General features: G+C 37.1%; 5 protein-coding genes and 2 long non-coding RNA genes across 8 annotated transcripts; 3 read left to right on the top strand and 4 right to left on the bottom strand.

Annotated features, from left to right (window-relative positions):
- Window positions 1–9,689: 9,689 nt before the first annotated feature.
- Window positions 9,690–13,007, bottom strand: LOC130994172 (uncharacterized). The gene has a single exon (XM_057919205.1). It carries the CDS (start codon window positions 13,005–13,007, stop codon window positions 9,690–9,692), a length of 3,318 nt encoding a protein of 1,105 aa, XP_057775188.1.
- A 4,187-nt stretch (window positions 13,008–17,194) lies between these two features.
- Window positions 17,195–19,679, bottom strand: LOC130996233 (uncharacterized). The gene is made up of 2 exons (XR_009092450.1): window positions 18,330–19,679; window positions 17,195–18,169 (listed from the first exon to the last, which is right to left on the bottom strand). It is a non-coding gene; the product is annotated as an uncharacterized LOC130996233 (long non-coding RNA).
- On the top strand, window positions 19,565–20,022 carry LOC130996234 (uncharacterized). The gene is made up of 2 exons (XR_009092451.1): window positions 19,565–19,596; window positions 19,671–20,022. It is a non-coding gene; the product is annotated as an uncharacterized LOC130996234 (long non-coding RNA).
- A 14,189-nt stretch (window positions 20,023–34,211) lies between these two features.
- On the top strand, window positions 34,212–35,235 carry LOC130994171 (uncharacterized). Its single transcript, XM_057919203.1, has 2 exons — window positions 34,212–34,614; window positions 34,772–35,235. The coding sequence occupies exons 1-2, from the start codon at window positions 34,212–34,214 to the stop codon at window positions 35,233–35,235; spliced, it is 867 nt and encodes a 288-aa protein (XP_057775186.1).
- Window positions 35,236–35,830: 595 nt separating this feature from the next.
- On the top strand, window positions 35,831–43,181 carry LOC130996232 (uncharacterized protein At2g02148-like). 2 transcript variants are annotated; one of them, XM_057921741.1, is made up of 8 exons: window positions 35,831–36,235; window positions 36,912–37,032; window positions 37,121–37,465; window positions 37,918–38,080; window positions 41,281–41,404; window positions 41,499–41,564; window positions 42,687–42,875; window positions 42,988–43,181. In XM_057921741.1, the coding sequence occupies exons 1-8, from the start codon at window positions 36,065–36,067 to the stop codon at window positions 43,087–43,089; spliced, it is 1,281 nt and encodes a 426-aa protein (XP_057777724.1). In that variant the 5' UTR covers window positions 35,831–36,064; the 3' UTR covers window positions 43,090–43,181. The 2 variants fall into 2 exon arrangements, with proteins under 2 accessions (XP_057777724.1, XP_057777725.1); XM_057921742.1 differs by having other exon boundaries at window positions 35,831–36,239.
- Window positions 43,182–45,378: 2,197 nt separating this feature from the next.
- On the bottom strand, window positions 45,379–49,687 carry LOC130996231 (myb family transcription factor MOF1-like). Its single transcript, XM_057921740.1, has 6 exons — window positions 48,929–49,687; window positions 48,757–48,833; window positions 48,646–48,682; window positions 48,360–48,435; window positions 48,008–48,224; window positions 45,379–45,658 (listed from the first exon to the last, which is right to left on the bottom strand). Exons 1-6 carry the CDS (start codon window positions 49,065–49,067, stop codon window positions 45,449–45,451), a joined length of 756 nt encoding a protein of 251 aa, XP_057777723.1. The 5' UTR covers window positions 49,068–49,687; the 3' UTR covers window positions 45,379–45,448.
- A 10,129-nt stretch (window positions 49,688–59,816) lies between these two features.
- LOC130994170 (uncharacterized) lies at window positions 59,817–61,197 on the bottom strand. Its single transcript, XM_057919202.1, has 2 exons — window positions 60,717–61,197; window positions 59,817–60,280 (listed from the first exon to the last, which is right to left on the bottom strand). The coding sequence occupies exons 1-2, from the start codon at window positions 61,195–61,197 to the stop codon at window positions 59,817–59,819; spliced, it is 945 nt and encodes a 314-aa protein (XP_057775185.1).
- Window positions 61,198–72,089: the final 10,892 nt, after the last annotated feature.

Raw genomic sequence — 72,089 nt, 5'->3', positions numbered from 1 at the left:
AATCTCTAGTTCTTCTTTCTGTAATTATTTGTTCTTGATGCATTCTGCGTGTTTCAACTTGAATAATCTCTTTCTCACACTAGATGGATAGATAAGTTAGCTATAATACTTGTATTTGTGTAACTATATTAAACATGATTTTTTGGGTGGGGAAATAAATGAGCAATATATCGTTATTGCTTGGAATGAGATTAAAATAAATCATTGGTAGAGATAAATGAAGCAATAACTTACTTCTTTTTACTGGATTGTTGTAATGAAGTAATAATTTGAAATGAAGAAATCATCATTAGTGCTTTCATTTTGTTGAAATTATTTTGACTGAAGATGCAACTGATTTATGGGAATTTATTTTATCAGATGATATTTGAAATTTTCATAGTATTGGATGAATTTGTATAAAAGTTTATTGTTTCTTCATGGTAGAAATTTAAAAAAAAAAATCTCAAAAACCAAGGATTTTCACAGAACAAGATCTATTTCACGTGCTTCTTCTTGAAAAGAATATGTTTTTGAAATGCTAGTAAATGAAATATATTTGTGGATCATCAAATCCAGTTGGCACTTAAAGGGAAAATTCATTTCACGGAGCTAATGAGTTAAGTGTAAGTGTTAATAGGCAAAAATGTCCACATCCTTAAGCTTGATAGTAAAAATACCCTAAGTTATAAAACAAAGCATTCTATGCACAACTTAAGTGAACCACCGAAAATGCCCTTTGATTGTGATGAGTATGCATTGTTTTCCACAAAAAGTCTTACACATCTATGACAAAGTCTTACATATCTATGAAAAAAGTTATTAAAGTGTAAGAAAAACATCAATGTCATGAAATTAAACACTGATTTCGGTCAAATAAGTGTTGGAAAAATTGAAAGATGGTGTACACGGTCAATATTAATTTATTTTTGAATTAAATCAAAGTTTTTAGAATTAAATCATAGGCTAATTAATCAATGGAATATAAATACTAAAAATTAACACAATCGAGATTGGCACTCAAAACACACAACGTAAAAAAAAAAAAAAAAAAAAAAAAAAAAAACATGTGTAGCCGGAAAAAACCAGTGTCCGGCCGGCCGGTCGGACATATTTTTTTTAATAATTGATTATAGACGACAAATATGATGTGAAATAGCCTTGTCAATAAAGTATTCGCGTCAAATGCTCTAATTTCATTGAAATTCACGTGAAATGAAGGAATCTTTGTTTATATATGAGATCTCGACGGACACACTCCATTACAAACTGAAAAAACACTCAAACTCAATAGAAATTATAATATTTTCCAAGTGGTGAAGCTATTATTTGTGAATTCTCGCATCCCAAATTTAAAGGTATGTCATTTTAAGTTTAAAATGTAATTAAAGAAGTGCTAAATTGGTTATTGTTTATTTTCAATGTTTTGTTTGATCCTACGATGTTTATGTGAATTATTAGCATATTATAGCATACTTTATGATTTAAAGCTATGTTTTAAGGAATATAAGTGAATTAGAGCACATTCTAGCATGTTTTAAAGTATTAATTAGTACTTATTACTTAAATTTTAGTAATATGCATATATTTCTTCACAATTCATGTTAAAATGCTTGAAAACCATATGTCCGCCCGGACAAGTGTCCTTGAAAATATGTCTGACCGTGTGTCATTACAGATTCTGTAATACACGACCGGACACATTTTCTCGGACACGTTCTCGGGCGAACATATGTTTTTCGAGCATTTTAACATGTTATATGTTGTATTTTCACATTTCGTTCCATTTCGTTCCCTTTACATCATATATTTATTTATTTATGATTTTTTCTGTAAATGAATGAATATGAGAGATACTTTATGGTTAATTATGGAGGTGCCTTCAATGGTTATGAGTACATCGACGGCTCTTCTAAGGTTTTGCATATTTTCGGAGACACCAGGCTACTACGTTGTACATGATAAATCACCTGATGTTGGAGAATTCATTGAGCACTAATTACAACTTATATTATTTGACGACGAGATTAAATGGTAGGGTTGCAAGTAAAAATCTTCTTACCGATGATTGTGATTTGCTTCAGTTGTTGGCATTCCAACCACATTTCCCCGAGATTTTTGTTGTCGAAGACGAGTCTAGTGAAGGAGTGTATGTTCCTTCGTTTGATCTCCCTCAATCTTCCGCATAGGGAGGTGAATCTAACATAATATTTCAAAGTGGGGATGGATTGGAAGCAATCCAACGATATGCTTATTTGGACATCTCAACTGGAGATTCACCCGCGCAAGAAATCGTTGAACCTCGGTCACTTGGGGTAATCATCAGTCAACAGATTGGCCTTCATGGGATGTCCCAAATCCCAACGTTTACTATCAACAAGAAAATGAACATTTTTGGGGTCCATGAGATAATCAAAATACAGACGAGCCTCAGCTTGTGGAGTCGGAGCCAGAGAATTTGAGAAGGATGGGGGTTGAATATGCAAGTTGGGTGAATTTGCAGATCGATGACGATGACGAAGAACGGTTTCATAGACCAGAGGAACTAACTAATTGGTTAGTTCCGATTATCCCGTTGGACGTTGCAGCTTCACTTGTGAATATTGAAAATTATCAGCTAATACCTTGGGAGCTGTCAAAGAATTCTTATTTTAATAGCAAAGATGAACTGATCGTTGCAGTAGGTCTGTGGAACATGAAGCAGGGCAAGGAATCTTCCGTCACCAAATCAGACAACAGACGTATTTACTTCAAATGCAGGCATTCAAATAAGTGCTCTTTCAAGCTCAATGCATCGTCTCAAGATGGATCCATTTGTGGTGTGTATAAGTTTACCAATGAGCACTTATGCGACAGTGATCTAGGGTGCGTAATGTGAATAAAGGCCCACGCAAAAGTCATTGCAGCATATTTAGCACATAAAATACATGACGATTGTGAGATCTTGAAGCTGAAGGCCATCTAGCTGGAGCTGCAACGTGAGTATGGTGTACACATCGAGTACGATGTGGCATTGCAAGCTCGAAATCGAGCGACTGAGATGGTTTATGGTCGACATAATCAATCCTTCGAGATGCTGCCTAAGTATTTATACATGTTGAGACAATCAAATCCCGGTTCATTGGTGTAACACCCCGCATTTTCCTCATTTTAAATATTTTGAGATTTATGTTTAAGAGCACTGAGATATAAAAATAAGTTATTTATGAGATGAGATTTCTAATAGGTTGAGCTATTATATTTTTTCGATGATGGGATTAGAGAATGAAATACTTTGAGGAAATAAGGATATAGGGAGATGTTGGTGGAACATTGATGAAGTTAAAATTTTCTTTTCTTTCATTAGTAGTAGCAGCTCTGGCGAAACCGAGCTCTAGCGTAGCCGAGCTCTACTCTGGAAGCATAGCTGAAGATTGAGCTCTGCATGTAACACCCCGTACTTTTATGAGTAGTAGAAGTGTCGAGACACTACAGAGAGTACTATGGTACTGAGATATAAGATTATAATTAAGATGAGATGGAGTTATGGTGATAAATAGAGATATTGAGCATTAGAGTCACACCTTTTGATGAGATAAGTTATTATTCTAGGTGGAGATATGAGTCTAATAGTATTTTTGATGTTTGAGAGTGTTTGATGAACTTTGAGAATGGAAAAGTTGACGAATTTTCGAATTACTCTTGACTGCACTATTCTGCCTTGAGTCTTGCTCTACTCTGCCGAGTTGGGATTTCGCTGCTTCAAACCAAGAAGTCTTTCGTCTGCCCAAACAGAGGGGACGACATTCCTCTGACAGAGGGGAAGTTATTCGTCTGCCCAAACAGAGGGGACGACATTCCTCTGACAGAGGGGAAGTCTTTCGTCTGCCCAAACAGAGGGGACGACATTCCTCTGACAGAGGGGAAGTCATTCGTCTGCCCAAACAGAGGGGACGACATTCCTCTGACAGAGGGGAAGTCTTTCGTCTGCCCAAACAGAGGGGACGACATTCCTCTGACAGAGGGGAAGTCATTCGTCTGCCCAAACAGAGGGGACGACATTCCTCTGACAGAGGGGAAGTCATTCGTCTGCCCAAACAGAGGGGACGACATTCCTCTGACAGAGGGGAAGTCATTCGTCTGCCCAAACAGAGGGGACGTCTTTCCTCTGACAGAGGGGAAGTTTTTCCTCTGCCCAGACAGAGGCGAGCCGATTCCTCTGCCCTGCCAGAGGCGAGCTCATTCCTCTGCCCTGCCAGAGGGGAGCCGAGTCCTCTGCCCTGCCAGAGGCGAGCTCATTCCTCTGCCCAGAAGGCATTCCTCTGCCCAGTCAGAGAATGCATTCCTCTGGCGAGCATTTCTCTGCTCTGGTGCGGAACTAACTTTAGAAGAGAAAAGTCAAAGCAAGTGGATAAACATAGTTGACGGATAAGATTTTTATGCAAGTGGATAATTAAGCATGTGTTAATTATCCAATACTTGATGGCTAAGTAAATGGGGTTATATATATATAACACCTTTCTCTTTCATCCCCCATAACAGACGTCCCTTTCCTCTCGATTTTCTTTCTTTTTCCATCAACACCTGCCATTGTTGGGCATAACTAAAGTTCCATAGATCATTTCTACACCATAGAAAACTCTAAAATCAAGCACAAAACATCTTTATCTCCATAAATCAAAAGCTAGAGCGTGTTCGAAAGCTTAGTTTCCAGAAGGAGGAGCTATATACTTTTCTCTTCAAACTCATAGAGTAAGCTTCTAAACACATGAATTTACTTATATCTAAGCTTTATGAGCATGAAAATGGAGGATCAAAGCATGAAAACAACTCTTAATCTAAGATTGGTAATTTTCGAAGATTACTAGGGTTGGAAGTCTTTTAAAATTTTTGTCGTCTTCTAACTTTAAGATGGAAAGTATATGCATGCTATTAAGATGTTATTTGTTGGTCATTGAATGAAAAGCATGATTTGATTTTAAGATATGGTGTATAAAGGTGTTAGGTTGTGTGATGATTGGAAGATAAGATTCATGAAGAGAGTGAGGATTTTAGTATGAAATGAGCCTATGAGATGGAAGTTATGATTGTTGATGGATTAAAATGATGATTAGAAATGTTTGATAATGATTATGATGAATTGGTTTGACAAGAAAATAGAGTATGCTTGGCTATATGTTTAGGATGGACTAGTTAATGAGTTAATTGGCTAGCTTTTAAGCTACTGACTTGATTGTTTTCGACGGGGTCTTTGACACCTAAAAATCTTGAAAATTTTATGGTAAGTATATATAAGTGTTAGGAACGTTCATGTAAAATTTGAGGTCATTTGAACATCGTCTGATAACCTTTTAAATTATGAGTCTCCAACTGCAACTTTCTACCGAAAGTGTGGAAGAAACAGATACTAGAGTCACTTTTCCAGTAGCTTTTCGTGAGTTTATGGTTTCCAAATTTTTATATGAACGAGATGAACATGTTAGCTAGCTACCCATAAAAGTTTAAGTCTTTTTGACAAGATCTACTATTTTTCTAAAATCAAAACTTTCAGTTGCACAAAACTGTCAAAAATGGTAGACTGTAGGAAAATGGTCATATCTTTTAAACCACAAGGAATTTTGTAACCTACTTTTTTTTAAATGAAACTAGACGTTAAGAGGTTTCAAATGATATGAGTCCCAAACCCAGAAGAGTTCCGAGCTAAAGCAGTTTATTACTTGAAGTTGGGACAGAGTATATGAAGTCAAGTATGGTCTTTCACAAATTACACCTACCTTTGATTTAGTAAATTGCATGTGTTAATGACAATAACTATACACCTTAGTAATTCATAAAAATGCTAAAGGGGTATATATATGTAGATATAACGCTTTTTCCGAGTTAATTTACTTAACCAAATTTGGTTCTCTTTAACCACATGGTGAAGTCATTAAGCATTATGTGAGTTATCTGATATATATTAAAGAATGTGATATAACATTATAACTTTGGTATGTGATTGTTATATGGGTTTGAGTATTTAGGAGTCGTTCTTTAAGGAACAGATTAGACTTAAAATTTTGGTGATGTGTTGAAAATAGAATATTTAGAAAGTATTATAAGAGTGTTTTGTTACGAAGAGTGATTAGTTACAAGGAAATAATAAGAAAGGAAGACTAGTACTTAGATAAGAATAGTAAACCTAGTGGGGATTTGTCTGATCGACGTTTATTTTATGACATGATCGTCTATGCCAACGATGATATCTGAAGACGCGAGTCAAGGGCATAAGTAGGATTTCTCCGAAGTACAAGTACCAAAGCTAAGATTTCCAGGTGGGCATTACTTTCTAATACTCCTATTACTGGCTTTTTAAAATGATGATTATGATGATGTCTATAAGTTTTTAAGATGTTTTGAGATAAATTGATGTTTGAACTAATTAACTTGCCGAGTTTTGATGACGATGAGCCTGTATGTTACCCTCTACGGATGAAACGATTTCGGGTCCTGCCAAAGGCGGGATTGTGTACACGGAGGTAACCGTGAGCTGTATACCGAGTTGGCCGGTCAGAAATGACTGTGAGCCGACTGTCTGGTCGGTCGGTTACGGTGCTTGAGAAGGAGGCCTACTTCTCAGTACCATGATGATGATGATAATGAGTTGTAGAAGTGGTACTACATGCTAAGTATTTATGACTGCAGTCTATCTCTCATTACTTTATGATGCTTGAAATTTATCAATTGCTTACACAGGTTCTTTTAAGGAAAAATCCCTGTGTGATGTATAAATGGCAAGTTAAATGTATAGCTCTAAGAGCGAGATTGTTTATTTTCGGCTTATGTCCACTGAGTATTTTATACTCAGCCCTGCATGTATTTCTAAATGTGCAGGATGAGCAAGGAGAGAGATTGGGGGATTGCTGGAGGGCTGTTGTTCATAGACGACCCTTTTGAGTACCGTATTTTACTTCTATACGGTTGTACAAATAGTTGAAGACTATGTTCTTGAAACTTAATTAGGATTGTTACTCTCAGCTATATGTCTTCATACATATAGTCTGATCACGTTTTGCTGTGCTACCCTGAACAATTTGAATCATTGTAAATATTTAGCTATACTCCTTTTGTTTTCGTTGACTAGAACCTTGATATATTTGAATGAATGAAGCCGATAATGTTTCTATTATGATTGATGATATTATATTTGTTTTTAACTTGAATTATTAGTAGCTTCCGCTTGACGAGTCTTTCAGATTCCCTTGTTCTACCCTATCGTTTTATTAGTCGTATCGATACCCAATCTACGCTATCACTGGCTAGATGTCGGGCTGCGACAATTGGTGGAGTGGGAAGTTGGCCCTGATGGCCGATTCAAACGCTTATTTTTTGCTCTTGGAGCTGCGATTGGTTGTTTCATGTTCAATTTACGTCTAGTAATTGTAGTCGACGGCACACACTTGAAGGGCAATAATAAGGGTATTCTGTTTGTTGCAATGACCAAGGACGGCAACGAGAGTATATTTCCACTCGCGTATGGTATTGGCCCGAAAGAGAACGATGAATCGTGGGTGCGCTGTCGGATCACCACTAGATGCTGCCACCATCCGTCCAAAGCCCAAGACGCGCTCCATTGCCCAAACAAATAAGCCCACGAAGGACCGTAGAAGTGATACTTATCGCCCCTTTCTACATCTGTCGTATAATGGCGTAAGATTTTATATGAATACGCGCCCCAGGGGAATCTATCAAATACCTCCAAATCATCCACCAGCACCCAAACCCACGGCTCTACACGCATATCCGACGCAAAAATAAAGGTGTGAGCCACACACACGAGCACAACACGAAGGTACAGGCTCCTATCATCGTCATGTACTCAACGATTCAAATCGCACACGCGTTTAATGAGCTCGGGTACAGTCAAATTTCGCCCAGCGCAAAATCTTCTGTAAGCCTCCACGCGTCTGCAGTCGTGCTGTAATGTGGGATCAAACGTCGTTGGACCGAAATTGAGCCCAGTGACTATTGCGTGTCTCCGGTGGAAAAGCTAACTCGTGCTCCGCACAGAAAAAATCACATCTCATCATTTGCTGACTCAATCTGGCTCGATAAAACCTGGTGCAATGCTCTATTGCTCTTCATGCCGAGTCTCCAATCAGTGAAATGGCCAAAACATGAAGTTCTAAACCTTCCCAATAACTATTCATTGCCGACCATTATTAAAGTGCGCATTAGCTTCGGAAAAGAATTGTCCCTATAGTATGTGCTCACCAATACCTCTTGCTGGTTAAAAGTTTCGGGACGAAGATATGGGACATCCGCCTATTCATTTACAAAATAAAAACCCTATTAAATTCAATAAAATAGTAAAAAACAATATAAACATAAAAATAAATAAAAAACATGAAAATATGTAGATAAAACATATGTCCGGCCGGTGAAGTGGCCAGAAACATGTGTCCGGCCGGAAACAAAAGTACCGGCCGAACACATTTTTTTGGTCACTTCACCGGCTGGACACATGTTTTATCTGCATAAAATCAAGTTTTGCAGACAATTTCAAAGTTAAAAGTTAGAAAAAAAAATAATTTCTATATCAAAAATGCATAATTCGAAACTCATCTATATCAAAATGCACAAACTAACATCTCATCTATATTATTAAAATACGATATTATTAAAAAAGAGAAAACCTAAAAAAACCCTTGAAAGCACAAAAAAGCAGACTAAGGGCCGAGCCTCATTAAAACCTTTCTACGGAAAACCCAATGGGAAAAACCGTAGAGAGGAAAAAGAGTACTCGTTTACAAACTAAAAAAGAAAAGAGAGGGGGGAGAGAGCGGAAGAGTAAGTTTCCGGAACTCCGGCCTAACCATCGTCCCCAAACCAACCCGGCTCTCGCCCCACAGAAAAGAAAAAGCAGGGGCAGATGGCCGGTGATACGACGTCGCCAAAAAGCCCAAAAAGAATAGCTAAACGGCCGGTTAGACTCCATCGCCGTTAGCTCGAATAAAAACAACACACCAACGCAAGTAGCACAGCCGGTAAGACGTCGTCGCTGTGAACTTACAAACAAACCCAAACACGAACCCAAGAAGTAAAACAACGGCCGGTTATACTCCGTCGCCGAGATTACTTCCCAAACAAAAATCTAAATAGTTTCGGCCGGAAAGACGCCGTCGCCGGAAACTAAAACACCGTGAAGAAGAATGAAGCACGATCCGCCCCACAAGCCGCCACCACGCCAATCATCTAGCAAGTAATCCACCAAACTAAGAACTCTGGCCGGAGTGATGCCGTCGCCAGAGCCTATAGCTTTGTGAATGTCCCGATTGCACGAGCTGCACAACCAGTCGCTACCACACCAAACACAGCAATTCCGCCAGTTAGCGAACTGATCCCCTCCTGCCCACCAAGTGTTCGATCGAAGGCTGGCAAGAAGACCAGCCATATAACTTAGAATCACCGGACACCAGCACCAGCCTACCATGTGCTCGACCAAAAGACCACGCCCCCAGGCCCACCCAACGTTCGGCAGAGCAGCAAGACAACCCACCTTAAGCTCGATCAAAGTACCTCGCCGCCAGCTCCGATCAACCAAAACCTCTGCCAGAACCGGAAGGAACACTCCACTCCCAGCAGACCAGTTCCCCTTCCCGACGTCAGCGGGAAATACGAACAAACGAGTGTACCGCCATATCCTTCCGGGAAGCATACTTTATTTCGTCGATTTCATGAGGCCACCATCCCTAATCACGTGCGGGATTCGCCATTAAGTCCGCCACCTGATTTCCTTCCCGATAAATGTGAGTAATGTGCAAATGAAACAAGTTTAAAGAATTCAAAGTGTCATCCCAAGAAGCTTTAAACCTCCAAGGGACGCTTTTCGCCTTATCTCGAAGCAGACTAACAACATAAGTGGAGTCTGACTCAATCCAGAGATTCGTCCAGTTCCTTGTTCGAGCAATGCGAACGGCCATAATCACCGCCAATAACTCCGCCTCAAAAGCATATCCCATGCCACACTTGTAGTGGAAACAACCCCGGACCCATCCCCAATGATCCCTGAAGACACCTCCATAGCTAATATTCCCCGGTGCTCCAAGTGCCGAACCGTCTGTATTAACTTTCATCCAAGGCGCCGGAGGAGGCCACCAATTGACGGAAATGTAGGTAGGCGGGGGCGCAGCACGACCGCGAACACCAATATTCCGTAAAGTAATATAGTCTGCCCAATTGTTATCCATATGTCCAAGTTTTTTAAAGTTCATCTGCATCTCCTGGAAAGCCACGCGCACCACATGAAGCAGACGCCTCTGACAGAACTTTAAGCTATCAAAAACACACTTGTTCCGTTGATTCCAAATAGCCCAAATCATCGTGATTATCCCAGCCTTCCGATATTTACCAATTTGTGAGCTCAACTTTCTTCCCCACGCAAGAACCAGAAAGCTGTGAATATCCGCCGAGTGCAAAGCCTCCGGGAAACAAAACCAATTGCAGAAAATAATCCAGCTATGACGCACCAAAGTACAATCCCAAAAAATATGCTCCGGCGTCTCAGAATCTCTGTGACAAAAAGGACACCGATTCGGCATAATCATGCCCTGTCTAATCAGCCTATCATAAGTCGGCATACGATCATGAAGAAGACGCCAGCATACCAAAGAACGATGTGTCGGAATGTAGGGCTCCCAAATCCAAGTCCCCCAAGAAACTTTAGGAAACTTGTGACTATGGTGCGAGAAAGCAAGGGCAGCCGTAACTTTGCCTTGCAACGAAGGTTTCCAAAACCTCGCGTCTGAATCACCAATAGGTAACAAAAGAATGTCACAGACCACCATGGGATAAGAATTCACAAACTCTTGTGTGAAATGCCAAACGCCATCGAAAAAATAATCCTCAACAGTTTGATTAATAGAATTCCTCAAAAAGAAAGGAATGCCACATTTATCTGCCAGTCGATACCCAAGCCAGTCGTCTAACCAGAAAAGCACAGAATCACCTTTACCAATGTAGCTGTAAGAATCCCAAACCAGACCGCCGATTTCCTCACGCAAACCAATCCACACCGAAGAGGGCGCCACGTTTTTCACTTTGCAGCAAGGAGTGAGGTACCTTCGTTTAATGATGTCATAGCCAAAGCTATTCCCTTCAATCACTCTCCAGGCCATTTTCATCAGGAAGCTCTTATTCATAATCACGAAAGACCGTATTCCAAGACCTCCCTCCGCCTTGATAGCACAAACTCTATTCCAACTAACAGAGCAAGAAGGTGGTTTACTAATGTCACCATTCCAAAGGAAATTTCTGCATTTGGCATCTAAACTTTTCAGAAGAGATTTGGGCCATCTAAACACCATCATCGAGTGAGTGATCGAACTACTAATAACAGAATTAATTAAACACAATCTGCCCGCCATAGAAAGCTGAAGACCTTTCCAGCGAGCAAATTTATTAATAATTCTATCATGAATCACCTGCATATGGGAAGCTTTCGGCTTTCCACGGAACATCGGAACACCCAAATAAGAGAAAGGCAAATTACCAATGGAGAGAGCCAAAATCCGTGTCACCTGTCTCTTAGTTCTCGCAACAATATGATCAGAGAAAATGATCTGAGATTTAGAAGGGCTGAAAACCTGACCAGAGATCTCACCATAGAAGTTCAGGATTTTAAGCAGAGTTCTAGCATTTGCTTTAGTGGCCTTACAGAAAATGAGAATATCATCAGCGTAGAGCAAATGCGTGGGGAAGGGCACACCTCTACTAAACTGCATAGGCTCAAGATGTCCCGAGCGAACACAATTCTGGAAAAGGCCGCTAAGAGCATCCTCAGCGATCCCAAACAGAATAGGAGACAAAGGGTCTCCTTGTCTAACACCACGCGAACAGCCGAAGAAACCTCGGAGCTCACCATTATACAGAATCGAGAGACGAGCCGACGAGAGAATCACCTCAATCCACCTGATAAACCGATGATTGTAGCCACAAACTTTGAGGACATTAATAAGGAAATCCCACCTAAGAGTGTCAAACGCCTTTGAGATATCAACTTTACAGGCCATGTTTTGACCATTACTGGAACGTCTCAAGCAGTTAATGCCCTCCGAGCCCAGCATGATACAGTCGTGAATCGATCGCCCGCTAATGAAGCCAAATTGATTCCTTGACACGTGTTGAGCGGCAACAACACTCAATCTCACCGCCAAAACCTTCGAAATAATTTTAAAAAAGAAGTTCGACAGAACAATCGGCCTTAAGTCAGTAACCGAGCCAACAATCTCCTTTTTTGGAATCAAAATCAACGTATTAGCATTACATCCAAGCGGCAGATAAGATTTGTCAAAGAAAGTAGTGACAGCGCGCCAAATGTCTTTCTTGATGATGTCCCAACAGTGATGATAGAACTTTCCCGAGAAACCATCCGGTCCAGGCGAGCTATTGGAGTCCATTTGAAAGACAGCAGCAGTGATTTCTTCTTCATTAGGAGTGGCGGATAACAACGAGTTATTCTGGTCCGAAACAACCTGGTCCAGAATCGCCTCCACCTCCACAATATCCGCTTGCGAATGAGAATTCTCAGTGAAAATATTAGAGAAAAACTCCACAATGTGATTCCCAATTCTATTCTGATCAACACACGTAACCCCATCAATAGTAAGGTGCGAAAGAAAGTGAGGTTTTTTCTTGTATCTGAGCATGCTGTGGAAGAAATTGGTGTTCCTATCCCCATCTTGCAGCCAAGCTGCTCGACTTTTCTGCTGCAGCAGGGAGTTCTTCCGTGAAAGGGTAGCATTAATGCTAGCCTGCGCCTCAATCTCTTTATCAAAAAGCTCTTCCGTGTAGCCTTCAACAGCAATATTCTCTTGAATCTCCGTCAACTCCTGCTGTTTTTCCATGAGCAGCCGATCCACGTTACCAAAAGTGCTTTTATTCCAGCTGCGAATCTCCATTCTCAGTCTCTTCAGCTTGATCATAATGGTATAGATCGGGCAAGAATTATTTACCGTCTTAGACCAAGAATCTTTAACTAAATCAAGGAAATCCGGGTGCAAGGTCCACATGTTCAAGAAGCGGAAAAACCGTCTGCTATTGGAATGAGTCGACTGACACCTCAACAAAAGAGGGGAATGATCCGACGTATTCCTAGGAAGAATCTATGAGAAAACCGTGTTCCAAGCATTAGCAAAGCTATCCGAGAAGAAAGCTCGATCCAACTTGGATTCCACATGCGAGGGCATGAAACGCCTCCCTGACCACGTGTATTTCAAACCGATAGTAGGAGACTCAATGCAACCCAACGCATTAATGAAGTCGCCAAACTCCTCACAAGAAATGATATTAGGCCTGCAGTTGTTGCTCCTCTCGTGAACCCCCTTGACCGCGTTAAAATCACCCAAAACCACATAATTACTCACACTATGATTCAGGATATCAATCCAAAGTTCTCTTCTTAACAGGTACGTCGAAGCTCCATGTACAACAGCCACACGGAACTTCAAGTTCTGCCAGTCGCAGTCGATGATAACCACTTGATCGGAAGCAAAGACCACAGTAGTGCTGACATCAGGCTGTGTAAAAATCCAAATGTTAGAACACATATTAACACGCGAGTTTTGAAAACAAGACCTCAAGTTGAGAGATTTCCAGAAACTGTTGGGAGTATTTTGAAAAGCAGCCTTGGGTTCAATGATACCCAACAAAATAGGAGAAAATGAGTGACAATGCTCCTTAAGAACCAGTTTAGACTCATCCGTGATGCTGCGGATGTTCCAAACTAGAATATTCATCAAAACGATTAGTTTTTTGTGGCTAGGGATTCCTCCCTCTCCACTTCTTCTGCCCACGATTTTGCCGCAACCTTTGTCATAATTTTAGCACTTGACGAACCCTCATTGGTAATCACAAAATCACGGGGCGTTCTTCCAGCTTCCCAAGCTTTGTAGAGTTGATCCTTGATAAGCTCCATCGATTCAGCATTTGGCTCAGCTCTCATTTGAGGTGGTCGTCTGAGACGACCTATTATGTTATCAGTGGTCGGATCCAGCTTACGTTCAACTCTAGCTTGTCCAGGTGGCCTACCTCTCTTCTTTGCCATTTGCAAAATTTCTTTGTCTTTGTTCGCCGCATTTTTGTTTTGCCCCGAGATTACCACCCGCTGTACCTTAGTTTCCGTCTCCACCGAACTTCTCATCTCAGATAAGTCCAACTGATCATTTTCAGCAGCAGCCTCGGTTTCGACTCTGTGATTCTCAACCAATGGGGAATCCATTTCTCTTCCTGTGGAGTCATTGATCTGATGCTCGTCCTTCTCCAGGTCTATAACCTGATCTTCATCCTCCTCAGGAATCAACTCCGTAGAAGTGTTTCCTTGCTGAATCTGCTGAACTTCCTCCTCATAAACCGGTATCGTGACATCTTTCAAGATGTCCGGCCCTGAAATGTCCTGGGAGCTCAACACATTGAATCTATTTTCCGTAGCCTTTTCCGTTTCCTTTCCGGGTTTGGGGTGCCAGGTTGATTTTGGCTTCCGAAATTGGAAGTCCTCACCTCCCTTGCTTTTCTCAATGGCGTCATCAACAACATCTCCCTCCTTGGGTTTCTCCGGCTATTCAATCATTTTTCCCGCGCTATGTTTAAAGCAATTATCCAAGGAATGACCCGTGATTTTGCATTTGGTGCAAAAGTGTGGCAATTGTTCAAAACCAATTTCAACATAAAAGGATTGATCCGGACAATCCACATGAACCGAGTCCGGTAGAGGAAGGGCCAGATCCACTTCCACAAGCACCCTAGCAAAGTGTCCAACATCTCCATCCGCAGTTGCTCCGTCCACCTTGATAGGAACTCCCACCGAGTTTCCGATACTCGATATGATCTCCTTAGTCCAATATTCTACAGGTAGATAGTATATACGCATCCAAACTTGACAAATCGAGGAGATTTCTTTATACGGATCAAAGTTTCTTACCCAATCACGTATTCTTATCGTACCCGAAGCCAGATTCCAGGAACTCTTGCGTTTAGCGGTAATTTTATCTTCAGCTGTGGTGAATTTCAGAGTGTAGAATCCTTTGCTCATTGGAATCAGTTTCCAATCCGACTTTGGCTGCCATAACACCTGTAGTTCCTTTTTCAATTCCGAAGCCAATTTTGGTTTTTCTCCTTTGCGAAGAAGCACTCTCCCAATCAGTGCATGTTGGAATTGCTTGATATGCTCTTGGTACATGTTCTCTGGAATCTTAATGGAAATCACCCCATTGTTAACTACCGGCTGTATAATGGCACATCGATGGACCAGAACATCTGGTTTTCTTGTAGACGTAGGCTTAGTGACGTTCGCGTAAGAAGCTTTCTGTGGCATGGTCTGTTCCGTCGTGCCTTTATTGCCATCTTCTCCCGCTATATTCTTCAGCGAGTGATTTGTACAGTCTGTAGAAGATTCAATATCCATCTGAGCAATCTTAGGGATTGCATCAAAAACCCTAGGCGAGTTTGCACTGCTCGACGCCCTAGCCTCGATAGAAGCATGTGAGTGCGAAAAATTGTTTGAAACTAAAGGGAGATTCAGTCGTGATTTATCAGCGGTTGCCGGCGTGGCCGCCGGCTGGCTTTTTACCGGCGAAATCATCGGACGTTAAAGGCTAGGGTTTTCGAAGACTTGGAAGGGAAGGCATCTGCTTTTTCTCTTTTTCACATCTCATCTATATAATTCTCCAAGCAATACTAATTCTCGATAAAATGAACACTGTTAACATCACATATAATTTCATACCAAACAATTATTCATTAAAAAATAAAGAATTAATTAACTACACTTTTGTGAGAAACTTCTCATATAATTAGTCGTTAAAAAAATAATGAATTAATTAACAAACACGATTAAACAATATAATTAACACTTAAACAATATAATTCATACTTAAACAATATAATTCTCCAAGCAATACTAATTCAATAACTAACACTTAAACAATATAATTTAATTAAATTTAGTAAAATAGTAATAATAACTATAAAGATACAAATACATAAAATAAAAGATTTTATGCTGATATAGCATATGTCCGGTCGGTGAAGTGCCAGGAAAAATGTGTCCGATCGAGTACATTTCTGGTAAACAATGTACCGGCCGGACACATGTTATTTCAGCATAAAATCGAGTTTTACACAATTTCATAGTTAATGCTTAACTCAAAAAAAGAAAAACATGTGAAGAAGAAGATGATGATGAAGATGCCATGGATTTTTCTCGATTTAGTTTGTCTCTCGCGTGAATAATGCGTGAAGTTCTTTCTTCCTCTCTCTCTCACCGTTAAATTCAAATTTCGCCCACGCTCAATGAATTGAAGATGTGAATATTTCCAATGATAAATAGAGTTGATAGGTATTTAGTCTTCAATAGTAAAAAAATATAATGATATATGAATTGAGTTTTGTTTCCAACCAATGGGATATATGAGTCAGCTTTATCATGCATGAGTTACCTTATTATTAGGCTTTATGTCTATCACCAAAGATTGATTTTAAAAAAAGATTCTCCTTTAGATGAAGACGATTATTGGGCGAAGAAAAATATATTGGAAATCTCCAAAGATATGCTTATGAACGTGATTTAATTTCAAGAATAGGAAGAGTAAGAATTTCAAGACGCATGCAATATTAACTTAAAAACAAATATATATAATAATGCTTTAGTATTTAAATCCACTCTTTCATGTATTAAAAAGTGTTGATAGTGCACGCTTCGTTACATTTAAACACACGGAAAATCGTGAACAGTCAAATTTATGTTAATATTACTCACTCTAAATAATTATATATTAAAAAAAACACGTTGGCCCTAAAAAAATGATTAAGTCATCAATCAAAATATATGTTTTTTCTTGGAAAAGCAAACAACATAGATGGAATGTGTAAGAGATTAAAATTGATGTTGACATTTTAAGGGTAAGATAGTCTTTTAGGGCATAAAATGCTTATATTTATAAGTTATAACATTTTTCATATACACTTTAAGGAATGCGGCATTTTAAATTTCCACTCTAAGTGTAATCTATATATTATATTAAAGACCAGTTAAACGGTTATTTTTCCCGCCACCTACCTCTCCAAATTTTAAATTTTCAAATTAATAGGTGTCATTTTTTCAAAAATAACTGTCTTAATATCATAAATACAATTATTTAATCATAACCCATTCAATGTATCCGAGTTATTTAATTAACTCCCACTAACTCCCAACCATAACTGTCTGAATCAACGAATTTTAAAATAAAATAAATAATTTACACAATGTACAAATCTATTACAGTTATTTAGTTAAATCCTATCCATAACTGCAGCAGTTACTCCATAATTTTATAAAACAAAATAAATAATTTACACCATCTATAAATATAACCTCACAAACTATCACAATACGAATTCCACCTATCACAATACGAATTCCATAGCCAAAAAATTGATCTCCACAAAAATCATTCTCATTTTTTCATTTTACGTTGAAATGGCTCCTTTGTTCGGCGTCATCAAGGAATTGGAACCGGGAAAGAGCAAGATCGCATTGCAATTGCGCTTGATAAGAAGTTATGACATCTTCAAGTTCAACAACAGATCTGAAACATTTTCTCATGAGTGTGTGTTCCATGATAAATAGGTACTCACTCAATACACTATTTTTTTATATTTTCGAAAATTTCAAATATCATACTAAAAATTTTTGTTTATTTTTACAGGGCGATCGAATCCATGCCACAATTAATACTTCATCACTACAGCAAATTAAGCCACTCCTCACAGAAGGACATGTTTATGCAATCAAGGATTTTGTTATCGCCAACAACACCATGAAATACAAAACCACAGAGTCACAATATAAGCTTTTATTGTTCAAGCACACAAGAGTTGTAGAACTCGATGATGATACATTCCCAAATCACACATTCAACATCAAGAATTTTGGAGAAATTTCTTCTATTTCTGACGTCCAGAATGTGGTCATGTTTGGTAAAAACTTTTCAGCCATTTTATTTTAATTATTATCATCTTATGAATTTTAATTTCAAATTTATATTGTAGATATCATGGGAATCGTAGTTTCAAGTTATCAGCCAATAATCAAAGATTTCAATGGACAGCAAACAAAGCTTATGGATATCATCATAGAAGATTTGGAGTAATATTTATTATACTTTCAATTATGTTAATTGCATAAATAAAATACCTCAATATATGTGAATTATTAAAATGCAATTTTATTAAAAAAGGAAAAGAAAAACCTAAGAACCCTTGAAAGCACAAGAAAGCAGACTAAGGGCCGAGCCTCGTTAAAACCTTTTTACAGAAAACCCAGAGGGAAAAACCGTAAAAAGGAAAAAGAGTACCTCAATATATGTGAATGACTAACCTAAATTGTATTTAATTGCAGGGGAAAGACTATGACATGCACACTTTGGGAACAGTATGCAGATAAAATGCATGAATATCTGTGCACAGAACCAAAAATGCCAATATGTATCATAGTACAATTCTGTCGCCCATCTATATTCAGAGGTAGAAAAAATAAAAAAAAATATTATCATTATCTATTATCTATTTGTGCTAATACATTTTGGTTTATGAAACAGGTGAAGTTTGTATATCAAGTTCATATCATGTGTCAAACATACTTTTTGATGAAAACATTGTTGAAATCAAGAAGATGAAGGACAAGTAAGTATTTTAAAAAATAAAAATTAATTGCATCGGCATACATTATTGTTCACATTATTTCCAATTGCAGTTTTATCAAACTTCACAAGGAAAGATCAATCAATCTCAAGTTATTGGCAGCACCAACAATTAGAACAATTGAATATGAAATAAATGAAGGCAGTGCAAAATTCATGGTTATTTCAGAGTTGACTGGTCAATAGGTTTAATATTACATAATTTTATATTTTTTAATATTAAATTTTTGAAACATTTAAATAATATATTTTTGTGTTTTTTAAGAAGGGAATGTACTGGATATATGGCACAATATGTTCTGTATCAACGCTTCGAGCTTGGGCTTACTTAGCATGCAACATATGCCTAAAAAAACTGAAAGCAAACGATGATAAATTTTTTTGTGACAACTGTGCAAGCTTTGATGTTTCAGGAAAAATGAGGTAAATCCATTTTAAGATATTTGGAAAATACTATTGTTTATGACTTACTAACATGTTATCTAATAAAAAAATATGTATAGACTAAGAGTATATGTTGCTGATAATTCTGGAGGTGTTTCTTTAAGCTTATGGGATAGGGAGTGCTTACAACTAATTGGGAAACCTGCTGAAGAAATAATATATGTAAGTGAATGCAAAATAAAATTATAAATAAAATTATGGAGATAATTCTAAAGTTATTAATTTAAATTAAAAATTTTGCAGGATCCTAATAGCAATGAGTTGCCAATTGAGATAGATGCTATCACCAACAAAAATGCTTTATTTAAAATTAAAGTTGAAGAATCAACGATTTTTGATAGAGCATATGTTGTGACAAAAATCAACTGCGACCCAAATATTTTAAATAAATATTGTGGGTCAATAGTTGAAAGTGAGACCAAGGAAACTCAATTGAAAGACAAAGAAATTGAAAGACAAAGAAATTGAAAACATTAAGGTATTGATTAAATAAATATTATATATATTGGTTTTGAAATTGAAAACAATTATTATAAATATGAAATATTTCAGGTTCAAAATGATGGTGGGAGTAGCAGCTTTACCAATGTACATGAATCAGTGAACATCAGTGACAATGAGGCAACAAAGAGACAACTCGAAGAAGAAACATCAACTGACCCAAAACTCATGAATAAAAGAGGGAAGAGAGTTAGTTGTGATCAAGAAGGAGAAGCCCTAAAGTAGCATTTAGTTTTATGATGTTTTAGTAATTAGTACTTTAGGATTTGCACTTTCAAATTTTGTACTTTAGAATTGTAATTTTAAATTTCGTTTTTAGGATTTCAGTTTCAAATTTAGTTGTTTAGGATTTCAACTTTCAAATGTCAACTTATTAATGTTAGTATTTCATATTTCAGAATCATTTTATTATATATTATCTATTAATTAATTATTATTAAAATAAAATTTTATAAAAGGAAAAAGAAAAACCTAAACCCTTGAAAGCACAGAGAAGCAAACTAAGGGCCGAGCCTCATTAAAACCTCAGAAAGAGGAAAAAGAGTACTCGTCTACAAAAAATAAAACAAACTGTGAAGGAGCGGAATGAAACGACCTCAGAGACTCCGGCCTAACCATTGTCCCTAGATCGTCTCGGCTACCCATCACAGAAACAAAACAAAGAAAAATGAAACGAAAAGAAATCGTGAACAAAAGCGAGCGAAAACTCCAAAAGAAAACCCAAACCAAAAATCTACTTGAACACCAAATGAGCTGCAAATTACCAAGAAGCTTCAAGCCACTCCCATCGAAAAACGCATGCTCTAAAAAGAGCGAGATACGGTGTATCAACGACCAAAACTCACCGCACTCAAAAGCTCGACGCCAATCGTTATAAGTCCCTCCGGTGGAGCAACCAAAAGAGGCCGAACTCTCCAGCCCCAGCCTTGAGCTCACCCAAGAACTGAAAAAGAGCCCGAGATCAGCCCACCAAAACCAACCAGCAGTAATGAAATCCGCAGCAAAACACAACCCCCAACTGTATGACGAAAGACCCCATAGAAAAAACTCATCAGAACTGAGAAGAAGCTCCTGCCACTCCATCGAAACAAACAAAACAAGCCAATAACTCGGCCCAGACCACTGCCTCACCAGCCAAGTGAAAGCAAAGTAACCCAAAAAATAGGAGGCTCGACCTTCATTCCCCCGAAAAGACCAAACCCAGCCATCACCACTCGAAATAGCAATGACAATGCTCTTAGAAGAGCAAGTAGCAGCGTATCTATGACCAAAACTCGTTGCTCTCAAAAAACCAGCCAAATCAACATTCAAACCGTTGAACACAAACTCGAAAAAAACAACCCACCAAGTGTTCGAAAAAGTGCCTCTATGACCAGTGGCTGAGAAGCCATCATTAAACCACCCGTCGAAGATGGCTATGAGTCGAAATGTCCCTGCGAGTAGCATCTTTAATAATATCAACCTCAAACGGCCACCACCCTTCCGGCATCGAGTTGTGCGCAAGAATGTCGGCCACTTTATTTCCTTCTCTAAAGATATGCGTAGTATGCACCTGAAAACTCTTAAGAGTATCCAAAACCATATCCCACAAGGCGGAAAATCTCCAAGGCACTGTCGCAGATCTAGAATGCAGCAGCCTCACAATGTAGGTAGAGTCCGATTCAATCCACAAACGATTCCAACCTCGAGCGTTAGCAATTTGCACGGCAGTAATAACCCCGAGAAGCTCCGCTTCGAAGGCATAACCGAGACCCCCTTTGATATGGAAACAACCCTTGACCGAACAACAAGCGTCTCGAAAAACACCTCTTGCCGCAATTTGCCCCGGCGCTCCAGAAGCGGACCCATCAGTATTTACCTTAATCCAGTTAGTGGTCGGAGGCCACCAATAAACATTAACAAAAGTCGGCGGGGGAGCCACCCGTGGCCTAACACCAATCTTTCGAAGAATAATCAGATCCGAGCAAGTGTTACTCATGTGGCCAAGACTTTTGAAATTATTATCCAACTCTGTAAAAGAGGATTTGATAAAAACAAGGATACTTTTAGGATTAAAAATCTTGTCTTCAAAAATACATTTATTTCTGTGAGTCCAGATGACCCATATCAGAGTAAGAATCCCCGCCTTCCAAAAACACTCGACTTGAGAGCTAAACTTTTTGTTCCAAGCAGAAACTAAAAAGCTATGAATATCCGGCACATCCAAATCCAAAGTATGATCAAACCAACCCAAGAATTCACGCCAAACATGTTTAATTCGAGCACACTGCCAGAAAATATGATCCATCGATTCGAAATCATTGAAGCAGAAAACACAGTGATTCGGCATTATGAGACCATGTTTAATAAGCCTATCAAACGTAGGCATCCTGTTATGAAGAATGCGCCAACACACCAAAGATCTCTGAGACGGAATATTACTCTCCCAAATCCACTTACCCCAGCAAACGCGGGGAAAACTATGGCAATGATGTGAAAACGCTAAAGCGGAGGTGACGTTCCCATGCAAAGACGGTTTCCAATAACGAACATCCTCGCTCTCTCCCACCGGCAAAAGAAGAATATCACAAACAATATCTGGAAAATTGTCCAAAAAAGATTGAGTGAAGTGCCATATTCCCTCAAAGTAGAAATCTGCCACAGAATTGGTCAAAAAACCGTGCATATAGCTAGGAACCCTGCATTTCTCTGCAATCTTGTATCCAAGCCAGTCATCCGTCCAGAAATTGGTGAAATCTCCCTTCCCAATAGCACAAAAAGAATTCCTAATAAGGGGCAAAATTTCACTTCTGAGCCCCATCCAAATAGATGAAGGAGTGACAACCACTTTTGGAAAACCAAACACTTTAAGATAACGAGCCCTCATGATGTCAAACCCAAAATCTTGCCCCTTAATAACGCTCCAAGCTCGTTTCATGAGAAAGCTTTTATTCATGGTAGAAAAAGAGCGAATCCCAAGGCCACCCTCCTCATTTGTCGCACACATCCTGGCCCAAGCAACAATGCAAGCATGTCGTTTATCAGCATCCCCCGACCAAATGAAATTTCTGCATTTGGCATCCAACTCTTTGATGAGCGACTTCGGCCATCTGTAAATCATCATAGAGTGTGTGAGAGAACTTTGAATGACCGACGTCACCAGGCAAACTCTTCCAGCCATGGACAGGTGACGACCCCTCCATTTAGAGAACTTCTGGACAATCCGGTCATGAATACTCCTGAGGTATGAAGCACGAATGCGCCCAAAGAAAAGGGAAACACCCAAATACGTGAAAGGAAGGGAACCTCTCCTGAAATTGATCTCCCTTTCAATCTCACGACGCAAACCAGAAGAAATTTTATCAGAGAAGAAGATGTTGGATTTCTCAGGACTATAAATTTGACCAGACATACCCCCATAAAAGTCCAAAATATTCCTGATGGTTTTCGCATTCTCCACGGAAGCCCTACAAAAGACAAGGATATCGTCGGCATAAAGAAGATGAGTGGGAAAAAGGCAGCCCCGAACCATCTTCATAGGCGTAAGGTGACCGGAGGTCACACAATTGTGAAACATCATACTCAGAACATCTTCCGCAATGCCAAACAAGATAGGAGACAAAGGATCTCCTTGCCTCACCCCTCTAGAACACGCAAAGTACCCATGATTACCGCCATTATATCTGATGGAAAGTCTAGCCGAACGAAGTAGAATCTCAATCCAAGGAATAAACTGATGAGCAAAGCCGCCAACTCTCAGAACAGCCAAGAGAAAATCCCACCTGAGGGTGTCGAAAGCCTTTTTTATGTCAATTTTGCACGCCATATTTTGGCCACCAGAAGTCCTTTTCATGCAATTAATTCCCTCCGATCCAAGCATGATGCAGTCGTGAATCGAGCGGCCACTAATGAACCCAAACTGGTTCTTCGTTACATACTTTGCCGCCACTATACTAAGACGAGTGGCTAAGATCTTGGGAATGATCTTATAAAAGAAGTTAGAAAGGACAATAGGGCGGAGATCCATCACCGAATTGACCACCTCCTTTTTAGGTAAAAGCACCATGACGCTAGCATTGCAGCCAGTGGGAAGATAGGATTTTCTAAAAAACGTTTGAACTGCACACCAAACATCAGTTTTAATCACGCTCCAACAAGTTTGGAAAAACTTCCCCGTAAAACCATCCGGGCCGGGCGAACTGCTCGCCTCCATACCGAAAACCGCAGCAGTGATCTCGTCTTCATTAGGCACTCTAATGAGCAACCCATTATGAACGTCATCCACCACCGGATCAATAACCCCCTCAATAGCAGCCATCTCCAGATCATCATGATGTTCTTCCTGGAAAAGTTTCGAGAAATAATCCACAATATGATTGCTAATAATATTCTGATCATAGACCACACTATCCTCAATAGAGAGATGAGAGATCAGGTAAGGCTTCTTCTTGTACTTAAGCATTGTGTGAAAGAAATTAGTGTTTTGATCACCATCTTTAAGCCACTTCACTCTGCTTTTCCTAGAAAGAGCCACATTAATCCTAGCTTGAATCTCCACTTCCCTGTCAAACAGAGCCTCCGTATACCCATGAATAGCAATCTGATTCTGCACCTCCATCAGCTCTCTTTGACTATCATCCATCATCCTCTCAACTCTGCCAAAGACACTTTTATTCCATTCTTTCAGAACATTCCTAAGCCTTTTTAATTTAAACATGACAGTATAAATAGGGCAATTGCTGTCCACCCCTTGGGACCAGGAAGCAGCCACCGTATCAAGAAAAGTCTCATGAGTCGTCCACATATGCAAAAACCTAAAATGCCGAGGACCCTGCTGCGAATTCTTAACGCACCTCAGAAGAAGCGGCGAATGGTCAGAAGTAATTCTCGGAAGAGCCTGAGTATAAGTAGAGTCCCAAAGGTTCGAGAACTCCTCAGAGAACAAGCCACGATCAATTTTAGATTCCACATGGGTCGGCATAAAGCGACGACCAGACCACGTGAATCTTAACCCGACAGCCGGCGGTTCAATAAAACCCGTAGCCTCAATAAAATTGCAGAACTCTTGACAAGCCGTCACACTAGGAAGACAAGCACTGCTGCGCTCATGAGCGCCTTTCACCGCGTTGAAATCTCCCATGAAAACCGTAGGACCCTGAATATGATCAAGTAAATCAATCCACAGGTGACGTCTGTCAATATGCGTGCTGGCCCCATGCACAATAGCAAACTTAAAATCCACGTTACTCCAAGAACAGTCCAAAATGACAGCCTGCTCAGAGGAAAGAATAACATTAGTAATCAGATCAGGATGGCCAAAACACCAGATATTAGACCTTTTTCCCACTCTGCGATTTTGATGCAGAGGAATGAGATTTAAAGAATTCCAAAAAGAAGTAGGAATTTTATGAAACTTAGCTTTCGGTTCCAAAATTCCCATAATAATGGGATTGAAAAAGCGACAATGCTCTTTAAGAATCAGTTTAGATTCATCCGAGAGGCCCCGAACGTTCCAAACCAAGCAATTCATAGCAAACTAGGAATGTCTCGTGGCTTGGGCATCGTCCAACTCCACTTCAGCAGCCCAACTCTTCGCAGCAACATTATCCATAGTTCTAGCCTTGGAATTGTTGCTAGGTAAAATAGCATAACTAGTCGGCTTATGGCCCATATCAATAGCAGTCTCAAGCTTTTTGTTAATATACTCTTCAGATTTTGAAGCTTGCTTCAACTGTTCCGTTCTCCGCAATCTTCCCTTGATGCTTTCATCCATGTTCACATGTTTTTTCACGGCTTTTCCCGTAGGACGACCTCTTTTTTTTTCAGTAACAGGAGCCTCCGCCATCGGGTTAAGCACTTCCTGAGCCACTCTATGAGCCTGGATCACCGCATCCATTTTCTGTATCCTTGTGTCTTCCTTAGTAAGCCCCTGCTGATTATTGGGCTGAGTATCTCGCACAATCTCCTCAGTTACCGTAATGCAAGGGACAAGGACCTGCTGGTTATTGGGTTGAGTATCTCGCACTTTCGGTGAACTCTCCTCAGCTACCATATTGCAAGGGACGAGGAGCTGATTGAGAAGGTCTGGACCTCTGCATTCCTCCTCCTGCATATTCTGCTCTTCCTCATCCGAAAACTCCTCCTCAGAATCCTCAGAATGGACCTCCCCATCAACCAGATTCAGAGCTTCGAAAGAATTTCCAGAAGTGTGTATATTTTCCACCGCTCTAGGCTTCCAACTCTTGGAAGGCTTTTCCGCAATCTCCGAAGGCTTGTTATTCTCAACCGCCTTAACTCCATGCTGTCGATCTCCAACTTTCTTATCCATCTTTTTACATTTCTCCAAGGAATGGCCGGTAATCTTGCACTTGTTGCAAAACAGAGGAAGTTGTTCATATCCAAACTCCACATAGAAAGGCCCATCATCACAATTTATTAGCAGAGTCTCTATAAGCGGTAGCCTAAGATCAATTTCAATTAAAATCCTCGCGAAGTGACCAAATTCTCCAACTGCCGAAGCGTTATCAACCCGAATAGGCAATCCAAGGTGTCGTCCTATCCCCGTAATTATTTCCGGATGCCAACACTCCACCGGTAAATTATAAATACGAACCCAGACTTGACAAAGAGAAGAAATCTCTCGATAAGGATCGAAATTCTTCACCCAATCTCTCAATCTCATAGATCCAGTAGATAAGTCCCAGACCGTATGAGACTTCGCCTTAGCTTTGTCTTCAGCAGAGTCGAACTTACAAGTGTAAAATCCCTTACTCATGGGAATGAGGTGCCAGTTTCCCGAAATTTGCCAAAGTTCTTGTAATTCCTGTTTTAACTCCAACGACGGTCGTGGTTTATCTCATTTACGTAACATTAATCTGCCAATAACAGAGTGCTGGAAAGTGGCGACCTGCTGCTGATAAAGATCGGATGGTATGTTTAGCGCAAAAACGTCACCTTGCTTCACCGGTTTTAGGGCAAAAAACTTATGCGCCGGAAGATCCGGTTTTCTTGCCGGCCTCGGGGCCGTGACAGTAGAATAGGTCGGTTTAGTTATAGTCTCAGATTCCTTATTCTTCTCAGTCATAGTGTTTTTTCCATGCAGACCCATAGTGGAAACCCTAGGCGAAGAAACCCTAGCCGAAAGAGCCCTAGACGAAGAAGCCCTAGGCGAGAAAGCCCTAGGCGAGGTGTTGCTTAGCTTCTCTTTGGCCAAAGAATCACCAAAAGGCACCGCATCAAAGTTTGTGGAAATCTTTGGCATTAATTGGCTGGGCTGCCCCCTCAGAATAATCCGTTCTTGAACCTCCGAATTTCCATGTTCCTTCAGATCTTCAGCCGTTCCAATCTTAGATTGTGTCGTAGTCTCTCGAGTCTGAGAGTTCACCGGAGAAACCATCGTCAAAAGCCGGCGGCAAAATTAGGGTTTTTTCTCAAGAGAGAAAACTCGAACCATGCTTCTTTTCCGATCTTAGCTTAATAATATTTCTTATTATCTATTAATTAATATTACATAAGGCAAAAATCCATACAGAAAATGGGATCTTTTTCAAATTTGGAATGAAATTAGCTCTATCACTATAAGCAATCAGCACATCAATACAACACTATAAACAAATTAACCAAATCAAGAACACAAATGGGATCAAGATTGAATGTATCACAAGATCAACATACAAGAAGCAGCAACGAAAATATTAATGAAGTACAAATTAAAGAATCCAAATTAAACATAAAGTGAGAGATGAATTAATATATCTGAAAATATAGTAGATGCCAAAAGAAATCTCCCAATTAATAAAAAATACGAAGCAAGAAGAAAACTTCTAAACTATTGGCGTTCCAAAATATAAATAGAATAACGAAATGCGGCAGAAATCATAAATAGCGAAGATAAAGTTGAATTATATATATTAAGACAGAGGCTGTAAAAGACCTTAACGCATTGAATACTCAAGCCAGCCAAAAGACAGAATATTCAACCATTAATAAATTAATACATAATCTCACAAAAGCTAACTAACGTAATCTACACGAAATGGGCTAATTTTAAAACAAAAAACAAAACAATAAAAAAAACATAGTAATACAATAAATGCCTATTGGTGACTTTTTGAAAAGTAGACACCAATGTTGATATTGGTAAAAGACCAAAAATTAATTTAATAACATATTAATCCAACAAATAAATTAGGCCAATTAAAAATTTAAAAACCAAATTATGCAGTTAAATCAATCACTTTCGAAAAGATAAATTTAAGCAGTTTATATTTCAGATAAGCGGTTAAAAATTCAAATTCTTAAGCATAAATTCTCCATCTTCGCGATTCCACCAAAAGCAAGCAAACAATTGGTAAGTAAACATGTTCCATTCGTAAATTTATATTTTATTTATGATGATGTATGTGAATATCATGTTCTTCGATACAATATATGAATGTCTATTGAATCCTTGGAGAATGTGATAGATATGAACATGCATAAATAGTTTCATATGATTCTATATTTTCTGATTATCATGCTTGCATTAATTACGATTTGCAAATTAATTTTAAACTTACCCGTGAATTCGTTGGTTTGTACGAGTATCTTGAATGATTCCTGATACATAAATGATAAAATTCATAAGCAAAAAAATAAATTGCATATAATGAATTAAAGCATTAGTAGTTTTACTTATCTGTTTACAGTCTTCTATAGATAATGAAGTAATTGACTCCTGCTATGAATATTTCATCAAACTTGCATAGAAAATGGCTTAAGTGAAAGACAAATAAACAAAATAACCATTTCTCATGTATATATTCATAGATCTAATGTAGAAATTGATAGATCTATGAAGTGATGCTTAAAAAAATAATTAAAAAAAATCAACGAAAAAATATAAAACTGTGTTTATAAAAATATATGTAATGCGAAAAAAATTTAAGAAAACAACCACTTCTCATGTAGATATTCATATTTATGTAACTAAAAATAAAGAAAAAGCATCACTTCACATATAAATATTCATAAATCTACATCTTGATGTAAATATTCATAAATCTACATCTTTATGTAAATCTATACGAAGTGATATCTTAAAAATATAAATAAAGAACATATAAACAAAAAAATAATCAAAGAAAACATGAAGAACTTTTGTTTTAAGTAATACTTTGTGTAGATATTTATAGATCTACCAAAATAATCACAAAAACTAAACCAGAAAATGAAACATAACAACGAAAAATTAAAGAACTTTGTTTTAAAAAAATAGATCTATCAAATTAAAGGAATAAACTCAAGTAATCGAAAAAATAATCAAAGAAAAAATAAAGAACTTTTGTTTTAAGCAATACTTTGTGTAGATATTAATAGATCTACCAAAATAATCACAAAAACTAAACCAAAAAAATAAAATAAATTGCAGCAAAATCTATACAAAAACCAAACAAAAACAAATAAAATGAATCGCAACAACATCTATAGCTTCTATGTAAATCTTATACTTATATGTATATTTTCAAAACTAGAAGCATATAGAATGGAGAGAGGCTGCGAGTATATATAGAGAGAGAAGAGGTGAGGCTGCGAAATTTTGTGAGAGAGAGAAGAGGTGAGGCTGCGAATTTTTTTAGCTAAGTGGGTGAAGTGGATATATTTATAGTGTACAAATTAGGGTTTGAGTGGGTGAAGTGGATATATTTATAGTGTACAAATTAGGGTTTGAGTAAAGTTACTGGCTGATATTTGGGCTCACTGATTTTAGCCCAAAATTGAGTTTATATAATGATATTAGTTACGATTTTCAACTAATGTATTTTACCTATTACTAAAGATATAAAATGAATACTAGCGATTTTGCACGTCTGCAAAATGAATACTTGGTGCCGAACCAAGTAATAAATACTAATGTATTATAAGATGAATACTAGCGATTTATACCTAATGATTTTACCCATTACTAGATGCCGAACAAAATGAATACTTGATCTATTAGTCCACCATCTGTCATTTCATATATATGCACAATAACAAAGATTTACATATTGGTTTTATTTACTTATTTATTCATTGTTTGTTTTTCAGTAGGTGTAGTATTTATTACACATCATCGTTCATATTATTCGTTTATTAGTTTATAAACAATCCATTAAAGTCGATTATACACATGTGATATTGTATATCGAAAATATTTAATATATTTTATTTATATTTTTTTATTTATATATATATATATATGTAAATTACATACGTAATATATTTGTAATTTTATAAATGTAATATATTTTTGAATTACCATTTCAAATATATTTTATTTTCAAATATATTATATATGGGATACGCATTACAGAATTATAATATACATATTTAATTATGTAATTTCTTTTGAATCTGCTAGACATTTGTTATTAAAATATTTGTATTTTTAAATACTACAAATTTTAATAAAGTGCAAGGGTTAGTGGGCGCCAATAAATAGGTGCAAGGATACAATTTTCAAAAATACTCGATATTATCCATTATTTGTTGCTGTTCGGCGGTTATGGGCATAATCAAGTTGGGATTAAATTGTTAAAAAAAGTAAATTTCAATTTTGGCAAAACTTTGAATGAGTCTCGACAACTGACACGTTTTTTTAAATATTACAGTTGTTCAAACAGTTGCATTCAATTTTAGCGGAAAATTTTGTATTTAACGCGCAAAAAAATTACCGTATATTATATAATACTTACATTTTTAATATTAAATTTTACAAATAAAAGAAAAATCGTTAGGCCAAGAAATAATTTAGCTTTTTTTTATATATTTTTTATAGTTAAATATATTTATACATTTAAATTAGGAAACCACATATTGATTTTTACTTCTTTTTTGCAGATAACATGGAGCATGCTTAAAAAAAAAAACAAAATATTGTAGAGGGAGTAGACATATTCCAGAAATCATTGATTTAACAAATGATGAACCATGTCCCAAAAAATCTTCACGTCAATCTCAAAATGAAAGAAATGATGGAAGATCAGAAGTTATTGATTTAACAAATGAAGCCTCAAATGACACGGATTATCTGTCAGATTTGGTTGCTTCGGAAGAAGGTAACTAAATTTTCTTAATTATGATGAATGTTTTGGTATTAATTAGTTTTAATTGTATACTTATAATTTATATTATTAATGGTTAATGATTAATTCTAAATTTAATTTAACAGAATACTACGATCTTGGTGATCCAGTTTGTCGGTGTGAATTTTGCAATGCATTATTTTGGTATGATGAAAGAAAAGGGAAGTCTTGCGATACTGAAAATCCAACGTACTCATTGTGTTGTCGTAGTGGTAAAGTAAAACTTCCAAAAATTAATCATCCTCCAACATTGTTGTATAACTTTCTTCATGGAAAAGATGCAAAGAGCAAACATTTTCGAGATCATATTCGATCTTATAATAGTATGTTTGCATTTACATCAATGGGATGAAAGATTGATTTGAGTTTAAATACTGGCAATTCACCGCCAACATTTCGATTGCATGGTCAGAACTATAATTTGATGGGCAGTTTGATACCATCTGAAGGTGCTACACCAAAATTTGCTCAACTGTATATTTACGATACGGAAAATGAAGTTGCTAATAGAATGCAGTCTGTGAGGTAACTACAATGTTTACATGAAGTATGTAATGATTTTATTATTATTATTATTATTATTATTATTATTATTATTATTATTATTATTATTATTATTATTATTATTATTGTTATTATTATTATTGTTATTATTTTTATTATTATTTTTATTATTAGTATTATTATTATTATTATTATTATTATTATTATTTCGTTTTAGTTATGTAAAGTTATTTATTTTTATTTGTGTAGGCAAAAGTGATAAAAACAATTTACATGCTGAAATTGTTTCTGATTTGAAGATAACGTTGGATGAAAATAATGTGTTAGTGAAGACATTTAGAATGGCAAAAGAGAAGATTATTGATCAAGGTCAATCTGATGTCAAGATAAAGCTTATTGGTAGACGACATGGTGATGCTCGAACATATAATCTACCAACCGTATCTGAAGTGGCTGCTTTAGTAGTTGGTGATTTTGATGAATCGATGGGGGATAGAGATTTAATTGCTGAAACACAAACCGGAGAACTCAAGCGCGTTAATGAATTGCATGCAGCGTATCTTGGTTTGCAGTATCCATTGTTATTCCCATATGGTGAAGATGGATTTCGTGAAGATATTCCTTTAAATGTGCCGGGAAGTTCAAGTGGTAATAATGCTCGCAGTAATGTTACTATGAAAGATTACTTTGCTTTCCGGTTGCATGAAAGAGAATCTGATGCGACGACAATTTTGACTTCTAGACGTCTATTCCAACAGTTTGTGGTTGATGCATACGCTATGATTGAATCATCTAGATTGATGTATATACGCATGAATCAGAAAAAAATGCGGGCTGATTTGTATAAAGGCCTCACAGATGCTCTAATAAGAGGTGAAACAAATCCAGCAACCAGAGGAAAAAGAGTGATATTGCCATCAAGTTTTGTTGGGGGAGCTCGATGCATGGTGCAAAATTATCAAGATGCGATGGCTATATGTAAATGGGCTGGATATCCTAATCTATTCATCACATTTACATGTAATTCAAAGTGGCCTGAGATTGTTAGATATGTTGAAAAACGAGGATTGAAACCGGAAGACCGCCCTGATATTGTTTGTCGGGTTTTCAAAATGAAGTTGAATAATTTGATTAATGATCTACGTAAAGAGAAAATATTCGGCATTGTGAGAGCAGGTATTATATTTAGATTACATTATTACTTTATGCATTATATTATTTTATTAATATTTATGTGATTTCGTAAATTAATTTATTATATTTCTATATTTATATTGTCACAGTTGTATACACTATTGAATTTCAAAAAAGAGGACTTCCACATGCACATATTCTGCTCTTCCTTCGGAATGAAGATAGAAATCCTTCACCAGATAATATCAACGAAATTATTTCAGCTGAAATACCGGACATGGATTTAGATCCAAAGTATTATACAGTTGTACATGATTTCATGCTTCATGGTCCATGTGGAGTAGCAAATAAAAATTCGCCTTGCATGGCAAATGGTCGTTGCACAAAATATTTTCCCAAAAAATATGTTGAGACAACGAGTGTTGATGAAGATGGTTATCCAGTATATAGGCGTAGAAATAATGGGAGAACAATTCTGAAGAATGGTGTGCCTTTGGAGTGGTTTGAGGCAAATAAGATATATCCAGAAGCAAGGAAACTTACATATGCAGAATTCCCAACACGATTTGTTTGGCACGCAAAGAAAATAAATGCATGGGAACCAAGAAAAGAAAGGTACTCGATTGGAAGAGTTGTTTATTTACCTCCTGGGAGTGGAGAAATGTATTATTTGAGATGTTTACTCAACATAGTACGTGGACCTACATGTTATGCGGACATAAGAACTGTTAATGGGATTGTATATGGTTCATTTAAGGAAGCTTGCTATGCAATGGGATTGTTGAATGATGATAGAGAATACATTGATGGTATAGTTGAAGCAAGTTGTAGGGGCATCTACTAAGTCTTTAAGAATGTTATTCGTCACATTATTGTCGTCCGACTCTTTTGGAAGCGTAGCAGATGTTTGGAATGCATGCTGGATATATTTATCAGATGATATCTTATACAATCAAAGAACTATGTTGCATCATCCAGGTGAAATCATTACAGAGTTTTATATTATCATTTTACATGTTTTCTTTTTTATAATTACATTATATTATGGGATTATATATATATTTTTAAAATTGCAAAACTACAACTAACTGAAGATCAAATCAAGTGTTATACACTTGTGGAAATTGAAAAACTGTTGAGTAGTTTTGGAAGGACTTTGCGAGAGTTTGAAGGCATTCCTTATCCAAGTTCTGAATTCTTCGAAAATGATCAAAATAAATTGATCAGTGATGAACTAAGATATGATCGAAAAACATTAACAGATGAACACAAAGCTTTGATTTCTAAGCTTACCGATGAACAACGATGTGTTTATGATACTGTTATTAATGTGACACGGTCAAATTATGGAGGAATGTTTTTCATATATGGGTATGGAGGTACGGGAAAAACATTCATATGGAACACTCTTTCAGCAGCTCTAAGGTCAAAGGGAGAAATTGTTTTAAATGTTGCTTCAAGTGGAATTGCGTCCCTGTTGTTGCCTGGTGGAAGAACAGCTCATTCACGATTCAAAATTCCCATAAATGTCAATGAGGATTCCATGTGCAACATCAATCAATGTTCTCCACTTGCAGAATTGATTGTTAAGTGTAAGCTTATTATTTGGGATGAGGCACCGATGATGCACAAGTTTTGTTTTGAAGCATTGGATCGAAGTCTACGAGATATAATGCGGTTTGTCAATCCGTCAAGTGCATCCACCCCTTTTGGAGGAAAGACAGTTGTGTTCGGGGGTGATTTCAGACAGATACTACCTGTTATACCAAAAGGAAGTAGGCAAGATATTGTTTTTGCAACAATAAATTCTTCATATCTCTAGAGATATTGCAAGGTTTTACGATTGACAAAAAATATGAGGCTTCAAAATATGGGCTTCGGTGCTGAAGCTGTGGAGTTGGAAGAGTTCTCTAAATGGATTGCGAGTATAGGCGATGGAACAATTGGAAGTGCGAATGATGGTAATGTCAATATTGATATTCGAACAGATTTTTTGATAAAATGGTCTGGAAATCCAATTGAGCACATAGTTAACACCATTTATCCATCAGATTGTTCCAATAATGTAGATACAAGTTATCTACAAGAGAGAGCAATACTTGCTCCTACTCTTAATGCTGTTGAATCTGTAAATCAATACATGATTTCTTTGAACAAAAGTGAAGGACGTTTATATAGAAGCTCAGACTCAACTTCAAGATCAGATTCAATCACTGATTTGGTACAACAGGTGCATACCCCAGAATTCTTGAATAGCATCAAATGTTCAGGACGTTAATGATGGAGTTGGGATTCATAGGTGGATGTCGAATGATGAATCACCGATGATTTTGTAATCTTCTTGGTACTACTGGTGCCTTTTCGTTCTATAATATTTACTTTCCTTACCAAAAAAAAAAAAAAAAAAAAAAAGCATCAAATGTTCAGGAGTACCAAATCACGAAATATATTTGAAGGTTGGAACTCCGGTTATGTTGTTGAGGAACATTGATCATGCAAATGGATTGTGCAATGGAACTCGATTGAAAATAACAAGACTTGGACAACATGTTTTGGAAGCACAAATTCTTACGAGAGATAATGCAAATACAAAAATTTTGATTCCAAGAATGTCATTGACTCCTGCTGATCCAAGATTGCCATTTAAGTTTGAACGACGACAATTCCCCTTGATTGTATCTTATGCAATGACGATCAACAAAAGTCAAGGGCAATCGTTTTCTCATGTTGGTTTATTCTTGCCAAGACCAGTTTTTACACATGGCCAATTGTACGTTGCAGTGTCAAGAGTACGAAGTCGAGCAGGACTTAAAATATTGCTTTCTGAAGATGGTAGAAATGATGATGCTACTACTACAAATGTTGTGTATAGGGAAGTTTTTCAAAATGTATGACAATATGTGTGCTATTGTTTTGCATTTAATTATAATTAAATTTAATTTATATGAATATCATGTCTTATTTTCATATTTATTTATTTAAAATATTATTTAAAAATAACACTCAACGTGCAGCACTTGCCGTGCAACGCACGGGTGGGTGTTCTAGTATCAATAACATATGAGATAAAAGTAATTGACATTGTCACGCTTCTTTAGTAAATTTAGACGCTGATAATATGGATTATAGTTGTTTCAACAAAAGGTAAATTTTAGTGTACTTTATTTAAAATTTCAAAATTTTGTAAAATTATAATTCGTCCAAATTTTGTGTATTTTGCGGCAATTCACCGTTAAAATCATTTGAGTTGGTCGAACGATTTTGCCATATAGGCAAATTTGGCAGCCACATCAGTCTCAATTTTGAGAGAATTTTAAATTAGAGGAAAAATAAAAAAATAATAAAATTTTATGTATTTTTATTTCAAATTTCAAAAATTATGTGTAAAATCAGAATTCGTCCAAACTTTATGTATTTTATGACAATATTTCCTTTTAAAATTAATAGTACTGCATCTTATTTATATATAAATAAACTCAAATAAAAGCGACAAACACATGTCCCACATCTCTCGTGACCTACCGGTTAGGAAGGTCGGGAGGGTTTCAACGGCGCGAGGTTCGGACTGAGCTTCGGAAACCCCGGAACCTGCATTTGCAGACACACACTCAGAGAGAAGATTTCGTCTGGATAGCCGTTAAATTTTTCCCTCTTCGATTTCCCTCCCTTTTTCACTGATTTCTGTGGTTAGGGTTTTAAGCTGCAGTGCTGCTACTGCTGCCGATGGGGAGCAGAGTTCCCGTGGAGCACTACGATTTGTCATCCGCCGCAGCCGCCGCTAACTCCTACATCGGCACCTCATTGCACGACCCCAATTCCGGGGATGAAGTCGCCGACCCCGCCGCCGATGATGTCACCGACGATAACGATGACCGCTCCTCCGCTGTCGTCACTGTTAGTACGAAACTAGTGGATTTTTTTATTTTATTTTAATTTTATTTTGGTTGCAGTGTTATGATTGCCATGCTTGATTTTGTGAAAAGCGACAGACTTGATTTCCATGGAAGGCAATTTTAACTGTCTTTCCTTTCAATGATGATAATCTTTGATCTTTGAATTTCACCTGGGAGGAATTGATGTACGGTGTTAAAAGTGTGAGCGTGGTGCTGCGTTATTGTTGTAGGGGACATGCTAATTGAGATGTTGATGGGGTTCGGTCTCTCCTACTTTTAGCCGAAAATATATTAGAACCTGTTGTTTGCTTGATATTCTCATTTTATTTGCATTTTCTTTAATTTATAATCCCATTTCTCTTGTTCCGTAAATGATTATGAAACCCATATACGAGAAACTAAGTTGTATGCAGAAGGACTACTAAGACAACTCCTTGTTTTTCCCCTTCCTTTCTTCGCCCCTTCAACTGCTCGAGACGTGTTCAGATTTATATTAAATTACTTGATTGCTTTTCCTCAAGTTGTTCTGAAAAGCTTTTTCTGCTCACTTTGTTAATCACAATATCAAAGTGACTACAATGTTCTCTATATGAATGTTTGTCTCCATGACAAGGTTTGCTACTTCGTGATGTCATATTGCCGTACAAACTATCAATTTTTGTTGTTGAATGATGTAGGACTGTATGCACGAGCCTTACCAAAGCTCTTTACCACTTCACAGCATGGTGGAGGACGAGAGGAGTAGTCTTGAAAATAATGGGTCTTCATGTGGTTCCTACTCAATTTTGACAATTGATGGTGACATTTTTGTTCCATATAATTACTGAGTATTTGAAGCAGTTTAAGATCATCTAATTTGAATCTAACACTGCTACCCTTTTACCAGATGTGTCACCGATTGAAACAGCTAGGGCAAGGTTTATGGACATTGTCGTAAATCACTTTATTGATCCACATGTTATTGAGATGTCGGATTACGACACTGATTACATGGTGCAACAATCCTCACAGGAAATTTTAAGCAAGAGGAAGTCCAAAGAGATTCGATATGAAGGCGATGCACGCTATGCTTTGCCATTAATGTATGTTGCTAATCTCTATGAAACACTAGTCAATGAAGTTAACATGAGATTATCATCAATGAGTGGCATCCGTGAGAAGACCATTGGTGTGGCCCTTGAAGCTGCTGGTGGATTGTATAGAAAGCTTGCAAAGAAATTTCCTAGAAAAGGTTTGATTTCTTTTCCTAGAGTTAGAATTAACAGAACACTGAAGTTTCCTTCTGGAAATTTCAAAAGGTACCAGTAAATGTGATAAATTCTTTTCGATGTTGCATAGTGTCTTGGCTTCTCTAAACTCCTTACCATGTTGCATACATGTACTGGATATATGGAGGTCTCTCTTTTAGACTTGAGTTTGAATAGGCCATTTCCTTGTTGACAGATGCAAAAATGAAAAAAAACAAAAAACAAAAAAACAAACAATATTTATGTAAATTGAGATAGCTGGATACGACACCTGGTTTTGAGACGGAGCAATGGATCTATCACTATTACATGCCTATTAATCCCTCTACATGGTTTATTTATATATGTTTGGATATTGGCCTTTGTTACTTCGGAGATAGAGAATTATGTAGTTGCTAGTCTTGGAATCTATCTCATGTTGATATTCTACATGTAGGTAGTTGTACATTTAAGAGAAGGGAGCTAGCAACTTCATTTGAAACAAGATCGAAGTTTCCCGAATTGGTGATACAGGAGGAGAAGCGTGTTCGTTTTGTGGTGGTCAATGGCTTAGCTATCGTTGAGAAACCAACAAAAATTGGTATTGATGATGCTGAGTGGTATGATTTCATTATCATTCCCTTCAAAAAACCAGTTCTTTTAAATTTTGAAGTCCTATATATGCTTTTAGATCTTGATAAATGTGGTATATTTCATTGACCCTATACTATTCTCAATGCATAAAAAGGAGGTGTATTCCCTGTCTAGCTCTAATTTACTTAAAAGGACTAGGTAGATATTCTTTCAAGGATCAAGTTGATTTGTCATTACTATGAACACGTAGGTAGCATTTGTGGATCTTGGATTCTTAACACTTAGTTGGTTTTCAGTAATTTAACATTATTTGTTAGGTTACTAAATATAGAGTGGTTTTTGTGAGATTAATCAATTAATGAAATAGACATTATTTTTAGAAATGTTTTGTTTGATATGATTAATGTAAATGAGGGACAAAGTGATGTCATTGTAAACACAAATTTAATTTAATTTAATAAATACTCCCTCCGTCCACAAATAGTGTGTGGAGTGGAGGGCACGAGTTTTAATAAAAAAGTTGGAAGATGTGATTTTAGTGATAAATGGTAGTATTAGGCCACCAAATTGTAAAAGTAAAGGGTGAGTATTTTGTAAATATTGAGTGTGAATGAGGTTTAAAGTATAAAGGAGGTTTCTAAAAAAGAAAAACACGCCATCTTTATGGACGGACGAAAATAGTAATAAACACACAATTTTTGTGGACGGAGCGAGTACAAAATTGCGTTTAAGTTCAATATTTGTACATCAAATGTATGTTTGTGTATGCGTGATGCTATCTCTATTTGATCCTTTGATTCTTCTCTCCAAGTTGATTCTTTGATGGTCCTTGAGTCATTGAGATTTGTTGGAGAAATATGTCTCCAATCTTCTTAGACTTGATCTTTAAGCTTTATACGTTGATGCGAGATTTGTTGGAGAAATATGTGTCCAATCTTCTTAGACTTGATCTTTGAGCTTTACGACGCTGATGCAGATGGCATTCACCTTATTTTCGAATCGAACGTTAGACTTGACTTAAGCTTTGAGCTTTATAACGTTGATGCATAGGGCATTTGCCTTGTTTCTAGATCGAATTTTGTACTTTGCTTGAGCTGCTTCAGCGAAGAACGCATTGAATCTCGATGGTACTCCTTGAATAATGGAGAGAAATTGGTTGTAGAGAATCCAATTCTCGAGATCTTCAGTTATGATTTGATGTGTTTAGAACTGATATGGACCCCTATTAATAGTTGTAGGGAGAGTCGAGTTTTAGGCCTGAGCTCGCATAACTATGGGTCTAGGGCTGACGTGGTGCAATTTCATTGGCCCTTAAAGATTGATTTATATCAATATCAAGATTTGATTTGTTCTCAAAGAAATAAATGTTGATCTTTAAGATATGTATGTATTATCTTTATTAATAATATAACTTATTCAATCTTGGATTTTTAATAATATATCTTGTTCAATCTTGGATTTTAATAATATATATATATATTGTTCAATCTTGGATTTTACAAGATTTCAAAACTTAATAAAGATATAAATTAATAAAAATATAACTTTCCTTTCAGGTTCATAACATATATGTTATGGCATAAGTAAAAACTAAAATAAAGTACTCCCTCTGTCCACAAAAAATTGTCACATTGTGGACGACAGAGTTTTAATAAAATGTGAGTGAAGTTGTTAGAGTAAGGCTCCCACTTTAAATGTGAGTGGAGTTGTGTGGGACCCTATTACTATAAATGAAAGTGGCAATATTTTGTGGATGGACCGAAAAAGAAATTGTGGCAAATTTTTCATGGACAGAGGAAGTATACAAAATTGATAAGAAGTTGTTTGAAACTGGAGAATGCACGACATAAATGTATCTTGGTGAATCATGATTAACATAACAAGTATAAGGACTATAATTGAATGATGGAAAACTACAATATGCTACAACAAAACAAAAGCTCCTTGTGCTGTGTATTGAGTTAACCAAAAGTTGGCTTATCACAGTAATGTGTCTGGAAAAAGTATGTATTGAATGAATTTGATTCTTTATGTTAAGTATTACCTTTTGGACTGTTCAATCGTTTTTATGAAGGGTGGCACCTCAAATTCTCAAATTGGTTTTAAATTCAAATTCAGGGAAGAGATAATATGGGAGAGCTGAGTGATCTCTCTCGCCCCCACCTTTAATTTGTAATTGATTGGTAAACAATGGTAAAGATTCACAAAGCCTTAGCTAGGCCATCTCATGTCACCTTCCTTGCCAAGTCTGTAACTTTCACTGCTGAGGGAATTAGTTGAATCTCCAATATCATGTATTGGTGAAGTGGAAAAATAAGGGAATTGATTTAGCCCATAGAATAGGAGAACACTTAGAAGACTATTGGCATAAATTATGGGTATCTGATTTGCATAATTTTATCCTTGATTAGCTAATGTGTCTCTCTACTTATGTGCATGTCAATAACTAACACCCTTGTTAGAAAGAGGGGCATGCAGTCGGTTTATGACTATCAGTCTTTTTGGGTTTTCATTCCTTAGGGACAAGATATTCATTTCCTTGGGTTTTTTTACCCGCCCTTATTTCATCTCTTAATAAGTAAGTTCGTAATTTCTTTTTCACTTTTCTGTCGCTTAATTACATCTTTGCAAGATATTGTAGCTTGAGTAGTAGTGCATTGTAGGTGATTTATGTTTTTATGGCTAAGTGTGGAATGCTTAGATAAAACTTTTGGTTTCTAACTGCTGTTTTGTTGGTCTAATGAGGAGTTTGTCAACATTGGAGGTGATGTTTTTAATGATGGAGTGATGGTGCTGTATGCATTGTGGTGTCATTTCAGTGTATTTGTGCTGATGGTTATTTTGGAGGTTTAATCGAAACTAGCTTTAATATTTTATTCTAGACCTATTGATATTTTGGAGATGGCTTCAGTGCATCATCTTTTGAACATTATAAATATAACAGAAGCCTGTTTAGTATAAGTGAAATCATAATTTATTGTACTATGTGAGTATACTGCGACTCCTTACAATACATTTACATTCATTATGTTATTGTTTGCAAGTTGTGGTATATCAATTTGCACGAAGTGTTTGCAAGTTGTGGGTAATATCTAATTGATCATATTTTTTATACTTATTCTGTATCACATCCTGTTATCTCAATTTTAAATGTTATACCTTACATTCTGTATGCTTTTAGTATGGTGACAGCACTCTTGACCATCTACTACCCTATCTCAAATAGGTTTAAGAGGCTGACCGGACGGAATGAAGTTGCTGTTTATGCTAGAGACTACAAATTTTATGCTCCAAGGCACAAGTATAGGCGCGTTGTGTCGAATTCTAACTCCAGTATGCCTGGTTTGCCTGTAAGTAATATAGAATTATTTGAGTTGAAATGTTGGTTCTTGGCCTCACCATTTCAATGGTTTTATCAAATTAAAACTCCCAACTTACTTTCAGGCATTTCCTAGTCCTGAAAATTCTTCTTCAATGGCGACTTCTCAAGGCTATCGAGCAGCAAATGAAGTGAGATAATCTTTCTGTTGGCAACTGGGGTGCATTCATTTTTCATGTTACTAGAGTTTGATGTGTGTGAACTATATCAATTTCTATTGGCAACTGGGGTGCATTCATTTTTCATGTGACTAGAGTTTGATGTATGTGCAGTGTGCTTTATCAATTTGTTTGTCTTGTTAGTGCTTCATTTGATCCTTCTTTTCTAGCTGGAGGATGATAAAGAAGCTTGATAGTAAAAGTAATGTGTTGAATCAATTATCATGGACATGATGAATATGTATGGTTTAGTTCCATGTACATCTATTGTCTAATTAAAGCTTTAGAAGATGTTGAATCAGCCTATTCCAACCGAGCCTTTGATTGGAAAATCACAGGAGAATAAGAAAAACATCAATCAATTAACCAATGATGAATTATATGTTAATGATCTTTGGTTGAAAATATTTGTAGCATATATCATACAAAGGATCTTCGGTTATACCTTAAAATCACAAGAGGAACAGAAAAAGCATCTATTAACCAATGATGGATTATCATACAAAGGATCTAAGCGTTATATCCTAAAATTATGCAGTCACTCAATGAAAATGTGTAAATAAGAATTTTTCTTTGAGGTCTTGTTTATAGTTCTTGTACTCCCTTAAAATTAATTCTCAGGTCTTACCTCTATTTTTGCCTTGTAACAGCATGTTGGGATATTTTATGAACTTCTCATTTCTATATGCATAAAACAGCTTGGATTGGCTTGGTTTTGTTTGTTTGTTTTATTTTTCATCCCTGGTTTGCGTTCCTTGTTTTATTGCTGCAAATGATTCTGATTATAGTTATATGCTAACCATAAAAGTGCAGAAGCTTGTTAAAAGCATAATGGCACACAGTGTCTATTTTAACAGACACTCACTCCTATGGACGCAAAAAATATATTGGATTGCTGATTCTAATTCAATTTGGCAGTCTAGTATATTCTCCACATTCGTAGGTGGTTCTTTTTTGGGGTGAATTTTAGCAGACTATGTACTGTCCTTAGATTGGCTTTTTATGTCAATTAGAAAAAGACTTTGTCATTGTTTTCGTCATTTTGTTTTTCATTTAGGCAAGGATTACTTTTGTCTAACAACATATGCAAATCAGGCACAGTATCATCCTATGCACCCGGGCCATAACAATTCTATGAATCACAGTTCACATTCGACTGAGTATATGCACGGCCAACAGTGTATTCCCCCACCTCAGTTGCCTGAAATGGTTCACAACCAGCAGCCCTCAGCAGTTCTCAACCATATAGCTTTACAGTCTCTTGGAGGGCGTCTGCACGCTTTGGTGGGTTCATTCTTACTTTGCTTGTTGCTTTTCACCGGACGTTTGGTGATTTTGAAATCTGACAAGTGGTATGAAAATAGATAGTGATATGTTTTGTTGGTTTTGGTTTCAGCCAACAGGTCCGGCAAAGTTCTGCGACGGATGTGGAATTCCTTATCTGAGGGAGTCCTCAAAGTACTGCTCAGAATGTGGTACCAAGAGGTTAGGGACTTGAAATCTCCACTCTACATTCCATTCTCTCCAAATTCTCATATTGTAACTTACTCTAAATTCTTGCCTAATCTATTTTCTAGCAAAAATTAAATATGACGCTTCCCCATTAACTTTATACTTCTTGCTGCTCTAAAGAAAACAAAATTAGGGAATTTGCTGCTCTAAAGAATCACACTTCTTCAACTCAATTTCTAAAATTACTTTTTGGAGCATTGTAATAATAATAATAACGTAATGCCCCAACTGCCTATTGGCGCCCAGCCACCCCAATAAGACCACAAGGTCTCCGCACGTTGTTTATGACAAGTGTCAAGCTGTAATTGATCGGTTAAATTTATATTTGATATTAGGATAAATGTTAAGTATTTTTATATGATATTATATAAATAGACATCAATATTACCATAATTATAAACATCAAGTCTTATTTTTTTCATCATTTATAAATAGACATCAATATTACCATAATTATACATACAATATAAGGGAAGACTATGAGGGATGGAAAGTTTATTTATTTTCAAACACAATTAATTTTACAACGAATGTAATAATTTTATATATTTGCAATATTTGTATGTTTTCATGAAAAAAAAAATACTCTTTTCGTCTCACTCTAATAGATTCATTTATTTTGGGCACAAAGATTAGAAAATTTACTTTTTAGAAGAAAAGTGGAGTGTTTCACACCAATTAAGTACATTTTTTTACTCAAAATAAAAAAGAATCTATTCTAGTGCAATGTCCCAAGAAGGAAAATGAGCTTATTAGAGTTGGACGAAGGGAGTATAATTCTTTTATAACTAACTACTACATATAACATCAATTTCACCACTAAAAACTTTATTTTTCTCGATTTATTTATTGTTAATGTTTTAATTTATATCTAATACAATTAAAAGTACCCCTCGTCCCGCAAATAATTTCCTATATTTCCTTTTTAGGACGTTTCAAATAATTTTCTATTCGTTTTGGGGCATTACCCCCCACTAATAATATTTCCTCCGTCCCATTACAAATATTTCACTTTTCATAATGGGATGTCTTATTACAAATATCTCATTCCTTTTCTGGTAATATATTATCTTTCTATACATAATATTTAAATAATTTTTATAATTTTCGTGCTCAAAAGTAATGGGTCATTTGTAATGGGACGGAGGTAGTTTTTGATTAAAACTAACAATAAATAGTTTTGTACTCCCTCCGTCCCAAACGAAATGTCCTATTTCTTCTCTGCACGGAGATTAAGAAATGTGTATAAAGTAGATAAAGTGGGTTGGTAGAAATTATTTAAATATTAAATATAGAGAGAGAGAGTGTATTGCCAAAAAAGGAAACAGGACATTTCGTTTGGGACAGCAAAAAAAGGAAAACAGAACATTTCGTTTGGGACGGAGGGAGTAAAATATTTTGATTGGGTAATTGAAATGATTATTGATAAACTACGAAAAAATAATATAATTGGATGGGAAGAGAAAAATTAACTACAAGTGGTTGATAACAGTCCAAGACAAAAACTTGCATGAAATTTGAATACACCATGTACCTATGCTTAAAATAGGGATGTCAAAAAAGTCCGAAATCGACGGGTCGACTCAAATTGACCGATAAAAAAGGTGGGTTAGGACTGAAAATTTTTAGTCCAAAAAAAATTTAGCCCGAATGGCCCGAACTAAAAATAGCCCGAACCCAATAAAGTTGGCCCGATTAACCGAACACTTTCTTAATAATTGATTTCTAAACTTTAATACTTTACTTTTTAATTTGATAATAACATTTTAATGCTTGTAGAACATGTTTTGATTTTTTCTAACGATTAATAGTAAATATTTATGATATAAAAGTCAAAGAAAGATAATAATTTATGTTATATCTATATACAATTTTTATTGGAAACAAAGTTCAAATTAGATACTATTATGTAAATTTACGTTAAAATAACACTAATTTTTGTATCTAAAATAAAGCGAAATATTTTGATTTAAAAAGCACGACATATTTTTATTACAATAATATGATCCATATAAAAAAATTATACATATAAAAAAATCGTAAATTTGTGGACCCGAACAGGCTAGCCCGAAATCGAATGGATTAGGGTTAGGGTCAAAAAATTTTAACCCGAAAAATAAAAAAACCGACTAGCTCGAACTGAAAATAATTCGAAACCGAATGGGTTGGCTTGATTGATATCACTACTTATAAACCCATCACATTTCTTTTCACAACCTACATTGGATCATGGTCTCGTCGAAGACAGTAAATAAACAAGGACAAGATACAAATACTTGTGAAAGAATTTATATAATATAGAATAGGTTAAAAAACAATAAAAAGAAATTCTGATTAAAGAAAAGTCAAGCAATAGATAGATCAAGGTTAATTCCAGAGAATTCATGGGAAGAATTAGAAGAAATAGCCTCACTAATCTCAGTGGTACAAGACACATTACTTTTCTGGAGATGATCAGGAATCGCATTATTGTGTAAAGCCAAACACAGAGACAATTCGCATCCATCATCATTCCCACTGCTAAACTGCTCCATCTTGCACATCCCCTTCTGCAACTAAATTTACACAACTCATTAATTTTTTTCCATCCAACCACAAAATCAAAAATCAAAAATCAAAACTTGTCAAAAAGCAACATCCAAATATAGCAAGACCATGCAAATTATTACATGACATGTAAATGATATACTAATAAATAAGCCCCACAACTTTTTACGTAATACTCCCTCAGTCCCCACAAGTGATGTAGTGATGTAAATGATCCACTTTTATTAGAATATTATAATAGTGAAATAAAAAATAAAGCATTTGTAGTAGGTCCTTGGGGTTTGATAAAATGAGAGTAAAATTGTGAAAAGAGGCTTGTAGTAGAGTAATGTCTAAAAATGAAAAATACACGCTTTTATGGAATGCATTAAAATAATATAAAATGTACATTTTTATGGAATGAATGAAATATAAATTTAACGAATATAAATTTAACTCAACCCGTGAAACTTTTGGAACTCACGCTGCACTGAAACCAGACCGACGGTCGGACCAGTAGTCCGGCCATCAATAGAAACCGATTACATTGGTTAGAAGCATTCTTTTTTTTTTTCTCCGTTCTATATTTATTTATATGTATTACAAGGTTTTAGAGGCAAATTTAGGTGTCGTATCTTGTTAAAGAAATAACCCAAATGATTCTTACTTATTTTAAGAATCTGGCTAGATTCATATTTTTTCAGCAACATGTATTACCTCCTCCATCCCATGAAGCTTGAGTAATTTTTTTTTTGACACGAATTTTAAGGAGTTAAGTAAATTGTGTGTTAAGTGTGATATGTGGATAAGTGAAAAAGTGAATAAAAGAAAAAACTTTTGTCATATAAGATAAGTGTTCAAGCTTCACAGGACAACCCGAAAATAAATATTGTTCAAGTTTCCCGAGACGGAGGGAGTACTTACTATAGTTTAAATTAAATACATATAAACTGACGTAGAATTCCAAAAAGTTAGAGATTATTCAAAGTATATTCTAAATCGTACATGCTTTTTCTTATAATTTTAAACTAATGGATCATTTATTTTTCATGATTAATAAAATATATACTAATTGAATATTTCTATCTTCATTATTAAGATATTTCCAATCTCACCCTTTTAATAGAATACAAATCAAGTAAAATTGATTTAAGCGATAAAAATTATCAAGGACTTGAGATATCTCAAAATTCCAATCCATCAGAATTAATAAGGGTAATAGTACTATTTTTTTTTTATCTATCTAGACTAATACTCAAAATTAATTGCAACTAAAAGAACATAAATAACCTACATTATTATCATTTTATGAAAAGAAATACGGTCAATTTTCGATAATAACGTAACGTGTGAACGAACCCAATTTTGAAGGTGACAATTGGAAAACCAAGTTATTTTAATATTTTTTTGGCCACAAACTTAATAACCTAAAAGACTCCTGCACGAAGACTTACATAACAACATTTTTGCATAACGGCATCACACAAAACCTAAAGGACATTTTTATCCTGTAGCAGTGCCAGTGGAATAAATTTTTAGGTATTATTTTTAAACTTAAAAAATAAATTTTAAAGAAACAACCACCAAAATAGTTTAGATAGTAGAAAGTATAGGATATAACGTTTTATTTGATGGTCCATTCAAAATTAGTAATATAGTACGAAATTCAGTGCATTAAATAGGTTACTGGAAGCCCTATTTTTGCAGCACTATTATTTTCACCAGTCAAACTGCTCTAAAGCCCACCAAAATACATTTATTAGATGGGGGCGAAAATTTTACAAGAGGGGAGGGAGACAACGCTAGATTTTGTACAATTTTCCACCTCAATATCTATTACTATTAAAAAATAAATGTTAATACTGCTAGGATTAAAGATTCACTATTTAAATTAATAAACCTTTTACGTGCCATTTTTAGTAGTAAAAATAAAATGTCAAATTACTATATAGTCCACTTAACATTTTTTTTTCCATAGAATTTAATGTACATATATATCCATGCGACAAAATGAAGCACAGAGATTTCAAATACGTCCAAAATCCAAAGAGGGTAAGGTAATATTCCCTCTTAGAGAAACAAAAAATAAAGAAGCAAAGAATGTTCCCCCCTTATAAAAAAAGAAGCAAAGAATGTTAGTAATTTGTCGAGAATGACAACAAAAAAAAGAGAGAAATATTTTGACCAAAACTCAATATACCAACTCTAGAAATATTCAAATATGTTCGTCAACAACTAATTAAACCAACTTTGCTGGGTTCATGCACCTTCCCTAAATCATCTACTCCTTTTTAAACATTTGAACGACGGTTGTGTGTTTCTAATCTAAATTCAGATGAGAGAAAGAAGAGAGAGAGAGTTTAGGGTATTGATTATACCTTGAAAAAGTCAGAATGCAGGAGCAGTGCATCTGCAGCAGCAGTGGCAGAAGAAGGGTTTTCATTTTCTTGAGGATTTTGTTGAATATGCACTCTCTTTTCTTTATCTTTTATTCCAACTTTCTCACCCATGTAATCATCATCACCGTACGGATCCCCGACTCCTCTTGTTTGGCTGCATTCCTCCACTTTCTCTCTCATCTTCTCCACTCTCGCTCTACCCACACACACACACACACACACTATTAATTATAACTGAAAAGGAAGATGTAAAAGCAGATGCAGAAATCCAAATCCTACCACCCCGGCCCTTTTCGAAATCTGCAGAGAGAGTTTATTAATAAGAGGTCACCTTTTTGTAGGAGAGAGAAACACGAGCTGCTTCTCCTCATCGAAGCAGTGCTTCCTTTGCTGTGAAACGCCCCTCTCTGGAATTAAACAAACACATTTGCAGCTTCAGACATTGTTCAAATTAAATGATAGTATATGGAATAAATGAATATATGCCATTATTGGAAGATTTGGAGGGAGTGTGTTTGTTGATACCAAATGCTATAAAAATGGGTTACTAATAATAAATGAAGTGTTGACAGCCTCCCTTCCCATAAAAGATATAAACATGGAGTATATTTGATTACCTTGTCTGGTAGCTTCAGTCTTCATGCTTCTGTACATCTATTGAAACATGAAGAAGAAAAAGATAAATTATGGAGAAATTAATTAATTAATTAAAGTAGAATTATAGAAACCTGTAGATGGCTTTTGACATGAGATATGGTGAGACCTCTCACATCCATCAATTGAAGAACCAGTTTAGGAGTGGCTTCTGCTCAAAGTGAAAATTCCAACTCAATCCATCATATCATATCATATCCATAAACAAAAGAAAAGAAGAAGAAGAAGAAGAAGAAGAAGACATACTATCTTGGCCGCCAAGTCGGTCAACGGCGTTGACGAAGCAGTGGTGGAGATCGGGAGTCCATCTCAAGCGCGGCACCTTTGATCTTATGTACTGCCTCACGCCATTATTCCTCCCCACGCCGTAGCTACTGCTACCCATTCTCTCCCTCTACTATTCAATTACTACTTGTTTGAAAGAGAGAGAGATCGATGAAGAAGAAGGTGTAGTGTTTTGTAGCACCTGAGGATTGAGAAACTTCAATTGCGACCTGCTTTAATCGAAGGGAACAAAAAGAAGGAATCCTTGCTTATTCTCTTCTGACCCCAATTCCACAACACAAATATAGGAGAGAGAGAGAGAGTGTGTGTGTGTGTGTGTTATTAATAATAGGTGAAGGCGTGGAAAAATGATAGTAGGGTGGTATGCAGCTACAGCTGCAAATTCCTGCTAGTGAAAGTACTGTTGTTTGCTGCGTAGTGAGAGAGAGAGAGAGAGAGAGAGAGGGGATTATACATACATTATATGTATATGTATATGTAGAAGAAGAATTGGTGGTATAGTATTATACTCCATGAGCATGTATTGATAGGTATTGTTTTAGGAGTGCAAAAGAGAATTGAAAAGAAAAAAAGAGAATTGAAAAGAAAAAAAAGGAGATCACGAGGCATCTGATCTTCTTCTCCGCACGAAATCATTACCAAAATACAAATACCAACTGCTGCGCTGCAACACTCTGCTACTCCTTTGACTCCTCTCTCTCTCTCCCTACAATCTTTAATTGCTTTGCCAGCCTCCTCATCATCACAATGCTGCACATTCTTCTATTTTTTAATTTACAAATACTACTACTTTTTGCGTCAATCTACCAATAAGAAGAAAAAAAAAATACTAGTCTTTCTTTTTGCCCTTTTATTAATTGACTTTTGGTACATTAATTCGGAATATGGAAGCTCCTTTTTTCAAAAAACTAGAATTTTAAGATTTATAACTCGGTGATTTGTTTTATTGGATATTGCATGAAAAAAAATACACTTCTTATCATGGACTGGTGATTGGTACGATGGAACGAAGGTAGAAATGAAATGATAATTTTTACTTTGATTTTATTTATTTGATTGGTATTTTCATTTTATTTAGAATCATTATTTTTATATTCATGAAAATAATCATTTCTTCTACCTACCACGTAATTAGTCATTCAATTCCATTTTTAATACTTCTAAATTTAAGTTTTAACTTGTATATTTGTATGAAACACACATTATTATTATTATTATTATTATAAAAAGTATTTTTTTAAAAAATAAATATTATCAATTTTATATAAGGAATAGTCTAATATATGGATTAAAATTGATGCAACACATTACATAATCATATATAATAAGATTCTATGTATTGTTATGTTATATAATTTGTTATCCTTCTTCCTTTCACGTGTCTATTTTTTATGTATAATTTTTTTCTTATTTATTGTACATCAACAAGTACTCTAACTAATTGATTTTTGGGTTAAGGTACAAATCCACCCCTAAACTAGACACCCCTAGAGCGTATATCCCCCCATTCTCGACCTTGGCCCAAATACACCCCTAGAGTCCATAAAAAGGGTGCATTTAAACCCAACGAGTTAACATCGTTATCTCTCCGTTAACTTTTTTTTTTTTAATTTAAATTATGGAGTTTGCTTTTTAAAACTTTTCTGGCTAGCCCCCACCAGAACCCTGACCTTCACTGCCATTAAATAAACTCTTAGCCGCAGCTTCGGTCTCAACTCCTCCAGCTTTACCTCCCGTTGTGACCACTCTACAGGCACCAGTGCCAATGAGCTCACCCCCAGTGTCGACACCGACAGCTTTTCATCTCTGTTGTGTCATCGTCGCCATCTCCCGGGTAAATTAAATTGTGCATTTTGCCGTTGAGGGGCACGTTGGAGTAGAGGGACACGCCGAAGAATTTTCTGCCGTCACTGAGGATGATGTTGGTTGGGAAATCGCGGTCGATTGTGCCGGCGCCAACGGTGGTGAGCCACGGCGCGAGGTTGGTCACCAACATCCCGTTGGGGCTGTCGTTGCCAGCTGAGGAGGAGACGAAAATCTCCCTCGAAATGGCGCCGTATGCGCCGATTGCGATGGGATCGAGATAGTAAGGGGATGAGATCCCCCTCTCCACCGCCGATTGGGATCAAAATCACGTCGACGCCACTTAAAAATTAAAAAAAGAAAAAGAAAAAAGAATTTAAGTAAACTTGCGCGTATACCCCTTCATTCTTGACCTTGACTCAAATACATCCCCAGAGTCCATAAAAAGGGTGCATTTAAACCCAGCAAGTTAACGGCAAGAAACGGTCATTAACTGCCGTTAACTCGTTGGGTTTAAATGCACCCTTTCTATGGACTCTGGGGGTGTATTTGAGCCAAGGTCGAGAATGGGGGGTATACGCTCTAAGGGTGTCTAGTTTAGGGGTGAATTTGTACCTTAACCTTTGATTTTTTTCTAGCTTATATATACGAAAAACATTGGGTCTGTATCATTAAAAAATGGGTTTAACTAAAGTAACTATTTACAGTATAACGAATACAGTAAAACTAAAATAATATTATTTTTAAATGATAATTGATATGCTTATAGTTTAACTATGTATATAAAAATAATACTATGTGAAATTTATGCTAAATTTTATAGATTCTTTAATAGTAATATTTATTCTTAACATAATTAAGTAGTAATTAATTCAAACATAAGTTCTATAAAGTTAAAAAAAATTAGAATTACAAATACTTAAATATCTATCCATCGACAATTGATTTTATTATTTTTTTAGGAAAAAAGTGTACATTATATGAAACTATTAACATCCACAAAATTACCATTTTAATTTAAATTTTTGCAAATGTTCTTCGTTAAATACACCAATAAATTATATTTATCTACTCAATTATATTTATAAATTTTATACTTTGAAAGTGATGTAAAAGTTAAATTAGTAAAATAAAATAATTTCATTCTATTCATAAACTTTATTTCTAGTTATGAATCATAAGAATGAAATCAAACAAAGAATCAGTTAATTAGTGATGCTCTAAGTAATTGATTCTACCGCTTTAAGTGGGATAATAAGTTAATTAGCCATTCAACTTTAAAATAACAATGAATTTTAAGTTTCCAAAAATGAAAAATAAGCATTTCACATAATTGAACAATTTCTAACAAATCATCCTTGCACACCAAATTAAACAAAACTTCACCTAACTATTTGAAACTTAAGAATCAAAACTATTTAGAAATAAATTGAATTGTTAAATCGTGTGCATAATAAGGAGTAATGCTTGAGCATGAACGAGTTAATTGAAAATGAGGTCTATCGTTATATACTTGTAACAAAAAATAAATGTACATATTTTTTTGTGTTTTGAATATTTACATGTTTGGAGACAAACTCATACCAGTTCTAGAATAACTAATTGTAGTAAGTACACAATATTGTCTTTCTCACTTGCAAAAATAACCAAATAATTAATTATCATCATAACATTCGAATAATTGATTAATTTTAATTTTATTTTGTTCGTAAAATTATTAATATTAGTATGCTTGAGACTCTTTTGATCGTCCTTAAAACTTTATGAAAATGTTAACTCATCTTACCTTTTGCATCATGACTATATTGTTTCTTGAGGTGTTCTAACCATTTGACTCATGTATTTGTTTTTAAATACAACAAGCTTCACTTTACCACCTTCAAAAATATCATCATATTAAAAAAAAAAATGTACAGTTAATCAAGAGATCTTTGCGTTGCATTCTTCCTTCCAACTCAAAAATATCAATTACTGAAGAATTTGGATTGAAGTCAACAGTCAAAGATATTTTCAGTTGAAAAGGGGTTGTAGACTGATATTGAAATAACTTCAGTATTTTGATTTCAGTTAGGCTCAAAGCGTTAACTGATAATCCACGTAAGGCTTCAGTCTAGATTTTGAAATCAGAGAAGTGTTATGAATCTTACTGATTATCCAAAGATTTATTAGTTAGACTAATAACTCCAGCAGTGGAAAATAAACTTAGAAAATAGCCTTTGTGATTAACACGTTGTCAGATTAAAGTTTCACTTTGCGATTTATCAGTTTCAGTTCATTAAGAGGTTTGTGCACAGATAAGAAAGATAAAAACTGAAAGCGATAAACAACAAGGGATTTTTTACGTGGTTCGGAACAAGTTCCTACGTCCACGATCAGTTAAACACATTGAAAATCACTCTGGCCTTGTGCTTACGGGTGCACCCGCAAACCTTCAACCCCTTTTTAAACCAAAGGGCCCATAGTTGCTAAGGCCTTACTAATAGCATTTTTTTTGTTTGATAGGTTTGTTTGAATTGTAGTTTATTTTTTTCGTGGTGTTCGGTAGCATTGTGAAATCGCATGATTAAGCTCTCAAATTACAAGATTGTCCTTCAACATTTTTTCAAATGTCCGGTGTATCCCTCTTTTCATTTTTCAATGTCATCGTCTGAGAAGATGGATCGTTCGTTGCTTGGAGGGAAAATTCCCTCGATTTTTGGCTGGAGCGACTCTTCGTCTGATTCCCGCCATTATATATTGGATTATAATGGCTCAGATGGTAATATAGTTCTTTGGACACACAATTTGCTATCGACAGTTGGAAATAATGGCTTCTTCTGCACACAGTAACCTAGTGTTGAAATCTCCCAAATGTGGTTAGGGTTTATAGTGTTGATTCAAATACTTGAAACAATATTCTGATTTTATGAAATTTTTGCTGGTTATTTCAATTTTTTTTTACAGTTGGACCATTGTTTTTACTTTTTTTCATATGTTATTCGCGTTTTCATTTTCATTTTGGTGAAGATTAAGTTTTTTTTTTTTTAATTTTTGTAAATAGAATGCGAATCACAGTGTCAACATCCAAACCATTGATCTATTAATAAGGTTGCATTGTTTTTGTTTAAATAATGTATACATATGAATTCATACTTCCACATTCTCATTTCGTATGTAATCTGCTTTATTCTTTCTTTTAATCCGTTCATTCTATTCATTCCCTGTAAACTGCTTGGTATATTGATTAGAGTTCTATCTGCTGTAACTTTGTTGAAATTACATAAGGTAATGAGACGGCTAGCAGTGACATTTGCCGCGACCGATCAAACAAAACTGACAAGTCACGTCGTTCGTGGTCAGCGAAGGAAGAAACTGTGCTGCTAGTGAATGCCCTGAAGTCGTTGGTTGCCGATGGGTGGAAGTCGGACAACGGGTTTCGCGTGGGATTCCTAGGTAAGCTGGAGGAAGCACTAAGAAAGGAGTTCCCCGGGACTGACTTAAAGGTTAATCCACATATCAACTCCAAAATAGGGACTTGGAATAAAAACTACTATTCGCTTAATGCAATGTTTGGTAAGAGCGGGTTCAGATTCAACGTCAACGGTGACTACATGATAGACATTAACAACGAGCAGTGGGAACAGATCGCCAAGGTATGCGCACCATTTTTTCTTGAGCTGTAGATATGTGAGCAATATATATGAACTTATCTATACCTTGTTTTCCTTTATGGGTTGACAACAACGCGCGCAATATGCACTACAAAAGCTGGCCCCTATATGATGACTGGAAAATTATATTCGGCAAGGACCGGGCAACAGGGGACAAAGCTGAAGATTTCATGGAAGTTGTTAATGAGATGATTGGTCGTGACAATGTCGCGTACGATGTAAACAGCGATGACATGACTCCACCGCCACAGGGTGGGGAAGAGCTGGTGAATGATGTGGCTGAAGGTAGTGTCTGCGATAGTCAAAAGTGTGGACGAGAGAGATGGAATGCCAGCAAAAAGCACAAGCAAGATGATGGCCTTGATGGAGTTCGCGAGCTGCTGCTTGAAATTGGTCGCAACACAGACAAGAGGCTGGAGCACATTAAAAATAGAATTGGCTACGAATTTGATCTAGCTCAAGCAAGGACTGAAGTGTTCGAGACTGTGTGTGCCATACCTGGACTCAATATCAGCGACAAGTTCGATGTATGTGAGATACTCGTGGATAAGAGAGAGAGGCTCGAGATTTTCATGAGCCTCCCTCAAGGAGCAAGGCAAGAGTACCTTATGCGCGTGCTGCAAATGCGTTGCAAGTAGACTGAAACAAGCCAACCTATCCTTTTGCCTGTTTGTGGGAAGACAACTGCTGAATTTCCTTCATTTTTAGTACTCTGTTTCAATTTGGTTTGGTTTATTTTTGTGGTTTCAGTACTTTATTTCAATTAGGTTTGGTTTCTTTTGTTCTAACTATTATGCATGTTTTTCTTTGGCTATATATGCTATGTGGATGTGTAACTGGTGTTTTGAAAACTGTACTTAGTTACATGCTATGACAATTGTGGTTATTAAGTTATCTTTGTGGTGTTTGGAGTTATATTTATCTCCTTTTATTTGTGGATTATATCTGTATTTATGTCTTCAACACTACATCCATGATTTCCATTCATAAGTTGCCCAAATACTTTCTTTATCTCGCATTCAAGCTTCTATCAATGTTTCTAGTGATTTGAAACTGCATTTTGGTCTCAATTATTATGAAAAACAGGGTCAAACAAGCTGCTAATTTTAATAAAATACCGCATTAGTTCATTCATATAGTTCAAAATATGATAATAAAAACTCCCCCATCTTAGCAATAAGATCACCTTTCACCCAGGCATCTTGATTTGAGGGAGGGACAAAATAAAATTCAATCTAAAGAAACATAAAAACACAGAAGCCATCTCACAGCTAGAAATGCAAGCTAACACAACAGACAAACTGAGAACAGCCTAGTACCAAGGAGCCCACGACGAACCACACGAGGCCTCTGGTATGTTATCAAATGCATCATCACCAGTGCTCATTCATCATCATCAATGCCAAGAGCAACGACATTTGGCTCCGATAACCACAGGCTCTGCTTAATCTACGACCACTTACTCCGATCACCAAATAGCCGGCGTGCTAGACGAGACGGTCCTTGTAGCTTGGGAGAGGTCACCTCACCTGGAGAATGAGGAGAATAGATCGGGGTGCTAGAGCTACAACCAAGCTTCTCAGTAGGTGTATCACTGATGACGATCACAGTGCGGGAAGTCGATGACTCTGCTTTGACATCAACGGGATCGAAAAGCTTGCAAAGGTTGCGCCACTCGGGTTCCCCCTTCCAAAAATAAGCCTTGGCGAACTCGTCATCCTTAAACAAAAAAAAAATGCAAAAAGGGCGAAGTTTATGGGCAACATAAAAAAAGCTTGCAAATCATATTCCTTACCTTGATGATTCCTTTCCACACGATGTCCGTTGCAATCACCATGTTCTTCTCCACATCCCAATGGGCTCCATTATTCTTAGACATGCGCTTGAAAGTCGAATGTCGCCCTTTAAGAAAGGCAATCCTTTCTTCAACAACGCCGATCTCGAACATGGTGTTGAAAGCTTCGTTGAGAGAGCTCAGTACGCATAATTTTGCGTGGACTGACTTGTGCGGCGGAACGGGTTCACACTCATCCTTCTTCGCTATCAACGACTCAAGAAGGAACTTGTCGCGCGCTGCATTCCATTGGTCATCGTAGATGTACCAAGACTGAATGTCAATATCCCTCAAAGACATTCTCTGTTTTTTTATGTAGAAACATGTAGTGAAAGGAGAAGGATGATGCATTAACAATGAGAAAAACCTTGATTTTTAAAGAGAAAAACCGAGAAGAAGAAGTGCAGTTGAGGAGTGTATTAATTACAATCAGTAAAGTGATTTGATATATATCCATCAGATTTGTGGAATTTGGATGGATTTATTTGGATTGGTTTAAATTCTTGCTGTAAGTTAATCATCATTACTCTATGCATCAACCAATGTTCTTTGCACAAGGGATTAGGCTTTAAAACACTTTTGCATGCAATTAATTACATGAAACGACGAGGTAACCACCACCTATTTGCTTTGTATTTAATTTTTCACAAATTTCATAAGCTATCTTCCCTCATTGCTTAATGGATGCATTTTTTAAATAGCAAAGAAATTCGTCCAATCCAATTGATATGAATTGCAGAAGCTATCTTATGAATGCAAAAAAAAAAAAAAATAGAAATAATAAATGCAAACATAGCAAAGAAATTCGTCCAATCCAATTGATATGAATTGCAGAAGCCATCTTATGAATGCAAAAAAAAAAGTAGAAATAATAAATGTAAACACTAGTATGAAATTTTAATAAAATAAAAATATTATAAATATGCAATTAATTAGTGTAACCATCTTGAGATTAGGAAAAATAAAATCTCAGATAAATTGTGTTGAGAGTGAGAGGAGTAAGAATTATGAAATATTTGATTAATTTCCTTATTTTTAGCATTTTGATTACTTTTTTAATTAGGTTAGAACGTGATTAATTTTTCTTCATATGCAATTGCTATGAATTGCAGAAGCCATCTTATAAATGCTAAAAAAAAAATTATACTAATTCACAAACACCCACAAATGTCACAAGAAATAAGACGAAAACTGAAGTGTGTCTTGATATAATTTTGGCACCTAAAATCCCACAAATTTAAGACACCTAAACACCCACAAAATATAAATCTCCCATGATCAAAAGTGTTAGGTCCGGAGGGTCTCGAATAGGTGTATGGGGAGGGGGGGATACACCTATGGGCTATTTTTCTCGTCTAAAACAGAGGGATCTCAAGATAGAGATCAAAGCGAAACTTTACAAGCAAACAAGACACCTATTAACAGAAAGGAGTTTTGACCAAATAGGGCTGACGACTGATACTGAAATACTCTTCAGTAAGGAGTTATCAGTTAAGTCACTGGAACTTAACTGATGCACGTTAAGGCTTCAGTCGAGTTTGCTAAGACAGAGATGTTACAAGTCTTCCTGACTATCAGAGGATAGATCAGTCAGACTGATAACATACGCAGCGGAAATAACTTTGTTTCGTAATAGCCTCGGTTGAGCACGTTGTTAGTCTTAGGTTTCTCTTTGGAGTTAATCAGAATTCAGTTTATCAAAAGTAAGAACACAAGTAAGAATGTAAAACTGAAAGCTATAAATAACACAGAGACTTTTACGTGGTTCGGAAAACACTTCTTACATCCACGGTCGGTTGATCAGACCAACAATCTACTCCGCAAGTGCTTAACTGGTGCACTGCAAACCGTCGTGTGCTTGCCGGGTGCACACAACCGTACCACTGAAGATTCCACTCTTCAGTACCAACACTTCACTCGCGTTGGATTTCTCACTCCTAGCACGACCTTGCACTAGGATTTCACGGAGTCAGAGTACCTTCCTGAACTTCTTTTCACTCAAACACTCGATTCTATCTAGAAGGGAGGTTTGAAATCCTGGCAACTAAACTTCAAAGAACAAGTTCTTTGGATCTAGTTTGACCTAGGCTTCTGGGTGAATAGAGGTTTGCCTAAGGTCTAAGAGAATGTGTGTAATCAGCAGTGACTGATTTTTGGCTTTGGAATTATCTTCTTCGATTCAAGCTTTGGGGAGGTTAAGCTTTTGGCTGAGAAACTATTTTGACAGAGTTTCAGCTTATGTTGTTGAATCGGTGAAGATTGAAGTGATCCTCGAGCGCTTTTTATAGGAGAGGTCTTGAATAGATCCGTTGGCGGAGAACGTCTTCAAGATTTCTTCCATTGGAGAGCTTTTCGAATTTGGGCTGAGGCTTCAATCTTCGAGGTTCCTTGTTTGGTGAGAACGACTATGTTGAAGAGCAGGAGATGTGACGTCTCTGATAAAGTAGCCACCAAATAAGAATGAACTCTGCAGAGAGGGATGATCCTGAGATCTCTGCATTTAATGCGGCTGTACTTTTTGAGTACGTGACTTCCTTTGAACGTTGGAGGTTCAGTCCGAGGAAGAATGTTTAACTGATACTTGACTTTAGTATCAGTCCGCTGAATCTACGCGGCACGCATTAAGTAATCAGTTCCGAACTGATTCTTCAACTGATACTTCAGTTGGTATCTTCAGTCTTCAGTCTTCAATCCTTCGTCCTTCAGTCTTTAGTCTTCAGAACTGCTAACTAAACTAGAAACGAACTCTAACACTTGAGTTCAAAAGGTTCTAGTCTATTACAATTAAGTCCTATAGATTTTGGTATCATCAAAACAAGGATTAGGATATTCCATAAATTTCCCAACAAAAAGATTCGAGTGAAGTATTCCATGGGTCTTTAAAATTGAAAATACCTAACCTATGTCATCTTAGCAATGACAAATCCTAGAAAAACTCCAAGTAATAAAATAACAACAGCCATGAACACATAAACAAGTAGTAAATCAATTTGATATATATACGGTTGGCGTGAATTGCAATGATTCCCCGGGAACATTGGTACATCGCGTTGCTCTGAAGTAAACGAACATGCGGATTGTGAGGTGGCTGCCTGTTCGTGCGGAACAAAGTTCATTGCCTCCACCGGATGTTGATATTCATCACACCATATGAATCCTTTAAGGTGATCGCTGATCACGCCTTTCAATGGACATTTGTAGAAACATCTTCCCGGATTTCTCGACGTCCACCCTGCATCCGTCCATTACCACATTCACACATTGGTGTTTTGCTTACGTACTGCTGCCAATCTTCCATTTTTACTGCAAAAGCAATGTGAAAATGATGATTACATGCTTGGAGGAGAAGAAAAAAACAATCAACTACAAGAAATCATCTTCATTAAGCAAAGACAACAAATATAGAAATGGTCTAATTCCATCCAATAAGAAAAAAACAACAAAAATATCACAACATATCTATACCAAAATTCTAATGAATAGGACAAAGTACAGATCATAAACACATTGGTCATAAATTCCAACTTAAATAGATGGTTGTGTGTTAATCACTACACATGCATTAATTCATAGCATGTAAATATTGCTGCCACATTGTTTGAGCGAGGGCATCCCTGTCCGCGTTCCACCATTGAGATGAGCCAATTGTGTCAACGAAATACTCTTGCTCGTCATTGGTGTTCTCGAGGTCTTGGAGGAGAAGATCGTATTGCTGCTCGATCGGATCGATTGCCATGTTGGAACGAATGAAGTTTTTAAGAAGAACACACGCCATGATTAGCCTAACTTGAACTTTGATCGGATAATACGTTGTACTTCTCAATGCAGCCCATCGCATCTTTAGGATCCCAAATGCACGTTCAATAACATTCCGAGCTTTAGCATGTCGTAGATTAAACAACTCCTCAGCATTTTGTGGCCTTGCATTAATAGGCCCCCACTCCTTCAAATGGTAACAGACTCCCTTATACGGTGCTAGAAAACCTTCACTATTTGCATATCCACAATCTACCAAATAATAGTTCCCTAAACAATTGAAATCATGAAGACCGATTAAAAATATATTGATAAGAAAAAACCACAGAATTTCGCTGTAGAAACGTACCACGGGGGACTCTAAATCCATGTGGCCTGTTGATTGCATCCCGGAGTACGCGTGAATCAGCCGCTGAGCCCTCCCAACACGGCAATGCATACACAAACTTTATATTGCGATCACAAACTCCTAACATGTTGGTCGCGATTTGGCCCTTACGTGTTCTATACCTGGCCTTGCCAATATTGGGCACCAACACACTAGTATATGTGCCGTCTAATGCACCGAGGCATCCATATAGGCTGTTGTAAAATCGATAGACCTTTTCACATATTCGTCAAAAAATTGCAACATATTGACTTATTGATTTATATAAGCTTTTGTTACATTATTTTTAATTAAACCACTTCCACCTCGAGTGATTACATTCTTCGGGAACGGGTTGTGGTTTCACCAGTAGAAGTACATGGATCTTCAAAATGGTTTTCAAGACAATATGCACGTAATGTGATATTGTTTGCCCTGATCTCCAAAAATCAAAATAGACAATCCTATTCTTCTTGTGATGTGCCAAGATTGACAAGAACATCGCCACTTGTTCTTCAAGACTTACATATCTACCGTCATCCAAAGAACCTAGTTGCTTTCGACCGAATGTGTTGCGGTCCATCCTTAGATTGAGTATACAATCTACATCACTAACATTAGTTAATCGGTTTAAGTGCTTTACTTGATCGGGAATCTGAGCTATATAGCTGTAAGGCTGAGACTCGCAGCCACGTTTTCTCTTATAGGATTTCAGCCTAATGATTACTTCTATAATAACGACTAGTTGGTTGTAAAATTGACGCATAACTTCCTCAATCATCCAAGCCACAACTTTCTTGTTAATGGATGTGTTTGTCATTGTGTAGTACCAAATTCAACAACAACTGCAATCAATCCAATAACATAACAATTTGTAAGACGGGTGTAGAGATTATGGGCAGAACGAGTCTCCATAATCTTACCACAGATCATGGATTTCACTTTTTTTTTAAAAACACAACAAATCACCAACCAAACCAATATAAAAGCACAGAAACAAAGATGGAGTAAGTGACTGTCAATCAAAGGAGATTACAGCCAATATGAAATAGATAACAGAAAAAATCAAAAATAGAAAAAATCAAAAAGGAAACAAATCACCAAACAAGATAATCAGCACAGCAACCCAATACATATCAGAAATAACATTTTCCATCATCTTACACATTTCTAACCATCAAGTAAGGAGGTTCTGAAATGGTTGCTAAAGCCAAACCTTTTGCCGTGCCTTGGGGTGGAAAGGAATTGTTGCAGCAGCCAGAGTACAAGAGCCTTCAATCTTTTACCTTGTAAAATAGAAAATCAAATAAGAGAAGCCATATTAAGGTCGACAAATGTAGCAGTCAATCATAATCACATCTTATTCCTCAACAGAGCCCGCAAGATGTAAGAATAAAAGCAAAAATATACATAAATTGAATCCATGGTCACCACGAAAAGAACATCAAATCAATTTTTCACATGGTTCATTCCGAAATCAATTGCATTTTTTCCGTAACAAATTTCTCCAATTCTCCGGCAAAAAAAAAAATTTACAAGACAAATGGAAAAAAAGTTTTCAAAAAATTTCATACATGGCCGGAGATGATTATCAGAGAAAAAAGAATGGAAGAAGAGATACAATTTGGTTCATATGAGAATTGCGTACCAGTTCGACGGAGCCTTATTCACGACAAAGCAGATGAAAATGGCAGATTTGTTGAAACCAATTTTTTAAAATCTATTTTCAGAGGGAAAATATGAAATTTGAATTTTTTAAATGAAGTCGAGCCCTCTCAGATTAATGTAAACCGACACCCAATGCCGGTTAATTAAACGAGGCGAAACAACATAATTAATGCAGGCCGTCGGGCTGATGCGGGCCACTTTGGTTATTTGCCAATTCTATCAAACACCAAGTACATGTCGGATTAATTAACAAACTAACGTATCCAACCCTATCAAACTATGCCTTAGATTTATCTTCTTTAAACTAGACTTCTTGCTTGAACTCAACTGTTAGAGTTCAATCGTTTGACTAGAATGAAGGTAACTGATAGCTGTAGTTTCTCGATGACAAAGACCGAAGAAACTGAAGACTGAAGACTTTGAAGATCAAAGCTCGACTAAAGACTGATCAACTGAGGAAAGATACTGGAGATACAAAGGACAACCTTACTAAAGTCAACGGATGATCAAGTAAAAGATAAAAGCACAACTGATTATTGAAACTTTATCAGTCAAATTTCTTCTTCGGACTGAAGCTCAGAGATCCGCATTAAATGCTCCTGCAACGGCATTAAATGCATCAAATTTGAAGATCGTCCTTTCCAGTACGCCAACTTTTCTTTTTGGTGCCAAAGTACTGTCGCACCATGCTTCTAGGACAAAGAAGATTCAAACTCGTAACCAATCAGGAGTCAAGCAGATTAAAGCCTCAGCCCATAGCACGGAATGTCTCATAACAGCAAAAATCCTGAAGACCATCTCTCCAACGGATCTATTCAAGACTTCATCTATAAATAGAGCTCGAGGAAAACCTTCAATCTGGGGTGAACCGATTCGAAGACATAGGTTGAAGCTCTGTCGAATTAAATAGCTAGCATTTCCATAGATAGATAGATTTCGAATCGAAGAAGAGAGTAATCATCGTTGTAAAATTAGTCTAGCTGATTACCTAAACTCTCTTAATAAACTAGGCACTTTTTGTTTTATCTTAAGCATAGAATGGATTACTTAAGAGCCTGTTCTCAGTAATCTTAGTTGGAAGAGTCCAAACCTCTTTTCAAACAAGAGAAAAGTGTGTTTGAGTGGTTTTTTAGTACCAAGAAACTAAACAGATGGTTCCTTGGCACCAGCTAAGTCAAGTGGTTGTTGTTTAGTACCAGCAAACTAAACAGTTCAGTCCCTTGGCACCCGGTAAGCCAAATGGTTGTTGTTGAGTACCAGAAAACTAAATAAGGCGGTTACCTAGGCACCAGTTAAGCCAAGAGGGAATTCAGATTAATGGTTCTGTCTCCAAAGACCTTAGCATTTGTTGATTGAACACGACAGTGTCAGGGCGTGCTATGTGTTAAACCCAATTCAGAGTGGATTGGTAGGTTTGTTGTGTACCTTTAAGCATAAGCCCACAGACTAATCATCTGGCCGTGGAAGTAGGAAAGGAAAGTTGTTTCTGAACCACGTAAAAATCCTTGTGTTCTTTATCTACTTTCAGTTATTCCCTTACTTGTGCTAAACTGTTTTCAACTGAACTGGATTAACTGGAAAGTGTAACTAAGGATTTTACAAGTGGCAAACTCTTTTCTAAAGGCTATTCGCATTAAGTTTAAATTCTGCTGCTGAGTTATTAATCCTACTGACGACTCAACAGATAGTCAAAGAGATTAATAATTCTACTCTGTTTTACAAACTAGACTGAAGCCTTACTTGGATATCAGTTAAGCCTAGTGCTCGACTAAAGTCATTTTACTGAAGTATTTTCAGTATCAGACTACAACCTATTTCGAATTGAAATCTGGTTAAGTTTGTTTTGTTTGTGAAAAATAGTCCACATGTGTATTTCCTCCCCCCCATACACCTATCAGTCAACCCTCCAGGACCCCAACAATCACAAACAATGCGGTTGACAAAGTCAAAACCTGAAGTTTACATCTAGAGACCGATCTATTTAGTTGCTACTTATCTTCCACAGAATCTAAAGATATACTAAAATCCCTCAACAATATCATCTAGACAATCACAATGTAAGATTAGTTGAATGAATTTCTCAGAAATACAATTGATGAACTCGAGGTCCCTGAAATGGTCCATGAAGCTATTGAAGAAGAAAAAAATTATTTAGAAGTCGTTATTGCCTTAGCTGAAAGAAGAATAAAGGTAACACACTCCACTTCAGCACTTGCTAATGTCATATTCAAGTTGTTAGATGATCCGTCACTATCACCTTATAAGCAGAAGCTCTAGTCTATGTCGTTAAATACCCTCCCCAACACTCCTAGTGGCACAAGGAGAAATGAGCTCAGAGACGACAATTCGTTGAAGAGACACCAGAGGAAAAAGTTGCAAGAATCGAAAAATTCTATCAGCAAACATGGAAAATCAAAAGTTGAGGTGGACATCGAGCAAAAGGCGAGAGAGATCGAGACAATTTCTTGGTTGCTTCTAAGAGAAGAATGATAAGAAGACATAACAATTGGATATATGCTATACTAGAAGCATGTCGATAAGTGGTGTCTTGGTCATCTCAATGATCACTAGTAAGAGATTACACAAAAATTTATCGACCACCGATACTATTTTGTTGGTTTCCTGAAGAGGTAACCACTAATGGTTTTATCTACTTCTTGTAATGTTATGAAGATCATGACATCGTAAGGAGAATAGTGAATGGAGCCTATGAGGCTCACGCAAGAATTAGGGCTCCACCAAAGATCTCTTACTCCCCGCCTAAGATAGCAGAATGATGAGTGGACTAAGCTGCAATTGAAGCAAAAGCTATAAGAGCAGCTAACATCACAGAACTTGACTTAGTACACGATGTGTCTTAGTACAAAGTTCTCATAGAGCGGTTATTCAACAATTACGGTCAATTAACTGATGAGCATAAAGAAACATAGCTCGCGTCACCAGAGAAAAGAAACTGAAGAAAAAGGCCAAAAAATAAAGTTATATTTTTTAATAGATTTGTATAATTTTGTTGGTTCTTGATAAACACTCATTTTGCATGGTTTTTATGGTTTATATTATGCGGTTTAAGTCGATTTTACGCCTGTTTTATTATCATTTGGAATTCATTGGATATTATTTTATGATTTCACGATCGGGTGTAGTTTTGGCTGTTTTGATGCAGGAATGAGTGGTATTGGAGTATGGATTGTAAGGAATATGTTTAAAAGAAGAGTTTTGAGAGAATCGAGCTCGAAAATTGAGAAAAGACGAAGATTCGGAAGTCGGGACGAGAAGGAGGCAAATCGGCGGTCAAAGGAGTTGACCACCGAAAATTGGCCATTTGAAGAACAAAAATGGCGACCAACTCGACGATTGCCGAGTTGGCCGCCGAATTCCCTGGAAGAAATTTCTGCTGTATGGTGAAAATTCGGCGACCGCCGAATTTGGGTGGATTTTAAGGCAAATTCGGTGACCTGTTCGGCGAACAGGCCGCCGTTTTGTCCGTGTGTTTTAAGCTGTCCGCGTTTTTCCCATTTTTCGATGTTATTTCGATTTAGAACTCAATGTTTTACCCTAAGACTATAAATAGGTCTTCTTTTGACCTATCTAGGGTTCCCAGCTTTTATTTTTCAGTTTCATAACTTTAGTTTTTATTCCTTTTCAATTCTTAGAGCACTGGATTTTGATTTATGCAAGAGTGAAGATTCAAGCTGTTACATTCATTTACTACGGTTTTATATAATTTAGTTTTTACAATTATTCTCTTGTTTAATATGTTTATGTTTTATTTTACGATGTCTGGCTAGTTCGTTAATCTGAACCTAGGGTTTGTACATAGCTGATTAATTATGTGTGTATGATTTATTGATATCAATTTGCCTTCCAACTTGTGTTTCATGGTCCTGGTGCTTGATTTCTTGTGAATTATTTGGCCAATATTTTACATGTCTAGCTGTTCAGTTTGAGTCTTGAATGCGATAATTGTTCAGCCGATTCAGGAATGTATGTTATAGTAGTAGCCTTGACGCTTGAATGGGATAGGTGAAACTATAGTGAGCTATTCTTTGTGTACGCTTGGGAGTTAATTTATTCCTTGGAATCTTGAATGTGAAGGGGAGTAAATTAATCTACTTTCATAGGTGTTCGTTAGAGAAGCTTGTGAATAGTTCTGTGATCTCTCATCAGGGTTGGATTAAATTGGTAATTGAATCAATAGATTAAATGCATGTAATTAATTAGTAAAAGTATATCCCTAGGGTCAGAGTCTTTTATTATTGGAGTTTTTATCATATTTTATTTGTTGCTATTTAAGTTGAGTGTTAATCAAACTTTCCTACTTTTTGTTGCCTGTATACTGTTATAGTCTGTTTAGGAGATAGCTAGAGTTGCTTCGTTGTGTCAGTCCCTGAGGATACGATACTCGATTACTTGTTGCTTGCTACAATTACCTGTGTTAGTTGCAGTCATTGTTGTTAAGAAAAATAGTGATCAACTTTTTGGCGCCATTGCCGGGGACTGTTAAGAAGTTGCTTTAATATTTTCGATAGGGCTTTATAGTACTACAGGTTTTTATTTGTTTTTATTTTTCTGTTCTAACTTTTAAGTGGTGTGTTTTGTAGGTTGCGCATGAACACAAGATCTCACGGTAATCCTCTTTTTTAGTTGGATCTTGAAATAAACGCTACTTTGCGCAATCTCCAGAAGCAAAATAATCAAGCTGAGTCAAATACGATGGCTACACCTGAGCAAATTCAAATTCGAGCTCTGCAAGAGCAATTGAAAAAGTTGATTGATGAAAAGGAGACTGGAGAGGCTCAGAAGCAACCCGCTATCAATGAGGCGTTCATACCGCAATATGTGTACCAGGAACCCCCACGAGTAAATGTTAACAATTTTGAGTTGAAAACGGGTTTGATTACAATGGTCCAATAGAGCCAATATGGTGGACAAGCGATCGAAGACCCTAATACGCACCTGGCGTATTTTCTGGAGCTATGTAGCACGATGAAGATGAGTGGTGTTCCCGATGACATTATCCGTCTTCGTCTTTTTCCTTTCTCACTGCGGGATAAGGCGAAGTCGTGGTATCATACGCTGCAGCTGGGAGAGAATACCATGTGGGAGGACTTAGCTTATGCGTTCCTGCGCAAGTTTCATTCGCCTGGCCTTACTTTGAAATTGAAGATGGACATCGTGCAGTTTCAACAGTTTGAAGGAGAAAAGCTAGCGGATACTTGGGAGCGGTATCAGGAAAAGCTCAGAAAGTGCCCAAGCCATGGATTTGATGAAGGCACGCTCGGGATCATGTTTTACAATGCCTGCGGGAAACGTACACGGATGCATATGGATACAGCTGCAGGTGGCTCTCTACTCCAGAAAAGCAGTTCTGAAGCATGGAGCATTATTGATAGTATGGCTTCTACGAGCTACCAATGGCCATCAGAGCGAATACAATTGAAAAAGATTGCAGCTGCTTCCAGTTCTGATCCTATGGCAGCGATGGTTACACAGCAGGCGGCGATTGCTACGCAGCTGGCAGAGCTGACTACTAAGATCAGTGAGTTGAATGTTGGACATCCTGAGCAAGCTGTGAAAGACCCGTCAGGCATGGAAGATGTCAATTACATTAATGGCAGAAACTATGGGAATTTCCAGCGAGGACAGCCAGGAATGTATGGCAGAGGTCAGCAATATCAACAGGGCCAGCAGCAGTTCCAGCCAGGAGCACGCCAGCATCCGAATCTTTCTTATGGCAACCCAAACAATGCTTTGCTGCCTCTACCTGGGTTTTCTGTGTCTAGTGGAGCAGTTATCAATGAGCTAAAGAAGGGATCGCTTGAGGAGATGATGCAACAAGTTTTGACAGAGGTGTCTAGCATGAAGACAACTGTTAATACAAGGATGACCAATTTGGAGTCTCAAGTGGGTCATATTGGAAATAATTTTTCAGCACTTTCTAAGCAAGTGCAGATGTTGGAGACTCAAGTTGGTCAGATGGCCAACCAAGCAGCTGCGCAGCACACACCAGGAAAATTTCCTAGCAACACTGAGATCAATCCTAAAAATCAGTGTAATGCGATTCATTTGAGGAGCGGGACTCAGTATCAGAATCATCAAGAGCTGCAAGATGGCAAGGAAAAAATTGTAGAGATTGTGGAGGAGGATGACTTGGAGACGATTGTATGCGATTCGCCGCCTACTTCTAAGGTATCGTCGAGTACTTCTGCTATTAAGGAGCCTATTCCTACTCCTACGTTTCCCAGGCCAGAGTACAAGCCTGTAGCGCTTTTTCCGCGTCGCCTGGCAAAGCCAAAGATGGATGAGAAGTTAGCCAAGTTTATGGAGATGTTTTCAAAGCTTCACATCAACATTCCTTTACTTGATGCTTTGAGAGATATGCCAGGCTATGCCAAGTTCCTCAAGAATGCAGTCTCTAACAAGAAGAAGTTGGAGAAATATGAGACGATTAATCTGTCCGAGGAATGCAGTGCTGTGCTACAAAGAAAGCTACCATTGAAGCAGAAGGATCCTGGCAGCTTCACTGTCGCTTGTGTGATTGGAGGGCATAATTTCTCCCGCGATCTTTGTGATTTAAGGGCAAGCATCAATTTGATGCCTTTCTCTATTTTCAACCGGTTGGAGATTGGAGATATCAAGCCTACTTCCATTGCTTTACAGATGGAAGACCGTTCCCTGACTTATCGCAAGGGAATTATAGAGGATGTCTTGGTGCAGGTAGAGTAGTTTATTTTTCCTGCAGATTTCATAGTTTTGGACATGCTAGAGGATAAGAATACTCCATTGATCTTGGGGCGTCCGTTTCTAGCTACGGGCCGTGCGTTGATAGACGTGCAAGAGGGAGATCTTACTTTCTGTGTCAATGATGAAAAGATGACGTTGTCCATTTATGATGCGATGAAGAATCCAACTGAGCCACAGCTTGACGATTGCAATTTAATTGAGACTGTAGTGGATTTCCCTGCAGCTGTAGAGGATCCTTTGGAGGAGTGCATCACACAATCGTTATATCCTTACTCTGAGCTTGATGAGGCGTGTGATGAGATTTTGGATTATATTGCAGAGCTGGAGGCCGTAGAGAGCCGTCCCATCGATCATGTTTCATACATGGATATTCACAAGCCTGTTGATGGGGGAAGCAAGTTGGTGGAAAAGGAAGTTGATTTATCTGCGCCAGCTGCAGGTGCAGCTGCACCCAAACTTGAGCTGAAGCCGCTTCCTGAGCACTTAAAGTACCAATTTTTGGGTGAGAATGAAACTTTTCCTGTTATTGGATCTGCTTATTTATCTCCGTTGGAGTTGGAGAAGTTGATGAGAGTTCTGAGGAAGTACAAGTATGCTATATGATGGTCTATTTCTGACATCAAAGGAATTAGTCCTTCTAATTGCATGCATCGTATTTTATTGGAGCAGGAATACTAGCCTAAGGTGTAGCCCCAGCGACGTTTGAATCCGGCTATGCAGGAAGTTGTGAGAAAGGAGGTGCTCAAGTGGTTGGATGCAGGTATTATTTATGCCATCTCTGATAGTGAGTGGGTGAGCCCAACTCAAGTTGTCTCTAAGAAAGGAGGCATGACTGTAGTGAAGGATGAGAGAGGTAAGCTCATAGCTACGAGGCTAGTCACAGGATGGCGCGTGTGCACTGATTATCAAGCTTTGAATGCAGGCATAAGACCGCGTTTACTTGTCCCTATGGCATCTTTGCTTTTAGGAGGATTTCTTTTGGTCTTTGCAATGCTCCTGCCACTTTCCAACGCTGCATGATGGCGATTTTCCATGGGTTGATTGAAAATATCATGGAGGTATTTATGGATGATTTTTCTGTTTTTGGCTCCTCATTTGATAATTGTTTGGACAATGTTGCTGAAGTTTTGCAGCGTTGTGAGGAGACGGCACTCGTGCTCAATTGGGAGAAGTGCCACTTCATGGTTCGTGAGGGCATTGTTTTGGGGCATAAGGTTTCTGCCCAAGGTTTGGAGGTGGATCGTGCTAAGATCGTGGCTATTGAAAAGTTGCCGCCTCCTACTTCTGTGAAATCTGTGCGAAGCTTTCTTGGGCATGCAGGATTTTATAGGTGTTTCATCAAGGATTTCTCCAAGCTATCCAAGCCGCTCTGTGCTTTGCTTGAGAAGGATGTGAAGTTTGTCTTCACCGATGAGTGCCTCGTCTCATTTGAAAAGTTGAAAGCAGCACTGATTTCTACACCTGTGTTGATCACGCCAGACTGGAGTGCTCCGTTTGAGTTGATGTGCGATGCTAGTGATTGGGCCGTGGGAGCTGTGTTGGGGGAAAAGAGAGATAAGTTATTCAAGGTTATTTACTACACTAGTAAAATCTTGGATTCTGCTCAGATGAATTATACTACCACGGAGAAGGAGTTGCTAACTGTGGTGTATGCTTTTGATAAGTTCCGTTCTTATTTGATTGGAACTCATTCAATTATCTATACCGATCATGCCGCCATCCGTTATTTGTTCAACAAGAAAGATTCAAAGCCCCGTTTGATTCATTGGATCTTGCTGCTTCAAGAGTTTGATATGGAGATTCGTGATTGAAAGGGATGTGAGAATGTGGTAGCCGACCACTTATCTCGTTTGGAGAATCCGGTTGAGGAAGATGATCCGAAGATGGCCATCAATGAGTCTTTTCCCGATGAGCAGATTTGGGTTGTTTTATTTAAGGATCCTTGATATGCGGATTATGTCAACTACTTGGTTATTAGAGTTCTTCCCGAGGGGATTTCGCACTATCAAAAGAAGAAGTTTCTCCATGATGTCAAGTTTTATTATTGGGAGGATCCGTACTTGTACCGGAGGTGCGCCGATGGCTTTATTAGGCGATGTGTTAGAGAGCAGGAATGGCCAAAGATCATTGAGGAGTGTCATAGCTCGCCTAGTGGAGGTCACTTTGCTGCCAACCGCACTTCCATGAAGGTAAACCATAGTGGTTTTTATTGGCCTTCAATTTTCAAAGATTGCCACGCTTTTGTGAAGTCGTGTGATCGTTGCCAACGCATGGGCAATATCACCAAGAAGGATGAGATTCCATAGAATATCATTGTTGAGGTGGAGCTGTTCGATGTGTGGGGGATCGACTTCATGGGTCCTTTACCTCCTTCATGTGGGTTCTCCTACATTTTACTAGCGGTGGAGTATGTGTCTAGATGGGTGGAGGCGATCCCAACTGTCACTAATGATTCCAAGGTAGTCATTAAATTCTTGTAAAAGAATATTTTGACTCGGTTCGGAGCACCGAGAGCGTTGCTTAGTGATGGGGGGTCGCACTTCAACAACAAGTTGCTAGCAAGCATTTTGGCGAAGTATAGAGTAAAGCACAAGGTGACGACTCCATATCATCCTCAAGCTAATGGGCAGGCGGAGTTGGCTAATCGAGAGATCAAACAGATTTTGGAGAAGAGCGTCACAAACAGGAAGGATTGGGCAAAGCACTTGGATGATGCTCTTTGGGCGTATCGCACTGCCTACAAGACTCCGATTGGTATATCTCCCTATCAACTTGTTTTTGGTAAATCTTGTCATTTACCGGTTGAGATTGAGCACAAGGCATATTGGGCGACGAGGAGAATCAATTTGGAGTTTAAGGAGGCCGGTCATACAAGGCGTGATTTGTTGACGGAGTTGGATGAGTGGAGGAATGAAGCTTATGAGAGTTCTCGTATCTACAAGGAAAGAGCAAAGAAGTTCCATGATTTGAGCATCCGCACTAAGAATTTCAAGCCGGGACATGAGGTACTCTTGTATGATTCTAAGCTACGATTATTTCCTGGCAAGCTGCAGTCTAGATGGAGAGGTCCATATGTGGTTCACAAGAGCAATCAGAATGGAACTTATGAGTTGCTTGCATCAAATGGTTCCACTTTTATTGTTAATGGCCATAGTCTTAAATCGTATTTCAAGGCAGAGTTAGACCGCGACGTGGAAGTGGTCAACTTCATTGATCCATGATTGTGAGGTATCGTCAAGCTATAGACGTTAATTTTAGCACTTGTTGGGAGGTAACCCAATTTTAGTTGCTTTGTTAGTT

The sequence above is a fragment of the Salvia miltiorrhiza genome, chromosome 7 (assembly GCF_028751815.1).
Source record: "Salvia miltiorrhiza cultivar Shanhuang (shh) chromosome 7, IMPLAD_Smil_shh, whole genome shotgun sequence".
Classification (NCBI taxonomy): domain Eukaryota; kingdom Viridiplantae; phylum Streptophyta; class Magnoliopsida; order Lamiales; family Lamiaceae; genus Salvia; species Salvia miltiorrhiza.
The sequence above is the reverse complement of the archived record's forward strand: the minus strand, read 5'-3'. Positions and strand labels throughout refer to the sequence as shown.

Bases quoted from the DNA above. Each gene is read 5' to 3' on its own strand.
- LOC130994170 (XM_057919202.1), bottom strand. From the start codon at position 61,197: ATGACAAACACATCCATTAACAAGAAAGTTGTGGCTTGGATGATTGAG. The intron at 60,281-60,716 runs GTAATCACTCGA...TCAATTGTTTAG, and splicing joins ACAACCCGTTCCCGAAGAAT to GGAACTATTATTTGGTAGAT.
- LOC130996231 (XM_057921740.1), bottom strand. From the start codon at position 49,067: ATGGGTAGCAGTAGCTACGGCGTGGGGAGGAATAATGGCGTGAGGCAG. The intron at 48,683-48,756 runs GTTTCTATAATT...ATGTTTCAATAG, and splicing joins ATGTCAAAAGCCATCTACAG to ATGTACAGAAGCATGAAGAC. The intron at 45,659-48,007 runs GTATAATCAATA...GTGTAAATTTAG, and splicing joins TGCATTCTGACTTTTTCAAG to TTGCAGAAGGGGATGTGCAA.
- LOC130994171 (XM_057919203.1), top strand. From the start codon at position 34,212: ATGGGCTTCGGTGCTGAAGCTGTGGAGTTGGAAGAGTTCTCTAAATGG. The intron at 34,615-34,771 runs GTTAATGATGGA...AATGTTCAGGAG, and splicing joins TAGCATCAAATGTTCAGGAC to TACCAAATCACGAAATATAT.
- LOC130996232 (XM_057921741.1), top strand. From the start codon at position 36,065: ATGGGGAGCAGAGTTCCCGTGGAGCACTACGATTTGTCATCCGCCGCA. The intron at 37,466-37,917 runs GTTTGATTTCTT...TTCTACATGTAG, and splicing joins AAAGAAATTTCCTAGAAAAG to GTAGTTGTACATTTAAGAGA. The intron at 42,876-42,987 runs GTGGGTTCATTC...TTTTGGTTTCAG, and splicing joins GAGGGCGTCTGCACGCTTTG to CCAACAGGTCCGGCAAAGTT.
- LOC130994172 (XM_057919205.1), bottom strand. From the start codon at position 13,007: ATGTGGACCTTGCACCCGGATTTCCTTGATTTAGTTAAAGATTCTTGG.